The sequence below is a fragment of the Benincasa hispida genome, chromosome 1 (genome assembly GCF_009727055.1).
Source record: "Benincasa hispida cultivar B227 chromosome 1, ASM972705v1, whole genome shotgun sequence".
NCBI classification, from domain to species: domain Eukaryota; kingdom Viridiplantae; phylum Streptophyta; class Magnoliopsida; order Cucurbitales; family Cucurbitaceae; genus Benincasa; species Benincasa hispida.
The window spans coordinates 23,240,877-23,303,406 of record NC_052349.1 but is presented as its reverse complement, the minus strand read 5'-3'; the positions used below and the strand labels follow the sequence as shown (position 1 = coordinate 23,303,406).

Below are 62,530 nucleotides of genomic sequence, written 5' to 3'. Positions count from 1 at the left end.
GAACAGTTCGACGCATGAACTGTGCGCTTGGCGCAAGGTTATCGAAGCATGGCTGCTCGGCAGCGCTTGACGCATAGGTATGGCCACTCGGCAGGCTTGGCAAGCGCTCGACGCATTAGGTAAGGCGGTTTGGTGTCACAATTGCTCTTTCGAAACTCAGAAGCTTCTCTTAGCGATTGTTGTGGCATTTGTTCTCGCTCACAAACAAGTCAAGCCAACTCGAATATGGACTCGGTGGCACACCGAGTGCCTCTCGCAACCACCACCCCCGTTTTAGGGAAACGGTTTTAGAAAATGAGTTTGGAGAAAAGGTTTTCGTAAGAAGTTTTTGTGAGTGTGAATAAAGAAAGAAAGATTGTAGTAGGCTAGAAAGCAATAAGCAACAACAACAGCTTTATAGAGTACTACTCCAGGTATAGGGAAGTGATGATTAGTTTTATCCCCATTATAGTGCATTCTGAACAAAAAGCCAACTGGCACCCTTGCATATGCAAAAGGGCGAGTGGTCACTTACAATGAAAATGTAAAAAAAGCAAGCTAACTAAACTAATACAGTACATGATATGAAAGTATGCTAGAAGGGGGTTGGATCGGGCATGCGGCCATGGGCACAGGCCCTGGAACAAGCATAACCGTGACATTCTCCCCCACTTAATTGGTTGGATCCCCATCAATCAACCTTGTTCAAATCTGCGGATGGCTAGAGCTGCATTCTTCAAATCTTCGGCCCGCTCTCAACTGATCTCTTCGTCGGGGAGATCCTTCCATTTCACTAAGAACTCTGTCAATTCTTGTCTGGGTCTTCCATACAGCGCGTACGTTTATTCAGGATTTGTGCAACTTCTTTCCTAGCGGAATTCTTCATCGTGACCGGTGGACGCCTTAGCATGTTTCGTTGTTCATTCTCGGGATCGGGATGATAGGGCTTCAGGATACTTACATGGATGACAGGATGAATTCTTCATCCATGAGGGTAATTGAACCTTATATGAGGTTCTCCTGACCTTCTTATTACCTCCACTGGACCTTCATATTATCCTTACTAGCCGTTGGTCTCTCTAGCCTTGGAAACGAAACTGTTCCGATCGTAGCTTGATAGGACCGTCCCCAGCTTGAAACTCGAGGGCCTCTTCGCTTCTTTATCAACCCACTTCTTCATCCTTCTTGATGCTCTTTCTTGGTAGGTGGTGAGTTATCTCAAAGGTTTTACTCCACTCTTTAGTGAAGTTATGTGCCTGAGGACTTTTACCTGCATAAGGGTGGTCCACCAAGTGTGGCATGAGCGGTTGTTCTACCGCCACACCACTTCGAAGGCGTTTTTCCAGTCGCGGAACTCTGTTGGCTATTGAAGCTGAACTGAGCCACATCTAACAACTGGACCCAGTTCTTCTGCCTAGCGTCGATAAAGTGACGCAGATATCCTCGAGCATACTATTGAAGCGTTTCGTTTGGCTGTCAGTTTGGGGGATGATAGCTAGAGGAGATATTCAGTGTTTGACCCCAATATTTTGAACAATTCTATCCAAAAATGTCCCAGTGAATCTTCCGTCCCGATCGCTAATAATGCTCGTGGGGATGCCTCATAATTTCACGATGTGTTTGAAGAACAGCTGGGCACTCATCACGACTGTGCACATCTTCGGTGTTGAGATGAAGGTGGCATATTTTGAGAACCAGTCGATGATAACAAGGATCGATTCGAACTCTCCCACCTTAGGCAAATGGGTGATGAAGTCAAAGGATACGCTCTTCCCTAGTCTCGAGGCACAGGTAGGGGTTCCAGCAGACCCGCTAATTTTTCCCTTTCGACCTTGTCTTTTGGCAGACAAGGCAAATCTTGGTAAATTGCATGACATCGTCTCGAAGGCTTGGCCAGTTGTAGCCTTGTTTCAGGAGGCATAAGTCCTCTGCCAACCATTATGTCCTGCCACGGTCTATCGTGACACTCCTTCATCAGCGACTTTCGTAACTCCCTGGATCTGGGGATGTAGAGGCGATTGCCCTTGGTGTATAGTAGATCGTCTTCCACCCAAAACTGGCGTGTCTTCCTTCTTTGGCCAACTGTATGATGGCCTGCGCCGCTGTGTCGTTTGTCAAGTGAGTTTTGATAGTTTCTCGTACTGTTGCACTCAACGTACTTGCTTGTAGGCGGGCGGACATGTACAGGGCCGCATGTTCGCTCTTTCGACTAAGAGCATCGACCGCTTGGTTACTTTTCCCCGGTCTATGTTCGAATTGGAAATCGAACTCCGTTAGACACTCCTGCCACCATGTCTGTTTCGACAACAACTTCGATTGGTTGAAGAAGTGGTAAATGGGGTTGTTGTCGGTCTTGACCACGAACTTGGCCCCCAAGAGATACTGTCTTCAGGCCCTCAAGTAGTGAACTACTGCTAACATCTCTTTCTCGGAGGCAACATACCTTCGTTCGGCATCATTTAGTTTCCTACTCTCATACGCGATGGGGTGTCCGTCTTGGAGGAGGACACCACCCAACGCAAAGTCAGAAGCATAAAGATCTACTTCAAATGGCTTGGTCACGTCAGCAATTCCGAGGACTGACCCCTCAATCATCACTTTCTTCAAGCCCTCAAAGGCGGCTTGACATTCAGGAGTCCAGCTCCATTGGCTATCTTTCTTCAGCAGTTCGGTTAACGACCTTGTTCTTCTTGAGAATCCTTCTACGAACTGCCTATAGTAGTTGGCTAGTCCGAGGAAGGATCGTAGTTCGGTCATGAATGATGGTACCCTTCAGTCTCTGATCGAGGCCACCTTGCCCTCTTCCATACCAATCCGACCACACTCAATCACGTGGCCGAGGAAATTTATGCGCTCTTGGGTAAAGGAGCACTTTTCTCTCTTTACATACAACTGATTTTTCCTCAGCTTTTCGAAGATTAGTTGAAGGTGATGTCGATGGTCCTCCAGTGAGGCACTATAGACCACAATGTCATCGAGATACACTATGACGAATTTGTCGAGATATTCGTGAAACACTTGGTTCATTATGGTACAGAAAGTTGCTGGAGCATTGGTGAGGCCAAAGGGCATCACGAGGAATTTGAAGGCTCCATGTCTCGTGACACATGTCGTCTTAGGTTCGTCTCCTTCAGCAATTCGGACCTGATAATATCCCGACTGCAGGTCCAATTTCGAGAAATACTTAGCGTCGTGGAGCCGATCAGATAAGTCAGTAATGATAGGAAGGGGATATTTGTTGCGGACTGTGAGCTTGTTCAAGGCTCGATAGTCGATGCACAGCCGGAGGTTCCCATCTTTCTTCTTCTGAAACAGTACTGGGGCTCCGTAAGGGGCCTTTGCCGGTCTGATAAATCCTGCATCTAACAATTCATTTAACTATTTTCGGAGTTCAGCCAATTCTGGCGGGCCCATCCGATATGCATTCTTGGCGGACGGCTTTGCCCCTGGTAACAACTAATCTCATGATCAATCCCCGTTCGTGGGGGTAAGGACTTGGGCAAGCTTTTAGGCATGACATCTCGATACTCTTCCAAGACAAATAGAACGTCTTGAGGGATCTCCTCTTCTGTGGATTCAACTGATTCTATCGGGATGGCCATGAACGTGGGTTTGTCCTGGGCCAGGCCTCTTTTCAATTGGAGGGCTGAGATCATTCTCACCCCATTTGGCTACTTGATACTGGCTTGAACTACGGTGGGTGTAGATCCGGTAATGACTAGACATTTGGCGAGGGGCATTGGTATGACTTTATGTTCAAGTAGGAACTCCATCCCCAATACCACATCGAAATCATCCATCTTGACAATCACGAAGTCAACGAGGCCTTTCCAGTCCTCTAACTTCACCGAAGTTCTCTTCGCTATCCCTGTAATCGGTAGGGCTGCAGAATTCACAGCTTTCATCTTCCCTGCATCTCTTTCCCAGGTCAAGTTCAGGCGGCGGGCTTCCGTTTCAGCCATGAAGTTATGGGTGGCCCCAGAGTCGACCATAGTGCTCTTGACCGATCTTTAGTTGACCCAAGCGTCCACATACATGAGTCCTTTCTCTAGTGGCTCTGTCGCCTTTCCCATTTTCTTCTGAAGCGCAGATAAGAATTTCAATGCCCCCATCCTGGGATTCTCAATTTCTGCAGCTGGCTCGATTACTATCTCCTTCAGTTCAGCCTTGTCTTCGGAGGCAGAGGCTAATGTGGCTTGAAAAGCATTGAACGTGGTTCGATTTAGACATTCGCCTGCCCTGTGTGGCCCTCTACATATGAAACAAGACGGGGGGCGGTTGTAATTGTTATGCTGTTGCGGCGGCCCCCGCCAATTGTTTTCTGATCTCGGGTTGGATGGTTTACGGTCCCCCCTTGTGTTCTTGTCTCCTCCCCCAGGTCTGGGAGGACTGGAACGACTGTTTCTGTTTCCCCCATTTGAGGAAGTTGACTTCTTCTTCACATCTTGCGAGTCAGTGCTAAGGTCGTATAGCCGTTCAGCTGCCGCATAGACAGAGTGGAGATCATGTACTCTCTGTTCATATAATTTTGATTTCGCTCACGGTTTCAGCCCTTTGACAAAGCAAAAGACCTTGTCTTTCTTGGACATATCTCGTATGTCCAACATGAGTCCTGCAAACTGTTTTACGTAGTCCCTGATGTTACCTGTTTGCTTTAGCTCTTGGAGTTTTTGTCGAGCCAAGATCTCGACATTTTCAGGGAAAAACTGCGAGCGAAGTTCTTATTTCAATCTATCCCAAGTATCAATAGTGCATCGTTCTTCCTGTATGTCTGTAAATCGTGATCTCTAACATAGTTTTGCATCTTCAACCAGATGCATCGTTGTTAGTGTGACTTTCGACTCTTCAGTCACTGTGTTCATCGCCTTGAAATATTGCTCAAGGTCGAAGATAAAGTTTTCCAGGGCTTTTGCTTCTCGCACCCTACAAAAGGGTTTCAGTTCTGGGATTTTTATTCTGCTTACTGCCATTGGTCCCCCAAATGAGGCTTGGTTCCCTACCGCTCGGATGGTGAGATTCACCCTTGCGCTCACATCCGCTATCTCGGCTCTGACGACGTCAAGGGCCGACCGAAAGTCTTCAGACAAATCGGTTACCATCTGAAGTATTGCTTTTTGGGAGCCGTCCAGCTCTTCGACGTGCTTCTCTATGTGGGCAACAGAGCTCGATGAGCTATCGCCACGTTCAAAGTTGCCGGACCATACTGTTTTGGTCTCGAGGGTCTCTACCCTCATCATCAATTCTCTGACGGGTAATCCGTCTAGGCGGCCCACTACCGCATCAATTCCATCGGCTTTCTCAGCAACTTCTTGTAGCCGAGTCTCTAGGAAACGGACATTATCCGGGACCTCTCTCAGGTAGAGCATTTGCTCTTCCATCTCTACCAACCTATCCATATGGGACTTGTTCAGGTTCTTCGTCGCCGACATGATCACTGATCTTCCCTCTGTGAGCCAACTTGGCTCTGATACCAACTGTCACAATCGCTCTTTTGGAAGCTTCTCTTAGTGATTGTGCGGCACTTGTTTCCGCTCACGAACAAGTCAGCCAACTCGAATACAGACTAACGGTGGCACACCGAGTGCCTCTCGCAACCTCCACCCCCGTTTTAAGGAAAACGGTTTTAGAAAACGGGTTTGGAGAAAAGGTTTTCGTAAGAAGGTTTTGTGAGTGTGAATAAAGAAAGAAAGATTGTAGTAGGCTAGAAAGCAATAAGCAACAACAACAACTTTATAGAGTACTACTCCGGGTATAGGGAAGTAATGATTAGTCTTATCCCCATATAGTGCATTCTGAACAAAAAGCCAACTGGCACCCTTGCATATGCAAAAGGGCGAGTGGTCACTTACAATGAAAATGTAAAGAAAGCAAGCTAACTAAGCTAATACAGTACATGATATGAAAGTATGCTAGAAGGGGTTGGATCGGGCATGCGGCCATGGGCAACAGGCCCTGGACAAGCATGACTGTGACACTTGGCATACCTGCTCAACACATGGGCTGTGTGCTTGGGCTCGACGCATGGGCTGTGCGCTTGGCATGCCCGCTCGACACATGCCTCCAACGAATGCCTTGCTTACATCAGCATGTCCTTGCGTTAGTTGTATGCAAGCCCACGACCATTGCCTAAGTCTTCTTGCTTTTAGCCTCCCACGCACTCTTGCGTTTAATGTGCTTAAGTCCTCCATATGCGTTGGCCCACTTGCCACCTTTTGCTATAATTTAGTACTAACGCTTTCACCATTGCCCCAATATCTTTATTACTTAGGATTTTCCTTCTTCGAATAACCTTCCACCTTATATTTAGTGTTAGGGTCTTACACTCGTTGTCTGTATTATCGTCCAAGATCCAGCCCATCATTTATGTCAGGATATTGTGTGGAACATCGTGTGCTACGTTATATGTAACGATCGATCTGGATATTGACGTAGCTACACCTGGGAGAGGATGTTTAACCACACTTTTCTTCTTTACTTGGGCTGGGGGTGTATATTTATCAACCGATTTTCTCTTACGACTAATTCTTCGAGATTCCTACATAAACAGATAACAAAATGTTACTCATCAAGAAATATACAAATATAAACAAAGATTGCTGATCAATATTACTCACCAGTGGAACTCTTTTTGTGGTCGTAACAATCCCAGAAGTGTCGGCCTTTGGAATGCCAGACATGTCAGCCTCTGTATGTGGCATGGTGAGTAAGGCAGACATGTCGGGCCCTGTTTGTGGGACGTCGGCCTATATAGGTTTAATGTCAATTGGTGATGTCGTGGCAGTGGTGGTATCGAGTTGTACAGGGGGGTGGAAGTAGGTGAAATGGTGGTATCGAGCTATAAAGGGGGGATGGGAATGGGAGTGTCAGAGGCAGTCGCAGTCGTATCGGGATCCCGAGATGGGATGGGTGACCTGGTCGTCTCCTCATTCACTGTGGAACCCTTCAAGTAGTAAAGTAAAATGGTGAGTTTACAAACACGTAAAAGCTAAACACATAAAGACATAAAATGATGCAAACCTTGCACATAGACTGCAACAATGATAGGATGGCCGACAATTGCCCTTTCATGTTAATCATGTTTTCCTCCCTACTGGATACATGACTATCTAAACCCGATATATAGCCATCCAACCTCGATAGTGAGCTGTCAATGGACCGCAGGTATGAATAAATAGACTCGTCGGGATTGGCTCCCTCCCTGCGGCGGGCAACATACTCCGGACACTCCTCATCCACAGGTCGCTTTGTACCAGAGTTCGCAAGAAAGACATCAACTTGGTTCAACTCGTCCTCCTCGCGTACGTCCTCCATCATATCATGGAACATATCATCACTACGTGTGTATGTTCCTCCTTCCACCCTTCCATATTCAGCATCCCCATGCTCAAAATGCTCGGGTTTATCCCTTTCCTCCACCCTGACAACCTCATCATTGTCATCTCCACAATGGTCATCACCTCACTTTCACTTTCAGGACCATCCCCCTCACTCATCGACCTATTGCCACTTTCAGAACTATCATCATCCGCACTTAGCTCAAATATAGCTCATCGTTCCACTAGGGTATCCTGAAACTCCCTTTCAGCATCTGACATCACAGTGCCCTCTTTAACCTTTATCTGCATTAACAACCCAGTAAACTGGTTAGTGTCAATTTAATAACCAGATAAACATATTATGCATAGAGTAAACATACATTGTTAGACTCAAATATCTCTCTCTCGAGTACTTTGAAGGACATTGAGTGGGAGCATGACCATCGTAATATGTAGGACAAAGCCACCTTGCTCCTTCGCTTCGCAATGTTTCCAGCTATCGATGAAGCTAGGATCTCGTGTGTCCATACCTAAATAAAATTTAAAATATATTAAGAACAATAGTAATATTAGATCAAGCAACATGATTATTATGTTAATCAAATTTACCTGGAATGCTTGAGGAAATTCACGTAAGGAGTACTTCACAACGTAGTTTTTATTTGCTTTGACCCTCGTATTGTATAGACTACTCTTATCATTCAACGCAGTCTTCAGGGCATCTAATGTCCTCTCCCAAATAATGATACCCCAATCAAGACTATTGTAGTACTCCAAGTTTTGAACGTCCTTGAAACGTTTGAGTTCGATTGCATTTTTCTATTTGTTTTTCCCCATCATTGCGACCTCAGTATAGTAAACTAGGCTGATCTTCACAGCATCATCATCATTTTCAAACTCTAAGTCCTTGTATTTTTCTTTAAGTTGGCGGAGGTGTAAAGTATCCTTCGTCACTCGATTACCAAAATAATTGATAGCAAGTTCATATGAGGACTACTGGTTCCGATCAACTTGTGTTGGGAATTGCCACAAACCAGTCATCACCAAAAAGTCATCCTTCGAAAAGGTGATAACCTTCCTACAGACAGAGAATGACATTGAGTCTGATCTTGTCCTCTTCACTTCTCTAAGCAACATGTGATGGACAATTGGGCTGTTAAACACCATGTCAATGTCTACAAAACGCCTAAAAATTGTTCTCTTGAATATGTTCAACTGCGTTGGCGTGAGCTTCTCTTTGACAATCTTGTTTGCATTAGTAATGTGGGCCAAGCTGGTTACTTGACCGGGAAATCGATCGGCTTCGGCTATTCTGAAACGTGTAGCCATCTTAAATCACTCTTGCATGAAATAAAAATTCAATCAGTAAACTCCTTTAGAAAAAAAAATGTAAAACAACATTCTGTTTAAATCTCGCTGGCATCGCTCTCTCCGGTGTCGCTCTCACTTATCTCCCTGACATTCTCTCTTTTTACTCGTCTTCAACCATACAACAAATCGAAAACCATAAAAACCATAGGTTTACTTATCTCACTCACATTCGCTCTCTCCGGTGTCGCTCTACCAATTTCACTCTCACTTATCTCGCTCACAAACTATTTCTACTCGTCTTCAACCATAGAACACATCGAAAACCAAAAAAAAACAAAAAAACCATATTGAAAGATTTACCGATAAGATTCGATTTGTCAGCGGCAGTAGAATCGTTTGCAAGCCGGAAATAGTTTTTTCGTTTATGAGCGATACAAAGCCATTAGCCTTGGAAAATTTGAATGAAGAATAGTTTAGTTTTGGTGGGTTCTCAGTAAAAAGGTAAGAAGACGAAGAAATAAGAGCAAATTACGTAATTTGGTATGACGATGATGTCAGCAGAGGGTCAATTGACATTGTTTTTTAAAAATGGGTCATTAGACATTTTGGGCCCAATATTTGGGTCATTCGTACAAATTTCTCCATGTTTTTGGGGAAATTTGGATGGCTGACCGTTTTAGAGACCTAAAATGTTAAATGATCTCATATAAATATCAAATGATCTCATGATTCAGTGAAGTTACAAATATATCCCTAATTTGTTTCTTTTTTTTCCTTGTTCTTCTCCGATGCAATCTTCTGTCCTTTTTTCCTCTTTCAGACCTCTTATTCTCTGGTGGACCTTCAACTTTTTTTTTCCCCATTCCTTATTCTTTTCTCCTTCAACTTTATATTATTTTTTTTCTTTTTCTCTTTCGTTCTTGGTGGTGGCATTGAAAGACCAACCTGTAGGACATCAATCGTTCCTCTTCTTCACTGATGATGCTCATGATTTCTTCTCCGACCAACTTCGACAAACTAAAGTTGACAAAACGGAAGAAAGCGAAACCAAGAGAGAGCGAAATTGTGAGATTTTGAGTCACTTCCATAGAGATTTGCTTTAGCACCATGATTATAGTTGTTAGCAGAGTATGGGTAGAGCTATGAACAAGCCATGAAGAGAGAGCGAGAGATATAGGTAGAGCGAGAGAGAGAAAGATATAGAGAGAGGGAGCAAGATATATTAGAGAGAGAGCGAGATATATATAGAGAGAGCGAGAGATATAGAGAGCGAAAGATATAGAGAGAGATTCGAGAGATATAGAGAACAAAAGAGGGCAAGAGAGATATAGTGAGAGAGCAAGATGCTTTTCCACGTGCATGCAATTATATTTTGGTAATTTCACCCGAATTTAATATCAACAAAGGGTCATTCAATGTTTTTTTTTTTTAAATGGGATCATTTGACATTTTTTATCCAATTTTTGGTCATTCGTACAAAAAATCTTTTCCCCCCCTTTCTTTTCTCCTTTTAATCCAACCTCAAGTTGATAGAACAAACATTGTGTCCGTTGAACATAGAATAGTGTTAAAATCTAAGGTGAAATTATGAAATGAATAAAATGTTGGTATCGATAGATATTTGTAGGAAATGTATATATAAGTCTATTCGTAAAGTATATTTTTATGGCAGTAATTCAAGAATGGAGATTTTAAAGTTTAACAATATGCAAACGGAGATTTACCTTTGACCCTTTGTTTTTAGTACAGCCTCTAACCTCTTTGTCAATCGTATATATTTTATACTAACTGAGTCATGCTCACACGGTAACAAAAAATGCATAATTAAAGTAGTTATACGATATGAGTTTTAACATTACTTCAAAAGTTATTATAAGAATTGGACTTAAAGTGTTGCCATACGAAACATTGCAAATTTGTTATTTGCATTCATTTTATTTATAAAAAAGATAAAAGTGATGGAATTAACTCTTTGAGACGTGTCTCATTGATTTTCTCACTTATATTTTTTAAAATATGACCGTACATTAATATTTGCAAAACTCAAATGAGCTAGAAACTCAAGTCAGATGTCAAAAAATCTTATTTATTTACATATAATAATATAACCTTTTACGCGCATCAAATATTTAGAAAGATATATGTATTTATTTTTTAAAAAATTATTGGACTAAGCATTGAAATGTTTCTATAAAGAAAGTTAAAAACTATAGTAAATTATCCGTTGGAAAACAAGCATACATTTAAAAAAATGAGATGGTCATTAAACGATGTATGAGTAAATAGAAAAAGTCAACCATTGTAGACGTCCGTGATGAACTAAAAATAACCTTTCAAGTGAATCAAAATATTTAGAAATATATATATTTATTTTTAAGAAATACTGTACAAAGAATTAAAACATTTATATAAGGAGAGTTAAAAATTATAGTAAATTTTTATTTTTAAAAAAACAACATGCTCATTGCAAAAATCTGCCCATTGTAAAAAAAGTTGCATAGATTTAAGTTTAGAATTTTAACCCAACCAAATTATTCAAATCACATAGGTTAGTGTCGGAAAAAAAGACAATCTAACAATTATTTAGGTTATTTGTTCTTGATAAAATTAGATATTATGGATGAAGAGGAACCAAAATATTTACTTTAATAAAATAAGTTGAATTAAAATAAATATTAATCCGAGTTCAATTATAATTCACTATTGTCATAAGATATTAATCCGAATTCAATCATAATTCACTATTTCGAATTAATAAAAATGACAATTATTTATAGATTTTAAAGTGAAAATTATTAGCTGCAATGACCTTACTTCATATTTGTTGTACTTACAAAAATGAAATTGGTGAGAATTTAAAAAAGTAATATTTATTTTGAAAGTAAGATATAATGCAATTGAAAGTTTAGACATATAATTCATAAATTTTTAAGACAAAACAAAAAGGTTATTTGCTAAAATTTATGTAAAGTTAATTAAAAAATTAAAAAGGGAAGAAATTGATACAGCCCTAGCTGGTGGCTTCATCCCTCCCCTTCCCCTGCAAGCTGGTCCGGTGGCCATTCCTTCTCTTTGTCTTCTTCACAGATCTTCTTCCCTCGTCTGGTTTCAAGGTATTTTCTCTATTCCTATCTTCATTTTATGCTTATTCATATATGTCTACAAGCTCAAACTCTATTGGTTCCGCTGAAGATCGGTCTTTCACCATCAGATAATTCGCCATTGGTTTATCTAGGAATCAAAAACCAAATTAATTTTCAGTATTCATGAAAAAAAAGAAGAGAAAAACTTTCTCATTTGAGGGTTGATTCTTCGAATTCCACCTGTCTGAATCGAAATTAAGGGAAAAAGAACCATTAGTCAATGAAAGAAGATCCAGGGTATTGAAATGAGTTCATACTCTGCATCACACGTTGGGGCACATAAATTGTTGCTTTATTATATGCTTTGTTGTTTCAATACTGGAGAGTTTTTCTACTCCTAAATTTCTTTTATTTTCTTTGAACCAACCTGGGATTGTTTTTGTCTTTGAGTGGATCTGTGGCCTTTTGCTTTGGCTAGGTTTCTCATTTCCCAATCTCAATCTCAATTTTGTAGAAGGATCGTAAAAGAAATTGAACTGAGAAATGAATTTTCAGGCAATAAACACAGCTCTTTCAGAAAAAAAAAGGGAGTAATGAAAAGGGCCAAAGCTCAAGATAGTACAAAAGATAAAGAAGAGAGTAAATTTACAAAGGAAAAATAAAAGCATCCCAGTTTTAAAATCCAAAGACCCAGGTGACTGATAGCTTTTTTTTTTTTTTTTTTTGGGTAACAAGTTGTTATTTAACATCCTCGAATTCCATTCCAGAAGTTCTTCGTTTCAAACTTTCTAAAGTTTAAGTATTTAATTAGAAATGGAAATTTTGGTTTTTGAACTAATTCAATTGAATTTATTAACAGCCCCAAATCACATAAAATAGTGGACATAGAGATATTATGAAAATAATGAAGGATATTGTCTAAAGAAATTATTGACATAGATTTAAAAATAAAAGTTTGAATACTATTTTGGGCCTTGCATTTTCGTCTCTATTTCATTTTGGTCCCTAAACTTACAATAGTGTTTGTTACGGTCCTTGTGCTTTTCATTTGTGTTTATTTTAGGCCTTATAATTTTAGTCTATGCACTTTTTAACTTATGTTTATTTTAGTTTCTATAATTTTAAAAAGTTCATTTTGGTCTATGTACTTTTAAAAAGTGACCAATTTGGTCACTGTTTGCAAAATTCTGACATGGATTCTTTACACTATGGAAACTTTTTAATACAAACTTATTGTTATAAGAAATTTATTGAAAGTAGTGGGTTGTTAAAACTGTGATAAAAATAAAATAAGAAAGAAAATTATGGGACCAAAACAAATACTTTTTAGAACCACAAGGACCAAGACAAGCGTTTCAAAAGTAAAAAGGCTAAAATCGATAGAAGCTTAAATTTGTGAAAGCTATATTTGAGGGGCTCCTTTTCTATTTGCAATTTGTTTAGAGTTTGGTGGGTAACGGGGTGGGCATATACTTTTGTGCGGAGAAGTGGCTGGGAATCATATATACCCATTTGCTCTTTATTTCTTTATTTATACCACTCACTACTGGGGTATTTCTCATTCTCTAGGCCGTGGGCTGTGTCATTTGTTGTTTGATAGGGAAACAATGGATATTTTGGCTCTTTTATCTTTACTCGGGGATTTCTCTATTAATCAAGAGAGGAGGGATATTCATATTTGGGACCCTAGTCCTTCTATGGGGTTCTCGTGAATTTCCTTTTTCTTTTTTTGTTTGGTTAATCCCTCCTCCACTAGTCTTTTCGTCTGTTATTTTATGTGGAATGTTAAAATTCCCAAGAAGGTAAAATTTTTTGTTCGGCAGGTTCTTCATGAGAAAGTTACATCCTGGATCAGATTATGAGAAGGATGCCTTGCTTGTTAAGCCACAATGTCGTATCTTGTTTAGAGGTGCAGTTGAGGACCTCGATCATCTTTTGACACCTAGGCAGTTTAGACTTGTTTCTTTTAGTCCAATGTTCTCAGCTTGGCCCAACTTAGAGATTGTAGTTCCGTGCGTTTGAGGAGTTTATGCTTCATTTTCCTTTTTGTAATAAGGGTCATTTTTTGTGGTTTGTTTGTATTCGTGCTTTGTTATGGGGCCTTTAGTGCGAGGAACAATAGAGTTGAGAGATTTTCATCAAAATCTGGACTTTTGATTCCGTTATGCTATTGAGGGTTTGTCATTGAGAGATAAAGCTAGAATTCTTTAGGGTTGTATGGTGAGGGCTCTCCTTTGGCACCTTTGGAGTCGTCTTCTTTAGTGCTAACAAAATAGTCCTTTAGTGCTTTGTTATGGGGCCTTTAGTGCAAGGAATTATATTTGTGACTCTATGTAAAAAATGTCTCTCTCCCCTCTCTCCCCTCCCTCCTTGTCCCAACTCAGCCTCCCTTCCCCTCCTCTACCCACCCCGCCGGTACTCACTATAGATCCTCACCCTAACCGTGCCCCTTTCCCTCTTGTTTCCCTCATCTCCTTCACTCTCAGGTGGTTTTCCTTCCCACGGCTCGCTGTGCTTTGTGTCTGTGCGATTTTCGGCCATGGTGATCAAAAGTTGTAGTATTCTTGATCACTTTTTCTGTATGTGGCAAGAGGTTCCGGGTTCCTCGTGGAAGATCTGAAAAGAGGTCAATCCATGTTCCTTTCTATGGTCTCAGCCCTTTGGCTTAAAGAAAGCTTTAGAAGACTACTGTTTGGTCCAACTTTTGAATTCTTTTTGCTAAAGGAAAGAGTGGACGAGAGTTTCATCCATTTAGCCAAATTCCGAGCTAAAGATATGTGGTTTGTAGAGTGTGCAATGTGGCCAGCCTCAGGGGGAAGAAAGAATATCCACATTCCGTATGGTGATGATAAATCTGGATGGCAAGAGTTCAAGGACACGATTGAAACCAGCATTCACATCTTCAAAGAGCCACCTGTTCAACAAGTAAGTTTTTCCTCCTTTAAACTTCTTTCTGAGATAGCTCAGGTCAATAATACTCGTTCAATGCTCCATCTATTGGATCATCAAGAGAAAAGTTATTCAGAGGTGTTGAAAGGAAGTAAAGAGCTCCCTCAGCCGGTTTCTAAACCCCCAAAGCTTAATGCATTCTCACATCAGAAGCCCCTGTTTAGAGGTTAGTAAAACAGAGTAAGAGCTTTTTTTGGATTCAAAAGGGTCATGAAGTTCTCAAAGAAGATTTTAGTAGCTTATGGATCATCTCAAGACTCCTGGTTTTTAATGATTGGAAGGAAATTTCAAAAGTGTTGAGTGAGGCCTTCAATTCCAGTGTTTCTATAAATCCCCTGTTTGCAGATAAAGCCTTAATTAAGGTCAGTAATGGTGATTTGAATGCTCTGATTTTAAACCCGGGCAAATGGCAAATGCTTGGTCCTTATCATTTGATGTTCGAAAAATGGAATCCGTCAAGGCATGGAAGAACCTCAGTAATAAAAGGATTTGGAGGTTGGTTATCAATCAAGAATCTTCCATTGGACTATTGGGAAAGAAATACGTTTGAAGCCATAGGAGCTTATTTAGGGGGTTTGAAATCAATTGCTTCAGAAACTCTCAACCTCACAAATTGTTTAGAAGCCAAAATTCAAGTTAGACGAAACCTTTGTGGATTCATGCTGGCTACTATCGAAATTAAGGATGAAAATCGTGGTAATTTTTATTTAAATTTTGGTAATATTGAATGTTTAGAAGCTCCGTCCAAGTCTTTTGGGAATTTATTCTTTAAGGATTTTTCTAATCCAATTGATCTTGTTCGGTTGAATCAAGTTATTAAAGATGAAGGAGTCAATTTCCATTTAGATATTTCAGATTGGACCTTCCTTGTCTCCTCTCAATCCAAGCCAAATTTCTCAAGAAACCCGAATCCAATCTAAAAAAAGTGTGCCCTGAAAAGAGCTGTAAGTTTTGCGGAGGAAGGTGAAAAGCCACATTCTCTGGGAAGATACACCGGAAATTCAACCACTCTTTCCTCCTTTTTAGTTGAAGAAGTCGAACAGTCACTAGCATGTAAAGGGTCTCATGTGAAAGAAGTCGAAAAGACACAGTCCTTTAATGACAAATCTGAAAAGGCGCCTCGAGTATTTAAGAAGAGAGAGATGGGAGAAGGAGATTGTGCAGCCGGCTTTTTGCCTTTTGAAGTTGAACAGCCGCTCGCTCAAGAAGGTGAAAAGTCCTTAGGATTTTGTGACGCGGAAGTATCTATTTCGAATCTTAATTCGCGGCAGGCACTTTTGCTTTCCCCATCCACCAAAGAAGTTCATTCGTCACCCAAGTCCGTTACACTTCTCCCCTGTTCTAACCCGATTAAGCCTTCTTCCCCTGTTTCCGCAAAAAATTTGGCTCCTCTGCCACTGTCGGTTCCTGTATCCTCCTTCAACAATTCCATCTCCTCCTTCGTGCAACATCTCCCTCCCTGCAGTAAGTCAGTGCCAAGGCCTAGCTAATTAGGGGCTAAATGACTCTATAAAGCAAAGCATCCCCCTGCCTCTTTAAATCCTTCCCAAAGCATTTCATCAGAAGAAAGCTTGTGAAGGATTCAATCAAGAAATCAAGTCTTAAAGCCAAATCAGTGGCTATTCAAAACCCGGATTTATTAGAAGCTCGTTGCACTTCAATTCAAGGTTTGCCCCAAAGTTTCAGGTCAGCCCCCTTTCCTCCTCTATTTGAACACTCTGTTTTTTCATTACCTAATTCAGAGTGTACTTTTCTGAGAGGCTCTCCAAGCTCCACCCCGGGTGGATTTTCAAAAGATAAAGGGGATGTCTTCATTAGTTCTCCTTCAGTGTGAGTAGTGAAGAAGTGGACTGGAATATATCAAAGGGAAATACAGAGGAGACAAGAAAAGAAGCCTCTCTTGTATCTGATTTAAATCCCCTGTTTCAGACAGAGGAGGATATCTTTTCAGAAGCTTTTGTTGTCGGCTCCATCTCTCTAGTCATCCGTGTGACCTTCCAGCCCATCTAAAGTCCATAGTCACTGATTGCCGCCTTATTCTGGATTGATAGTTGGTTGCTGAGGCTGCAACCAAAATTTTGGCCCTTAATTATAAAAATCGTGACTTGGAATACAAGAGGCCTAAAAGATGTTAATAAAAGGTTAGCTCTCAATCGTTTTCTAAAGAAACACAATCCAACAGTAGTTCTAATTCAAGAATCAAAGAGAGAAAGCTTTGAAATGAGCTTCATCAAATCCCTTTGGAGTTCCAAAGAAATAGGATGGGATTGGGAATTTGTGGAATCGTATGGCAATTTAGGTGGATTACTGACATTATGGGATATGAGTTTGATCTCTGTGGTTGAAACATTGAAAGGAGGGTATTCGTTATTAATAAAATGCAACACTACTTGTAAAAAGACTTGCTGGATCACTAATGTTTATGGACCAAATGACTACAAAGAAAGAAAATTCGTTTGGCCAGAACTTCTATCTCTTTCTTTATTGTGTAGAAGCTTGGTGTATTGGGGGAGACTTCAATATTACAAGATGGGCTCATGAAAGATTTCCTATGGGCAGAAGCACTAAAGGAATGAGGAAATTTAACAACTTCATAGACCAAGCCAATCTATTGGAGGTCCGGTTGGGAAATGACAACTTTACTTGGTCTAGGGAAGGTGTTTCAGCTTCAAGATCTCTATTAGATCGCTTTTTCATCTCTAAAGCATGGGATGAGCTGTTTGAAAACTATAGAGCTAATAGGCAAGTTCGATCCTTCTCAGATCACTTTCTAATTTTGCTAGAAGCAGGGTCTTTCAGCTGGGGTCCTTCCCCTTTTAGATTTTGTAACAGCTGGCTGCTCAATAAGGAGTGTGTCAAACTTATTGAGACAGTTTGGTTAAGCAGTGATGTCCAGGGTTGGGCCGGTTTTGCCCTTAATCAGAAGCTGAAAAAGGTAAAGACAGCAGTAAAGGAGTGGCATTCGAAATTCCAAGAAGTTCAAAGAAGGAAAAAGGAGGGGCTGTTAAAAGAAATTGAAAAATGGGATGCTCTTGCCGATTGCTCTACCCTTTCTAGCAGTGAATTGGCACTTAGATCCACTTTGAAATCAGATTTAATGTCTCTTTATAGATTGGAGGAAGTAAATCTAATTCAGAAAAGTAAGTTGAATTGGCTCAAGTTGGGAGATGAAAACACAAGTTTTTATCATAAATTCTTAGCTGCAAAGAAGAGAAGAAACTTTATTTTTGAACTAATAGATGATCAAGGGGTGCCAAAAAAATCTTTTAGAGAGATTGAACGCTTAATCCTGAATTTTTACAGCGGTATCTTCCTTACATCCCCGGGGATGAGGCATATTCTTTTGAACCTAGACTGGCCATGCATCAACTCAATTCAGAATTTAAGCCTACAATCCAAGTTCTCATCCGAAGAAATTAAGGCAGCTATAAGGAAACTTGGAAAATGCAAAGCACCTGGACCCGATGGATTCACTATGGAGTTTTTGTTGAAATTTTGGAACCTGATCAAGGAAAGTCTGCACTCCACCTTTGAAGATTTCTATAAGAATGGTAAGCTTAATGCGTGTATAAAAGAAAACTTCATCTGTCTTATTCAAAAGAAGAAAATAGCAGTCAAGCATTATAGCTTCTTTCCAAAGTGCCTTCATTGAAGGGAGACAAATTTTAGACCCCATTCTTATTGCTAACGAAGCAGTGGAGGAATATAGAGTGAAAAAGAAGAAGGGGTGGATTCTCAAGCTTGACTTGGAAAAGGCTTTCGACCGTGTTGATTGGGAATTTCTAGAAAAGGTGTTGAGAAGCAAAAACTTCAGTCAGAAATGGATAGATTGGATTATGGGTTGCGTTAAAAATCCAATGTTTTCAGTTTTCATCAATGGTAGACCAAGGGGAAGAGTGGCTGCCACAAGAGGTATAAGGCAAGGTGATCCCCTCTCACCTTTCCTTTTCCTTCTTGTTAGTGAAGTTTTAAGTGCTTTGGTGAACAAGATTATTCAAGCCGGTTTTTATGAAGGTTTTGTGGTTGGCAAAGATAAAATTCAGATTTCCATCCTCCAATCTGCGGATGATACTCTATTATTTTGTAAATATGACAGCAACATGTTTGCAAAACTTAAGCAAACGGTGAAGTTTTTTGAATGGTGTTCGGGGCAGAAAGTAAATTGGGATAAATCTGCCCTTTATGGTATAAATGTGGACGAAAATGAGTTGTTTTTCACAGTTGCTTCATTGAATTGTAAGGCTGATCACCTTCCCTTCCTATACCTTGGGCTGCCTTTAGGTGGGTACTCGAAAAAATGGTCCTTTTGGCAACCGGTTTTGGACAATTTTCAAGCTAAATTGGACAAATGGAAACGTTTCAACCTATCAAGAGGAGGTAGAGTCACTTTATGCAAATCAGTATTGTCTAACCTCCCAACTCATTTTATGTCCATCTTCCTATCGCTGGATGGAGTTGCATCAAAATTGGAGAGGATTACAAGGAATTTCTTTTGGGAAGGACACAATGGCAGCAAGTTAAATCACTTGGTAAAGTGGGCTTCGGTGCAAAAACCTATGACAGATGGAGGCCTCGGCCTTGGTGGATTCAAAATTATGAATTTAGCACTCCTTGCTAAATGGGGCTAGAGATTTATTAAAGAGGAAGGCTCTCTTTGGGGCCAAGTTATCAAAAGCATTCATGGTTTGGATTCTTTTAATTGGCACACGGCAGGTAAAGGGGGCAGAAGTTTGAGAAGCCCGTGGATCAGTATTTCGAAGTCTTGGTTAAAAGTTGAGTCGTTGGCCACTTTCAAACTTGGAAATGGCAGCAGGATTGCATTTTGATTAGACCCTTGAGAAGGAGTGACCCCTTTCAGTACCTTATTTCCAAGTCTCTTCAGAATCACCTTGTTTCCAAATGGTTCGGTTGCTGACCATTGGGACAGCAGATTGGCCGCTTGGTCAATCACCTTTTGTCGTTTGCTTAAAGATGAGGAGATTATTTCTTTTCAAGAGCTGCTTGGGGTTCTTGCAACAAGAAGAGTTTCAGAGGATTTTGATAAAAGGGAGTGGTCCATTTCAGCCTCGGGTCTCTTCACGGTCAATTCCCTTAAATTACACCTTTCCCCCTCTTCCCCTTTGGACAAATCTCTTTTCTCGGCCTTGTGGAAGACTTGTAGCCCGCGAAGGATTAATATTCTAGTCTAGATAATGCTTTTTGGACAGCTGAATGTAGCTTCGGTTTTGCAAAGGAAGTTGGCATCCAGCTATATTTCCCCCTCGATATGCCCTTTGTGCCTTCATTCGTTTGAAGACTCCCTCCACCTTTTCTTTACGTGTTCCTATTCAGCTTGGTGTTGGGAGAAGTTGCTGTCCTTCTTCAACTTTTCTTGGGTTATGAGCAATGATTTTAAGGGAAACTTGCTGCAGCTTTTAGTTGGAACAAATCTCCACAAATCCAGCCGTCTACTGTGGCTTAATGCGGTCGAGCCTCTTTTGGCAGACCTTTGGTTTGAAAGAAATCAAAGGGTGTTTCATGATAAGGCTCTTGTTTGCCAAGATCGCTTCGAATCCGCCTGACGGCTTGCCTCTTCTTGGTGTATCCTCTCCAAGCATTTTAATAGCTACAGTTTATTAGAATTCAATNGTCAAGGCTCTTTTGGCAGACCTTTGGTTTGAAAGAAATCAAAGGGTGTTTCATGATAAGGCTCTTGTTTGCCAAGATCGCTTCGAATCCGCCCGACGGCTTGCCTCTTCTTGGTGTATCCTCTCCAAGCATTTTAATAGCTACAGTTTATCAGAATTCAATCTCAACTAGAGAGTATTTGCCTCCCTTCCAAGCGATGGTTTTTAGCTTCTTCAGTGGTCTACGGTTTTCTTGATTTTTCAGACTATATTTTTCTGTTTTTTCCTGTGTTCGATCATTTTGGGGGAGTGTAATGTTTTGTGCTATTCTTATGTTTATAGTTAGTTTTAGTTTGTTTTTGGATGTGATGAGAGTGCTAAGGGGGTGTCAACCTAGTTGAGATGTCCGGGTGCGTTTGCTGATCCGATTGGTCTTTGGTTGTTATTCCGCTCATTGTATAACCCTCTTGTACTCTGGGCCTTAGCTCACATTTCTCTTATTTTAATGAGTTGTTTCCTTTAAAAAAAATTGTACAAAATACATCACCTTGATAATGCTCAAATCTCAAAAAAATTCTTTTGTAATTATAACCCCCTCATTATTATCAATAATTTGAGTGCTCTTCTTTTTTAGATCCCTGGGAGGCGATTTTCTCTTCCCCGACATGTAAGCTGTCTCATTGCAATTAATTACACATCTCTCTCTTGTAAAATAATATAATAACATAAAATAAAAATAGAAAAGCAAGAGAAGGTTATTATTATTTTATGTGAATCAATTCTTTTGTTAGCAAACAGAGACCTTTGATTAACTTTTGGTCAATTGCGTAAATTCAGACTTTCACTCCAAAATTTTCCTCCTTCATTGTAGCCTGCAAAAGTCATCTCTCCCACTCTTTTTCCTCCCTTCCCCCATTTCTTGCGCCTGCCTCTCAATTTTCTTCCACATAATTCACTGTCCTCCAGGTGTTTTCTTTTTTGAACCTATTATGAATGCATTGGCAATTTGGATTTATGGTTGTAGTTTGGTTTCTTGCAATCTATGCCTTGGTTGTTGTGTTGTTCCTTTGATTTCTACCATTTGATTATTTATGTGTGTCTGGTTTGAGGGATTTTGATCCAATTTCTTGAACACCCTTTTCAGAGCTTTGCAGGTACTTGGAGTTTTGTTTGTTTGATGAAGAACTCGTGACTTGGGATTTCTGTGTTGTTTAGTTGCTTGCTTTACAAGGGTGTTTGTAGTTGATGGAGAAGGACAAACCCCAAAGCTATTCTGGTGGATATCCGCCACCATCAAGTCGTCACTCAGGTCTTTCACCAACTGGAAGCATTTTCAATGGAAAATCGGAGGGAACTTCATCTTCAATGTTGCTTCCTCCAATGCCTTCAGGTGTTCTTTCCGATTCAGGTCAATTTTGTCATGGGATGCCCACTGATTCTAATCGGTTCAGCCATGATGTTAGTCGAATGCCTGATAACCCACCGAGAAATATTGGTCACAGACGTGCCCATTCAGAAATACTGACCCTTCCTGATGATATTTGTTTTGACAATGACCTTGGTGTCACTGGTAGTGCTGATGGCCCTTCTTTTTCTGATGATACTGAGGAAGATTTATTGTCCATGTTCCTCGATATGGACAAATTCAATTCTTCGACCGCCACCTCTGCAATACAAGTTGGCGAGTCATCTTCTTCTGCTGTTGGAGAAGCAAGACCAATTCCTACTTCAACAATAGGAGCAGCAACCTCTAAAGATGATGCAACCGTTGGTTTGAAGGAGAGACCGAGAGTTAGACACCAGCATAGCCAGTCCATGGATGGCTTGACAACCATAAAGCCTGAGATGCTTGTCTCGGGGTCTGAAGAAGCCTCTGCAGCCGATTCCAAGAAAGCCATGTCAGCTACAAAGCTCGCTGAGCTTGCGCTAATTGACCCCAAACGTGCTAAGAGGTATAATTCCTTCATAACTCCTCTCTCTCTCTCTCTCTCTCTCTCTCCCTTCTTTAAACTTGAAAGAAACTGATAATGTGTTATTTCATGATTTATCCATATCCCCAACAGACTTTGCATGTTGCTTTATTTTGCTCAGTTTATATTTACTATTCATGTTCATATGCTAGTCAAAACTACTGTTGCTGCACGATTTATGATAACTCAACATTTGAACTTCGTTGGATGCTTTCCTAAATTTCAAGAAATGTATGATAGTAATGAAGTGTGTTTGTCAATGATTGACAGGTAGTTTAGGTTAAGCTTCTCTTTTTATTTTTTTTTGAAACATGAAACGAGAAGATTGTTGAGTTATCAAGTAGTTTAGGTTAACCTTCTATTATTATTAGTTACATGGTTTTTTTTTTTTTTTTTTTTAATTGTTGCCAATTATTTTACAGAAGCTATTCCTATTCTTTCTGTATAATAGTATATGAAGGGTTGTTGCAGCATTTTAACTAGTAATTAAACTCTGGGGCTTCTGCATGTTGTACAGCATTGCTTTCTAATAAATGTTTTTTTCCCCATATATTTGAGTGGTAGGAACTGAATCATTTGTCTTTGTAATTTCTCTTTTGATGAAATTACTTTATTTATTTTCAAGATAAAATAATTTGTCTATCAAGAGTTTCTTTGGGGAATTTTAACCATAAGAAATGAAACTCGATCTTTTGTGCTGAGTTATGAGGCAGCTTCTAGAATTTAACTGGTGTATGATCATTTACAACCTCTCTCTTATCTCGAAGAGCCTGGAGGCTTTATTTTACCCTGTATATTCCCTCCCCCTCTCCATTGTAAGCGTGTTCTTGAACTCTTTTCATGTTTGAGATTATTTGCTTCACGTCCTTCAACTATTATGTTCATTCTGTTTCCTGGGGAAAAAAGAAAAAAAAGGAAAATTTGGTTGTAATCCTCTTTGTTGTGCATTGTATAGGATATGGGCAAATCGACAGTCGGCTGCTAGGTCAAAGGAAAGAAAGATGCGGTACATTGCCGAGCTTGAACGGAAAGTTCAGACTCTGCAAACAGAGGCAACTTCTTTATCTGCTCAGTTAACCCTCTTACAGGTTGATTATCATATAGTTTATTGTGCGTGTTTATCATATTTTTGGATGCCCATTCTATAGTGTCATATCATTTGAATTTTAGCATTCTATTTGCTCTGTATTTCAGTATATAAAGATATTATGTTTTACTTATTGCCCTCTTATTATCAGAGAGACACAAACGGTCTTTCTGCTGAGAACAATGAACTAAAGCTGCGGTTGCAGACAATGGAGCAGCAGGTTCACCTGCAAGATGGTAAGGACCTCTGTAGTTTCATTTTCTGGTGGTTGCACATTATAGCTGTCTTCTCTTAGTTTTTATCTAGTCACTCTGTTTTCAATTGTATAAGTAAATTTAGGTACTTGTTGGATGATGATTTTATTTGCATTTTTGGCATTCATAGACATTGTCACATTGGAAATCTCCAACTCCAAGTCTCCATCCTATTGCATAAAAGCTTTTAGTGTTACGAATATGGGTTAAGGCTTGAGTACGAGTATGGCCCAAGTGAACATTTGTAGAGACGTAATAAGAGTTGATATTAAACAAGAGGTTGATTAGATGAAGTATCAGAGCATAGCTTTGTTATGACTGCCTTAACTTGCCAGTCGCTTGGGATTTGGAAGGGTTTGTCGAATTAAGCAATTGGAAACTTGAGGTTCAGAAGCGTTCATAGAAGTAAGCAATTGACATTTGTTTATGTAGGAAATCAACCTAAAGGTAGGAAATCAAGCTAATTATGCATTTGTAAATTAGAGAATAAATTTAGATTATTTCCTTTATACCTTGTAATTTTATTATTTCCTTATAGGTATATATTGACAGCTTAATTTCAGCACACTAATTGATAATCCTCTTGTATATATTTGAGTCTTTCTCAATCACTCAAATATAAGAAAAACATATCCTTTTTCTATACCTAGCTTCATGATATCAGAGCTACACAAATTTTAGGAAGTCTCAAAAACCCTATTTTAAAAGAGAAGAAAAACCCAGCCACATCTTCTTCTTCTCTTCGGCCAAGCATCTCGCGCTGTCTTTATAACTGCTGCATCAAACTCCGATCGGCAGCCTTCTGTCACTGTCATTCGCGCCGTCGATCCACTTGATCCGCACAGTCAGCTGCGTCTTCGATCGCAGCATCTCGCATCGTCGATTGAAGCATCTTGCATTGTCGATCGAAGCATCTGTCCATCTGATCTACCACACTTGCTCCTTGTTTACCGTCGCTGCATCAACAGCCTTCCGTCTTTGTTTCTGTCTGATCGGCATGGTGTGGATTTCTATCCAGTTAGCCTTTTGTCCACGGCCTCCGTTCACCGCTGCCTCCGTACCTCAACTCCGGAGCCGCTGCTGTTTTTTATAGACTATATTTTTTTCTCTTTCCCTCGTTTCAATGGCAGGGCAAGAACCTCGAGTTACTAGCTTCATCGAGCACAACATACTCAAATAACATGTCACAAACTCAAGGGCCCTAATTATCTCCAATGGTCCCAATCCGTGATGATGTTTATATATGGTGTGGACGAGAAGACTATATCACAGGAAAGGCAACTTCACCCAACTCCGAAGATCCAATGTTTCGCATATGGAGGGTTGAAAACAATCAAGTTATGAGTTGGTTAATCAACTCCATGACTACCAAAATTGGAGAGAATTTTCTCCTATGTTCAACCGCCAAAGGAATTTGGAATGCTGCTCGAGATACCTTCTCAAATCAAGAGAACACTACTGAACTTTTCCAAATTGAGACCACTCTTCAAGATCTCAAACAAGGTGACTTATCGGTTACAACTTATTACACCACTTTATCTCGCTATTGGCAATAATTGGATTTATTCGAAAATCATGAATGAAAATGTTCTACTGATGGTATTCAATTTCGAAAAATTGTGGAGACGAGATTTTCAAGTTCCTTATGGGTCTTAATAAATCTCTGGATGAAGTTCGTGGTCGAATCCTCAGTACTAAGTCATTACCTAGTCTTCGAGAAGTTTTTTCTGAAGTTCGTAGAGAAGAGAGTCGAAAGCAAGTGATGATGGGCCCAATTGAACATTCTCTTACTCCAAGTGGATCTACTCTTATTTCCCAACAAGGTCATGATCCACTTGCTCTTGTTGCTTGAGGTGATAGTCGACAGTGCAAAGGACGACCATGGTGTGACCATTGTAATAAATTGGACATGTCAAAGACACTTGCTGGAAACTACATGGAAAACCCGCAAATTGGAAGCCAAATGCCGTAAGATCACGCGAAACTAGGGCCATTGTTGCTATCTCTGAAACTTCAAACGAACAACCACTGACGAAAAATCTGTTGGACATGCTTCAACAATTGCTGAATAAAACAAATCAACCTTCAGTAAGTGGTTCTGGGACTGGGCAACTACAAGGTAACCAAAAGTCTTGGCTCTCCATACTCAAACCCTTCCATCCAAATGGATAGTGGACTCTAGAGCATCAAATCATATGACAGGTGATAGATCTTTATTTTCATCTTTCTCTCCCTATAGGGGAAACCTCTCCGTTCAAATTGCTGATGGTACACTCGTAAAGTAATTGGGATTGGCAATATTCAAATTTCAAGCTCCATAATCCTTAAATCAGTATTGTTTGTACCACAATTGGAATATAATTTGTTATTTGTGAGTAAGTTGAGTAAGTACTTGCATTGTTCAACTAAATTCATTGGCAACTCTTGTATTTTTCAGGACCTGGGATCGGGGAAGACGATTGCCAATGCTGAATTATGTGTCAGATTGTATCTTCTCAAAAGAATGATTTTCCCATCAATAATGAAATGCAGTAAACTTGCAGTTCAGTCTAATAATCAGTTTGTGTATGTTTCTAAGTTTTTAAATAGAGTCTTATCATGATGTTGCACTATCGTCTTGGTCATCCTAACTTTGTCTACCTCAAGCGTCTGTTTCCAAGTTTATTTCTTAATAAAAAGAGTCGGTCTTTCCAATGTGAAATTTGTCAACTCTCCAAACATACATGTGCTCATTTCTCACCTCATACTTACTGTCCATCTCAACCATTCTCTTTCATCCATGGAGACATCTGGGGACCTTCAAAGGTAAAAAATATCAATGGGACATGTTGGTTTCTTCTTTTTGTTGATGATCACACACGTTTAAATTGGACATTTCTGATGAAAGAGAAATCTGAGACTAGCCAGCTATTCACAGTTTTTCATAAAATGATCCAAACCCAGTTTCAAACCAATATCCAAATCCTTAAAACTGACAGTGCTCGTGATTTTTTCAACTCTACTTTTGGCCCCTATCTTCAATCTCATGGTATAGTTCACCAAAGTTCTTGTGTCGACACACCACAACAAAATGGTGTCGTTGAATGCAAGAATCGCCACCTCCTTGATGTAGCCCGATCCATAATGCTTACTTCTTAGGTTCCAAAAATTTTTTGTGGTGAAGCTGGCCTAACTGCTACCCATCTCATAAATCGATTGCCCTCTCGCATCCTAGAATTCGACACACTGTTACATAGTCTACTTAAACTATACCCTACCTCCCACCTCGTATCTCCTCTACCACTGAAAGTTTTTGGATGCACTGCATTTATGTTCATATACATTCCCACCATCGTAGTAAACTTGATGCAAGATCTATGAAGTGCATCTTCCTCGAGTACTCTCCAAACAAGAAAGGGTACAAATGTTATCCTCCAACTCACAAATTCTTTCACACCATGGATGTCACATTTTTTGAAAAATAGTTATATTTTCTCAATTTTGCGATTCAGGGGGAGCATTCTGATCTTGAGTCACAAAATTGAGACTGTATTTCTAACTTTCCTCTAATCTCATCTTCTGAAAATACTCACGTGCCTTCCTCTGAGCAAATTCCTTCTGAAAATGCTCACGTGCCTTCTTCTGAGCAAACTCCTGATGAGAATGCTCACATGCCCTCTTCTGAGCCTGAACTGCAAGTATACTTACGAAGAACGAGGGAACCTAAGAGAAATAAAGTACAATCTACACAAGTTCAGCAAAGCCAAGATCTAAACCAAAATCCTAGTGTCTCTGAAATAGTACACGAGATTCAGAAGAAGACATGGACAGACCTACTGCTTTAAGAAAAGGTGTTCGCTCATGTACTCAACATCCTATACAGTACCACTTATCTTATACTAATTTGTCACTGCTTTTTAGAGCATTTTGTGATGCCACTAGATCAGGTAAAAATTCCAAAAATTGTACAGGAAGCTTTACAGAAACCTGAATGGAAAGCAGCTACTCTGGAGGAATTGCAGGCACTTGAAAAAAATGGAACATGAGTTCTTACAGATTTGCCCCTTGGTAAACGCACAGTTGGATGTAAATGGATTTTTTAAACCAAACATAAACCGGATGGCAGTATAAAGAGATTCAAAGCTCGCCTTGTGGCCAAAGGATTCACCCAAGCTTATGGGATTGACTATTAGGAAACTTTGCACCGTCGCCAAGTTAAATACTATCTGGGTACTCCTTTCTATTGCTGCCAATTTAGATTGGCCATTATTTCAACTTGATGTAAAGAATGCATTTTTAAATGGTGATCTAGTAGAGGAAGTGTACATGAATATACCCCCAGGATTTGGGGACAAATATACTAGAGGAAAGGTATGTAAACTCAAGAAGTCCCTTTATGGACTGAAATAGTCACCTCGAGCCTGGTTTGAAAAGTTTAGCACTGTATTGAAGCAAGATGGCTATACTCAGTGTCAATCTGATCATACTCTATTCATCAAACATTTTTCCCTAGGTAAGATCACCGTGTTAGTAGTATATACATTGATGATATAATTCTTACCAGAAATGTTTTTGATGAAATAACTTGACTGAAGCAACTCCTGTCAAAGACATTTGAGATCAAAGGCTTGGGATACTTAAGGTACTTCCTAGGGATGGAGGTAGCAAGATCAAGCAAAGAAATATTTGTCACCCAACGAAAATACACTTTAGACCTCTTAAAAGAAACTGGAATGAGTGGTTGCAAACCTGCTGACACACCAATGGATGCAAATTCAAAACTTGGAATTTATCTTGAAGATGAATCAGTTGATCGCGATAGGTATCAATGGCTGGTGGGAAAATTGATATACTTGACTAAGGCTTTGTATCGAACAAACCTTGGTAGCCTAATTTCCAAGATTGGAATGGCTAGCATATACCATTCAGCTTGAGGGGGAGCGTAGGAAATCAAGCTAAGTATGCATTTGTAAATTGGAGAATTAATTTAAATTATTTCTATATACCTTATAATTTTATTCTTTTCTTATAGGTGTAGATTGACAACTTAATTTCAGCACACTAATTGATAATCCTCTTGTATATATAGAGTCTTTCTCAATCACTCAATTAGAAGAAAAACATATCTTTTTTCTATACCTAGTTTCAGTTTACTTATATATTTTTCTAGGACATTTTTGCGCTTTTATAATTTCCAAAATGAGATGAACTTTGTAATGTTATAGGTCCCGTTAAAGTTCTTTTTGTAACTCTTCTCTATTGAATTATAACATTGTGTGTTAGATCATATGAGATTCAGTAATATTCTTGGGGGGGCCCATCTTTATCAGTATCTCTCTTTTGACAGCTCTAAATGAAGCACTTAAAGAGGAAATTCAGCATTTGAAAGTATTGACTGGCCAAACAATCCCAAATGGTGGATCAGTTACAAACTTTGCTTCATTTGGAGCTGGCCAACCATTTTACCCAAACAATCAAGCAATGCACACTTTGTTAACTGCTCAGCAATTTCAACAACTTCAAATCCACTCGCAGCAGCAGCAGCAACAACAACATTACCAGTACCATCAACTGCATCAGCTTCATCAACAACCAACTGGAGACAACAAATCGAAAGGATCTACTTCTTCTCCAAGTCCGAAAGACAACAACACATCAGATACGTCCTCTCCCACTTGTTGAAAGATATAGCCTAGTGAACCTACCGTTTCTTGTTGCCAATAGTTTATTTAATATATATATATATAAAAGAAGAGATGACCCACTGTTCAAAACTTTTGAGTTTAGCTGCCAGAAATTTAGTTGCATTTGTTATCCAAATACCACATTTCGCTCCTCCACCTACAAAATCTTGTATTTGTTTTCCTCATTTAAGGCCCTTCCCCTCTCCACAAGCATATTGTTTGCTTTCCTGCATCTGTTAAATTATGTATAATGTTCATTGTTGTAGACAGAAACTGTTTGTAGTTGACTTGTTAGATTTTGTGGATATCACAGTTTCTTATACGATTCATACTTTTTTTTTCCCCATCTTTTCTTCCTCGAACCCTAGTCATTGTTCTAATATATACGCATGGAGGTATGGAGGCACTCTTTCATCAATTCACACTTTATTCGGTTATGTAATTGGTTCTCTGCACTTAAATTGTTAAATGCAGAGGGAACGATAATTCTCCCCCACCCCCCCCCCCCCCCCAACCCGAGAGAGAGATTGTGAGTTCTTAAAAGAATGTTTAACACCACCGTAACTAGCTCCTTAGTTGCAGAATTAAAACATTATACTTAGGGGTCGTTTGATGCATAGATTTGGAATACAAAGTTTGGGAATATTAAGTCTTTTTTGAGTTTGAGTTTAAGAAGCTTGTGTTTGGAATGCAGATTTTTAGGAAGCTTGAAAATGAAATGTAAATTTTGGGTTTGTGAAATATTTTTTTATATTTAATTAGTGGTTAGATTTAAAATTAGTTTAAATTTTTCATCTTAATTATTTAATATGGTCAAGTTTAAAACAATCTAAAAATTAAGATCGATTTTTTTTTTTTTTGAATTTTGAAATAGAAGCTTGATTAAAACTATAATTTTATTTAATTAATTGTCTTAATAATTTGATATTTTGATTTACTCGGTGTTTGTGGGAAAAGAGGAGGAAAAATGCACTCGGTGTCGTTATGCGTTAATCTCTATGCATCGATGGTCATGCGTTGGATTGAAGAATATGCAATATGCGTTAAGGGTGTATGCGATGACCATGCATTTGTGTTACGAGTTTTCTTGCTTTCTTGCCAAGTATAACGAGAACGCAAGTTTCTCGGGATGATTCGAGGTCGATCACAGAGACTTGTAAACAAATAATGTTTGTGAAGTAGTGTTTGAGGCGATGAATAAAAGTAAAAAGACAATTTAATGGATTATACGTCACTCTTACTAACTAAACAAATTGAGCAATGGAAGTTTAACTATGAGAATTGGTAGAGATGCTACAACTGTTAACGCATAATAAGGTGACTTTATTATGTTTGGTCGCTATGCCAAGTATAACGAGAACACAAGTTTCCTGGGATGATTCGAGGTCGATCACGGGGACTTGTAACTAAATAATGTTTGTGAAGTAATGCATTTGAGGCGATGAATAAAAGTAAAATGACAAGTTAATGGAATATACGCCACTCCTACTTCTAACTAAACAGATTGAGCAATAGAAGTTTAACTATGAGAATTGGTAGAGATGTTGCAATTGTTAACACATAATAAGGTGACTTCATTATGTTTGGTCACTAAAGTAATCTCAGCTCGCCACACTAACGCATCGCATACCTCTCGGTGGCCAGCCGCATGCTTATATCTCTATGATGCATGTTTGCGTCGAGCATAAGATCGTTCCTATCTCTAGGAACAAAGCTTACTTGGTTGTAGCTAATTAGCTCATAGACAAGCATTGCGACAGCTTCTCACCTAATAAAGAGGATTAACTCACTATACTCGTGCAACGTACACCTCTCGGTGGTTTGCTACATGCGTCATATTTCTAGGTCGCATGACTGAGTATGTGACTTGTCTTCGATACTTAACTAAACGATGAATGTAAACGATGATAAAGAAGACAAAGATGGTAAAGATGGTGCTGAAAGACCTAAGAGATGCATTGATTAAAAATGTATTAATGTCTTAAGTCAAAATGTAATACAATACAGAGATAAGAAGAGAGGTGGAGGGCTAGATGTAATCAATCTCTTGCTTTTCATCCGAAATGCGTCAAGGCTGCATGTGGTGCCATGGATGGATGGTGGGGAAGTCTCTCTCAAGCTCTATCTCCGGCGAAACTCCGATCGTCACTCGGAAGGGGTTGTGGAGATGAAGAACCCTCAAAGAATGTCTTGCTCATGCTCTCATCTGTGATCACAAGAATCTGCTTAAGGCAGAAACTCAGATGGTTTAAAGTGAAGATCCAAGGCTCTATTTATAGCGCTCAAACGCTGACAGCTTTGATACCCCATTCTGACTCACTACTGCTTCTGTCGCGGTATGGGAAATGTCAGCATCACCTTATCTTTTTGATATTCCCTAGGTATGCATTCATGCTTGTTTCTCCTGAAATGTCAACGCATTCCACCTACTTTGCGATCACTCTTCTGTCATGATTATCATTCTGTGGACGCAACATTCCATGCGACGAGCTAGACTTTATGACGATCAACGCATGCGGTCAGCCTTGCAACGGTCTGGGACCAACGCATGTGATCAATTCCTGCAATAGCTGCAAAAATAGACACTTTGATGCGGAATAATGCATGATATAGGGTTAGTGAAGATTTTCGGTGCTAGTCGACGCAAGCTCACTTTTCCATATGAATTATTTGTATTATTGACGCATATTCTGTTTATTAGCCCTCATAATTCTAAGTAAAATGCTACACTAGCTTGTATTTTTACAAGCTATCATTAGGTTTTGAAATAAAATTTCCTAGACTATTGTCACTTTAACTAATTTAAATTAAGGTTTTCTACACCTATATAACTTAAATAAATATACTTAATTACAAAATTGCATCTAATGAGCTATTATTTTACCCAAAAAACTTGTTCAGTTTACTTTATAGTCCACCTTTTAAACATCTTTTTTTTTTTTTTTTTTTTTTTTTTTTTTTTTTTTTTTTTTTAAATACTTGTGACATTGATTTAAGCATTTTTTTATATTTAGTTTAATATATAAACCTTTAGCTTTTTTGTTGGGTACAATGTCTTCAGAGGTTAGAACATCGAGAAGATTTTTGCTTTAATTGTTGAGATATGCTCGGATTAGGATGTGTGAGAACTCATTACATAAGAACTCAAATCCTCATTATTCATCTCAAAATAGACAAATTTGAATTAGCATTCGAGTTTTCAAAATTGACTATTATGATTGCATACTTAATTAGTTTTTCTCATCTTAAAAAAGATATCATTGTTATCCTGCACATGTATCGAAGACTTTATTAATTTTAAATTCAGAAAATTTTCCTTACAAGTCAAAACTTAAATTTTCAGCCCATGATTTTTCTCTCTTTTTTTTCTTTAAAGGAATATATGAGAGTTAGAATGAAGCCTTTTAAGTTATAGAAGAAATTAGTGATGTCCTAGCCATTCAGGCATGTCTTAGCAAGAGGGAATCTAGGGGAGCTAGAGGGAGGGGAAACAGGGAAGGAGAGTTGAGATTACAAAAAGTATACGAAAAAAAAATCATTAACGCAGCTAAGGATTAGCTTAAATTGAGAAACTAAGTCAAAATCAGATAATTTTTTAGGTCAACCCATCAAAATATTTGGGTTCAATCACCTAATTCATTATTGTATAATTCAAAATTGTTATACAATTCAAGCTTGATTTGATTTTCGGGAGGTAGCTGGTTGGAGAGTTTTGCCTCTTCGAAGAAGAATTAGTTTCTTAAAAAGCTTCTACGTTTCAAAGATGAACAAGGAGAAACTGCAATTCATAGTTTGTTTCTCTTGGCCTTGGCCTATTATTTTTTATGCATCCAGTACAAAGTGTGTGCCGCTATTATATCTTGATTGCAAGGAACACATTGATAGCTGAAGTATTTTGTCATTGCTTGATGACAAGCTGAGTGTAAGCAACTAATATTGCTGGTTCATTTGCCTTTTCCTTTTGCTTTCAACATCATCAATGCAATAAATTTTCATCCTTATCATATTTCGACATCTTTCAAACTTGAAACATTTTGTTTTAAGCAAGGAAGACACAATTAGTAGTGCTAGGTTTGCATCTAGAGTAGTTACGTTTTAGTTGACTTTCAAAACAGGCTTTTGTTTTGTTTTATCTTTTTCTCAAAATGATGGAGAAAAAACCAACAAAACAAAACTATTGTATACACAAAATTTAGTAACCAAAAGAATATTTGGGAGTTGAAAAGCTCAAACAGGGTCAGAGAAAACTTAAGAGGCCAAACAAAACTTTATTAAAAAAATGACCTTTCTAAAAAATTGCTTTGAAAAACCATTTTACGAGATGACACTCCAAATTCAGTTCAAAATCAACCCAAAAAATGTAAGAACCACATTACTTGATGCATGCATTTGAGTTCATTGAATGCAACTAGAGTCCTTCCATGCAACTCAACTTCAACTTTAATGCCATTTGACTTCATTTAATTTAACTCAAATTTAACTTTTATTCGTCATGCATGAAGCTCTAGTTATTTGATACAATTCCATTTTGTTGTAATTTTGGACACATGAATAAGATGACTTCATTGTGATGGACCTTTATCTATGAGATTTGTGACGCTTCCACGAGTGATCATCTCTATCATTAGAATCTCTTCTGCGAGATCGGTGCTTGTCTGAAGAGCTCCTCCGATAAAGATCCCATCACAATGAAGCCATCTTATTCATGTGTCCAAAATTACAACAAAATGGAATTGCATCAAATACACTAGAATTTGATGGACCTTTATCTATGAGATTTGTGACGCTTTCGCGAGTGATCATCTCTATCATTAGAATCTCTTCTGCGAGATCGGTGCTTGTCTGAAGAGCTCCTCCGATAAAGATCTTCCTTCTCAGCAGATCTCCTCTGATAATAGTCTTCCTTCTCAGAAAATCTCATGTGGGGGGAATAATCATCCTTGTCGTTTGAGGCCCTCCTAGATTCATGTTTCATCTTCTCGTAGTTTCCCTTGTGTGAGTGCCCCCCTCTGTAGTCATTTGAGTCCCTCATATGAGACCAATCATCTTCATCTATAGAACTATCTCTTTGATTGTATCCATCCTTCTCCGTAAGATCATTCTTATTAGAGCCTTCTTCCCGACGTAAAGAATCTGTTTCTCTTCTGGGAGGAGAAGGTACCTAAAACAAACAAGGAAATAAAAATAAATAAATATTACTTCTGGTGTAACTGTATACAGACCTCAGTTCAAGTCAAGTGATCATGTGCTGCATTACAAAATATCAAGTGGAAGAGCAGAAGAATGTCACCGTGAGAACACAAGGGTATTTGGCCCACCAACTTCAAAAATTGATGTTAAATAACTCAATTTCAATAGTAAATACAACTAAACTTTTTGCACATTTATCAAGGAACTCCATCTTCCTCTCTTTCTCTATTTTGCACATTTATTAAGAAACTCCATTTTACAACTCTACATCTCAAATAAACTTCTTACCTTGAAGATATTAACTCTAGATTTCAGAATACAACTTAGTACTCTGAAAACCCCCTAAAAGGTCATATAATATGTATGAACACCATAGACGTTCCTACTACTAAATTGCACCACAAAATATAATGTGGAAGAGCAGAATAATGGCACTGTGAAAACATATTAAGGTTCTACAATATGTATGAACATCAAAGACGTTCCTAATATTAAATTGAGACAGATTATAAAGCTTATATGTTCCTTGTTTTAACAGTTAGATCAATAATATTTGAGAAGAAATACCTGAAACCGGGACATGTATCTTCCTTCAGGAGGAGGAGTAATCCCAAGCCTTTTCAAATCATCATAAGGGATCGGACGTCTGCCAAAAGATATGGATTATGAATGAGTCGATGAATGACATAAATGCACCCAAAAGGACAACTGAATAGTCTGATTAAGAAATCCATATCAAACACCTGCCCTGAATAAGCAAACAAAAGCACTAAAAATAAAAGAAGCCACCTCATCATTGAAGTACTTGCTATAAGCTTGGAAAATAACGGGAATTCACAGATTATTAATTGGGCTGGGAAATATAGAGAGGTATCGTATCCCAATGTCAAACGAACAGGGATTACTTTTCTAACCTAGCAACTTGAGATGCAACCATTGGCAGCGGTACTTAACTAGCTCCACAATGATGAGTTTTGGCAGTATTTATCAAGAACTTCTGATTTCCACGAAACTTGCTGATAACGATGGCCATTGTCTAATATCAAAGAAATTGAGAGTTCGGTGTTGAAAACTATGCAACAAAGAATTTGAAATTACTTGCAAATTGACTTTAACAATTCCCTGTAGAAACTGAATCTCTTTGGACTGGAAATGCTATAATTGTTCCCTACAAGGTCTATAAGACAATAAAAGGAATACAAAGACTGACTAGAGTAATTATATGTCCTCTATAACTTTATTCCTGAAGGCGTAAAACAATTTTTTGAAGCAAGAAAAAAAGGCGAGGAAACAAAATTTTGGCAGGACCCATGGACTGATCACATTATCAAGACCTATGATTCAACAGGAAAACTTAGCTCAAAAGGTCAAATATTATATATATATATGTTTGAAGGGACAGAGCTGTGTCCAAGTTCATGGTGTACAACTTCCTCCTTATGGAAATACAATTAAGTGACGACATGTTGGAGGAGTGTAACGGAAGTTCAGACCAAAACCACAGCTATATGGCAAGAAAACATTCTTTGGCATAACACAAGAGAACCGAGGAAGCAGAACTGAAATCCATGCAAAAGGAAAGCAGGAGTCTAATAACCACCCCATATAGTTAATAACCAACCGGCATACACAATAAGGGAAGTAGAGCATACAATGGAGCTCGAAACGGCCTTTCTCTTCCTCCAAATCGAAGCTGTCCAGATTCCTTCTTACCCCCAAGGCCACCTCCTATTACAAATAGCACAGATAAAATCAAATAGACTTAAGTAGGGGGGTACTACAAAACTATAAGACTTCCATTTACCTAATCCCAAGGCCACCTCCTATTACAAATAGCACAGATAAAATCAAATAGACTTAAGTAGAGGGGTACTACAAAACTATAAGACTTCCATTTACCTAATCTCCGTGGAATCCATCCAGACATTAGCCGTTGTCGATTATAATCAACTACAACTTCGCAATCATCTATCATAGAATGATGAGCATCCTGATTAATAAAGGAACTTACTATTATTAATCAATATCATTCACCATCAAAACAAACTTATTAATATATTTCTCACTGAAAAATGAAATGATTGGAGGGTCTTTTTAACTAACTAATTAAAAGGACCTAGAAATTCCATGAGGGATAAGAGATAGAGTAAAGGTAGGACAAGCAACAAGAATCGCTCTACCAAGACCTTCCAGAGAATCAAACATTTAATTAAGAAAAACCTAGTAACTTAGGAAGAGAATGAAATATAACATCACATCCCACACAAGTTTGTTTACTATTAGTTACCGTACGGCAATATATATATATATATATATATTATATATATATATATATATATATATATATACAAAAAAACAAGAACACAAGAATAAGATCAGGTGAAATTAAAGGATTCAAGAAGTTGTACCACCTTATATGCACGTCGCATCTCTTTTTCAGTTTCATATTCAACAAACGCATAACCACGTGAAGAACCAGTTACTGCAAAATATAATGCAGATTAGGTAAGGAACATTATTGTCTCTTCCATCTGTTGAACCTCTAGGAACAGAGTAATCTATTGAACGTAAAACATATTTATAGTATGAATATCCCAAATATTGAACTATGACTTGAATTTTTGGGCACCTAATCACTAATTAGGAAACCCTTTAAGCCAAATAAAAGATAAAATGAGAAGTAGATAAGGTAATCACCAATGTGTCTGACTAAGCGTAGATTCTTAACCTCACCATACTTGCCCATAGCCTGAGAGATGAAATTCCTTTTTCAGCTAATGAGATGTAGAAAGGGAAATAAATAGAAAAACTGTAAAAATGAAATATCAAACACAACAGTGCAAGTAATTTAAAAAGGCAAGCAAGCTTTTGAGAATCCAGAGCTTGAGAAAGCTTCTTGTACGCCAAATCCTTTTCTAGTCAAAATTTTAGAAGGTGTAGACAAGAACTGCACAGTCTGAATGGATGCTTCTCCTCAGTCCTCTTGATGTAATCTATTATTTGCAGTTTTAGGAAATAGCTGTTAGAGCTTAATTTATGAAGCTACAAACAGTTTGCTGTTTATTTGTTAAGTCATTTGATTTTCAGTTATGCTTTTAGCTAAAGTAGCTAAATTTAGGTTTAGATTGTAAAAGGGAGATTTTTATCATTTAATAAATCCGTCACTTGGTTTACACAAAACCATAGAGAACAAAATGCTGTGAAACCTCCACCCAGAGGCAAGAACCATCTCTTCAAGAGGCAAGAAGACCCAAAAGAAAGAATATACACTCCAGGTGGATTTGAACCTTCATTCCCCAAGGACATTGAGGCAGGAAATACAAAAGCACCTTATCAAGAATCCAATTCTTTGTTAGGAAGGATTCCTTCCCCAACACACACCACAACCCAAAATGGAAACGCCTTAATCAGGCGGCCAAGTGACTTCATTGCCAACTAACCTCAAAATTTCAATACTCAAGACTACAAGATGAAGATAGACTTACGAAGTCTCAGTGGCAACCTAGAGGTAGAAGACCTTCATGGAAGGCTTCTCTGACTACATGGATATGTTGAATGAAAAGAAAGTTAAGTTGGTAAACTATAAATTAAAAGGAGGGGCATCGGTCTAGTCAGATCAGTTACAAGAGAACAGAAGAATGAGCAACAAAACATTCGACCTTGTGTCAAATAGGTACTTTTGGCCCCAGTTAAGAAAAGATAATTACAACTATCTCAAACAATACTTTGTTTTCCAAACTTCTAAAGGCAAATCCCAAAATGTCAACCTTTATACACCAGTACCTGCTCCTATATCAATTTAGGGGGGTCTTGCGATTTTTATCTTGGCTGACCTAGAACATGAAGGATATGACTCAACTTTAGTAATTATCGTTATATTCAGCAAACTGTTACATTTCCTAGCTTGTAGAAAGAACTCTGATGCAGTCTATGTCATTACTTGCGAAGCTCTTCTTTCGAGAGAAGTACAAATTCCATGGCATTCCTAAATCAATGTTTTGGATCATGATTTAAGATTTCAAAGCTATTTCTAGAGTACTTTTCAGGAGAAGATTGACACCCATCTCAAGTTGAGTACTACGAGTCACCCTCTGATGGCCAAACTATGACCATCAATTGAACCCTTGTAATCTTATTGAAGCTTGAGCGACAATCATCCTAAACAATGGGACCACAGCTTGGCACAAGAACAGTTTGCTTATTACAACACAGAATAGGTCGACAAAGGAATTGCCATTTGATGATGTTTACACTAGACTTCTACTTACTAATGATCTTGCTAACACTCCTTATTCTATTGATCTTAGTGGAGGTGTAAAGGCAATGGCTGAAGGAGTCATAAAACACTTCAAAAGGTCTAAGAGCACATCGAGAAGTTTATTCCTATCTACAAGGAGCATGTTGATCAACATAAAAAGACAAAACTTTGGCTGCAGACGGCCTTCTTATGGTCCCACCTTAGAAAACAGAGACTTTCATGGGAACCTATTCTAAACTAACAACTAAAAGCAATGGGACAGTCAATATTCCCCAAAGATTTGGTAATAATGCCTACAAGGTTGAGCTTCCTGATGACCTTAAAGTCAACTCTACTTTGAACGTGGCAAGGATGAGTAATTCGTTCTAAACAGATTTACTTTCATCTACTAAACTCATGGACGAGTTGTTTTATTCCTTTTTAGGAAATTCATGTAATCTAGTCTTTAATGTTGTAGAAAAAAGTAGTTAAAGCTTAGTTTGTAAGCTTTAACTATTGGTTGTCTACTTGATAAGTTCTTTTTTTTTTTTTTTTTTAATTTTAAATTAAAAAAAAAAAAGTTTATTGATAAGATAGTTACAGTTTTTGGTCGTCCTTAGTTTAAATAGCTAGCTTTAGGTTATAACAGGCATGTTTTAATCATTCAATAAGTCAATTGGTTTATACCACCTCTCTTCTTAAAGAACTTCAATCTCCAAGGGTAACTCAGATGTAAATATCTTATTTTGAAGCCAAAACTCGAAGTTGACATACACTTAACCTTGAGATGGGACCTTTATAGTTACCGTGGCCACACACGACTGTTGGTTGCTGACTGTCCAGTCATCCCTATCAGACAACCACCAGCAACCCTCAAATGTTCGTTCCAACCAACAACCTTTGTCGTAAGGGCAAAATTGCCCTATCAGGGCTACTAAAGTCTCTTCTCTATCAAACTTCATCAAGGAAATAAAACTCTTCACTCCCTCCTTCCTTTATACTTTCTTTACCCCTCTACTTTCTCCATTCCCACTGGTCTGTTAATATGAGTTGGACAAAAAATCCTAAATGCTTCAAGTAACCAAACAGACCTGTCCCACCTAGGAGTTATGCTCACAACACTTCTCTTCTGGCGGAATAGTATTAGCAATCGGTTCTACGTTGCAACAATCCTTATCCTATGAAAATCCAGTCGAGGAGTTCCCTTTTTCTTTATCCTCGATTGCATCCAAAGAACAAAAAACCACAGCTCTCTCGTCTAGTTTCAATTATAGTTTTAGCTGCACCTCCAACAAATCGTGTTGCCAGTTACCTATATAACTGATAATCCTCTTCTCCCTCAGTATCCCTCTTCCTAGGCCTGCTTAAACTTTATACGAATCATCTGAGACGAAGTAAAACAGTAGAGGAATAATAACAATCAACACAAAATGGCCATTAACACCCACCATGAAATTCTCATTAATCCATCTCAGTTCTTATCAGAAATCAATAAACAACAAGAAACGGATCAACGAATGGAGAATACCCTACGAAGAGTGTCTTCGGTAGTCAAATGCGAAAGGCGACCAACGAAGAGAGTGCAATAAGGGTCACCGAAGACCTTGAGATCGCCGAGAGGGTCATCTGCCAAAAACAGACCACAGCAGTAGATTAGAATAGAAGACGGTGAAGAACATCAACAAATACAAAGTGGGAGTTGAAAGATTAGAAGGGAGAGAATTACAGAGGCCAGCAGAGGAACAGAGCAAAGCTCGGTAGACGGCGTTGTCGTGGGGAAGAATATCGGTGCCGTCGATGCTGCCGGCTTGAATGGGATGGTAGTTTTCGGCGTAGAAGACCTTGTTAACGTTGCTCCCGCTCATGGCGCAGGAAGCACACTTCTCGTCTCCCTCTATTAATGAAAATTGCCCATCAATTCATCACAGACAGAGAAATAAAAGAAAGGGCGGAAAGAATAAATAAATGAAACTCCAAATTTGGTTTCAATACTTTGGAGTTGATCCTTTCGTAAATAAATTGAATTCTGTTTTTTAATATTGTTTTCGAATTCTAGGGTACAAAAGGTACAAATTTAAGAATAATTAATACAAAGATTTTAGAGGTGAGTTAATAAAAAATAGTTTATATTCATTCTAATAGTTCCACGTAATTATAATTAGTTTAAAAAATAGTTTATATTCATTCTAATAATTCCACTTAAATATAATTAGTTTTATGATTTATATAATATTATCATACTCATTTTGAATCATTATTTAAATTTGAATTAAATTGTTCAATTAACTACAGAATACATACTTGAAGATATGAAATATAACTTTGTTTTCGTTGAATCCTTTATTTTCAAATTGCCTACCAAATAGGTCGTTATTCTTTTCTCTTAATAAAGTCTTGTAACAAATAGTCACACATGTTTTGACAAAATCTTCTAAAATAATTTTGGTGTGAAAATGAATATAGTTTTTAAGTTTTAAGGCAAAATACAATTTCAGTCTTTGAATTTAGCATCATCAGAAGTCAATGTGAAAGGAGGTAAGTTGTTGACCGTGTATTGATGAGGGAACAACCAATGAGCATTACTTCAACAAAATTTTAAACATAAGAACTAAAATGTCATATTTTAATGTAACGACCCAACTTTCTAGAATGAGAATTGGACTACTACTATATACATGTATAAATCTCAAAACGACATTTTTACAAAATTTGACTAAATTCAAAAGAATAAAACAATTTTTTTTCATAAAACCTATAAAAAAAATAAAATCTTTGTTCGGGATACCCCTAACTTTAATTTAAAATAAATTAAATAAAATATTGAATAAAATATTCAAAAAAAAATTAAAGGTTTAATTACAAAGCTAAAACTTGCAAACATAAGAAAAATGTATGCGAAAGCGTTGTCAAATCTCAATGCCCGGTCATGAATTCCTCTTGTCTTTCACCGTTTTGTCCTCTCCTTTACCTAAAAGAAAATATAGATAAAAGAGTGAGTATAAAAATATCCATAAGTTATCCACTACTGGGCCCAGTACAGGTTAGTATTTCTATCAAGACAAAGGTGTGCATCCCGACATTTGCATAGACATAGGCATAAGGGGCAAACCCGAAGGCACACTTTCATAGCATGTAAGCCCCTAACCCTACTTTACTAAGTAATTATGTTTAAACTTCTTCTTGGTTATGTGTCGACGATATTTGTGATGTTAACCTAAGTATATGCCAATACTATGTATGATGTAAAGGTATATAAGTATAAAGAAGATAAGCCTTGGGTAATGACTAGATAACCAACACTCAGTAAAGTCTTGAGAGTTGTAAGTAAAGGGAACCTAAGCCAATAAAGGAAGGAAATTCGCTAAGTAAGGGATACCATGGCTCTCGGATAAGTTAGGAAGTTAATACTTAGAGGAATGGGCAAAGGGAAGGTCATGCCTATTGGGGTTGATGTCCTAAATCTCGTGGGTCATGTAGTTTGTAATTGTAATGTAAAAATAATTTATTTATTTAATTAAATATGAGATATTTTATTCGACATTTAGTAGCATTAACTCACAAACCAATAAACTAACATCCAAGGTTATATTTTGTAGGTTAAACATGTATGTAGAGACATACATGTGGATCATGTTTAAGTGATAACCTAAATAGTCTGTAGTAGATAGATAAGGCTAGATACCTTATCCTGGTGACACTACGAATACGACCCGCTTTGTAGATGTTACAATTATTGTAAAGTGCTACAAATCATTTGATCCTGATCATTCATGTGGAGATATGTGAGTGAGGGTATGTTATGCAAAGGGGGCTTGTATAAGACCGGACCACGAAATGACTAGTCTCATTATATAATACCGTTAATAACAGAGACTCTCATTATATAATACCGTTGACTTACATTTCACCAAGATGACCATAGATGACATGACCTGAATCCAAAATGAGTTGTGAACTCCTGGTTATGAAGGCGGTCCTTTGATTTGAATGAGTGAGAGTGACCAGATCGCCGACTCAATAAGTCTACCATTTTGAAGATTCGTCTGATTATGGAGTTGGGAACACAACTACATAAGATGGAATTCACTCATTCCCTAACGTCTGGGTAAATAGATAAATTGCTCAATTAAAAGCTAATTTCGGGGTTTGAACAATGTGGCGCTACACCCTCTCTTGGCTCGAGAGGGGTTTGGTCTTAGTTGGACTGTGACTTATTATTCGTTAGAAGTATCAGTGGTACTTAAAGAGTTAGATGTAACTACAGGGGAAAAACGATAATTTTGGCTCAACTGTACTTACAAGCAATTTATGAAGGATCATCGCACTATTGATTGGTTATATCTAATGGACACAAAAATATATCTGTAGTGCGGACAGTGCAACTTTCGATCTTTAATGGAGTGGCCGACAGTTAATGAATGTTGAATAATTTAGTTAAAGGAGTTTAATTAATTATTCAAATACCATTGGAGCTTCAATCTACAGGTCTATAAGGTCCCCTTTGTAGCTTAATAGGGATCATTGAAAATCAATTTTGGATTAATTTGAATTGTTCAAATTAATCGAGGGAATTAATTATATGTGATATAATTAATTTAACTTAATTATATATTATATAATTAATATAATGTATTTGATACATTATAATATAAAGTTTATTTGAGAGGAATTAAAATATTTGAATGTGATTTAAATATTACTTATATGGATGAGATTCATATAATTAAATTTAGTATAAATGTGATTTATATTAAATAACATGTATTATTGAAAGAGAAACAAATTATAGGTTATATTGTATTTGATACAATATAAAAACTATAGGTTATGTGTTATATTTGATATAACATATAGTTTAATATATATTATATGGTAAGATGGTTATTATATATATATAATTTATTAAATAACTGTTATTTATCAAATTATTTTTTAATTTAATTAAATATTTTTTAAAAATTAATTAAGAAGGCAGTTGTAACTCCCTCCCCCTCTTTTCTCTCTTGATTAGTCGTGGTAGTGGGTGGTTCTGATTGAGGTGTCTTCATCTTCTTCATAGAAGATATTATTGGAGTAAATCAGCAAGCAGTAGAAGCAACAAGGATCAATAAGTACTCTAATTCATTAATTTTGGCAGTAACTAAAGCATGCTCATACAATAACAAGAGGGTTTTAAACTATACCTATGTAGAACTTCTTGAAATCTTGATTCTCAGCTGCAAACTTCTCCAAATCTTGCTGTAGACCACCTCAAGATCTTCCTCACTATTCTATTGGAGCTTTAGATTGAGTTATGGGACTCAAAATAAGCTTGAATGAAGGGAACTTGGAGAAGAACTCACTACAACAACCCACTTGAAGAACAACTTATTCAACACGAATTTTTCAGCAAAAACTCTATAGATGCATGCCTCAATTCCACTCCAATCTTCTCAATATATTGCAGGACTTTCATGCAAAGAAGATGGTTGCATGAGATGCAGCTCATGCTTGGAGTTATTGAAGCAAAAAATAGGTGGGTTTTGTGTGAGCTAGTTGAAGGTGTTATTGGGAAAAACCATAATTCCATTTTGTGTTTTTCAAACTTTTTCAATTTTTCCAAATGATTTCAAAAATTAAAAATTTTATTAATTTTGCAAAATTAATTTTCTAAATTAATAAATAATTATTTAAATAATTTAGTTAATTATAATTAATTTAATATCAAATATTAAATTAATTTTACACAAAACCACCTTCATATATTTAAATCATATTTAAATATTAATTCTCCTATTTTGTTTAATTCTTAAAATTAAACGTGTAACTATATTTCATATAATTAATAATTTCTTTAATTCTAATTTGAACGTTTCAAATTAACTTATCACGCTACTCTAAAGCTAATCCATTTACGAGCTAGTAGGGGAACCTCGCGAACCTACAAATCATGGGCTCCAACGATCTGAGATTAATTGGCTAAACTCATTACACCGAATTAACCCTCATTCGTTAACTAATGGGCCACTCCATTAAAGCCCATGGTTGAATTCCTTAGATATATTATGTCCACTTGATATAATCATGATTAGTAAGTTAACCCTTCACAAGTTGTTTGTAATAACGGCTAGGTTAAATGTTTGTTTTACCCCTCGAGATTACCTCTTGTTCAAGTCCCATTGATCCTCTAATGACCAAGAAGTCATACTTTCCTCCCACTGCATTGAGATACTCTCAACTCTTTGAGTAAGACACATCGACCTATCTTAAATCTTTAAATTTTCTATATTTTGATCTAATTGATTTCTAGCCATTTTAAATATCAGAATATTTACAAATGGCTTTTAACTAGTATGATTCTTAATAGAAGTTGCTATGAGATAGAACAAACATAATTTTCGAAAATAATATTTCAATTACAACAAAAATATATACATTTTGTTCTTTACAAGATAACAAAAGCAAGTAAGATTGTCATAAGACAACAACATCTCCCACTGGTTAAGCTGAGCATGAAGGAAATTGTAATCGGGATTTCCGTGAGCAGTGGAAGCAAGACTATTCCAAATTACAATCATGAATTAACATATATTTACAGTCGACTTCAAACAAATGGTTATGCAAATATATAGAGAAATTGTAGCATGAATTATACAATGCATAAAGAAGACAAACTCTACGAACAATGGCAGATGTGTCTCCACGCTCTGATGCGTACGAACGCTCGAACAACAGCGACCTCAAACGCCTGATCTACAAGACCGTAACACCGCACGAACACAGCACAAACACTTTGCGCTCATCCTCAACGATCTCCTCGGTCACGAACTCCTCCGCAACAGCGAACGGCTTCCACAGCACCACGAACGACCTCTAGAAAACCTCGACGGTGTCGAGTTGGGTCTAACACCACCAACAAGGCGACCTTGGTATTCTCGGTGCGAGAATCTAGAGGGTGAGCTTTGTTCGGACTTGGTGTGAGGCAGATGAATGGAGGAAACAACGATCGTGTACATGACTGGGCAAGTGGGAGAAGTCGGAGACCTATCGTATAGGTCGATGCCCAATCGTTTAGATAAAACTATGCGATTATCTAGCAAAAGCTATGCGATCGTTTAGCTCTATCGCCCTTAGCTCGGTCTGCCGCGTACAGACTCTACACGATCGTTTACCTTGGGCCAGTGATCGTCTAGCAAAGCTATGTGATCGTTATAGTAAATACTACTCGATCGTTTAGCTCGCATCTACACGATCGTTTAGCTCGCCCAGCCATCGTTTAGTAAATCTGTATTTACTTACAACTTCCATTGAGTTTTCTTTTCGCCGGAGAGAAAACTCAAAATCTTTTCAAACTTTTATTGAAAAATTCTTTTTCAAAAATGGGAAACCACTTTCCTTTATACTTCACGATTACCATGATCCAATAACCACCCACTACATTTGGTTATTTAAAAGAAAAAAAATATTAATTATCTAATAAATAATATATTATAAATATAAATGATAACCAACTTATCATATTATATTTATAACCTAATAGTTTTAATATTTCATCTCATGAAACATATAAACCATAGTTCTTTTCCTATTCCATGGTACTTAATGTAAATCTTCATTTACATCAATCCTCCACTAGATGTATCTTATTCATTATACCGATTATATCATATATAATCAAAATACCTCTTGTCAATTTGAACTTTTCAAATCAACACCAAGAACTGATCCTTCGATATGAAATCTAAGCTACTAAGGAGACTTCATGGATCTGTAGATCCAAAAGCTCCAATGGTACATGAATAATTGATAAAACTCTTTAGTCACAGGATCCACCATCCGTTAACTGCAGGCACTCCACTAAAGACCGATTAGTTGAACTCTCCTCACTACAGATATATTATGTGTCTATCTTAACCAATCAGCAGTGCGACAACCCTTTACAAATCGCTTCGTAAGTACAGCTGGGCCAATAATCGTTTATGCCCTATAGTTACATCTGTCTTCTTTAAGTACCATGATCCCTCTAATGAACATAAGTCATAGTTCTACTATGACCAAGTCTTCTCTTCCAAAGAGAAGGTTGTGGGCCAGTATGTTCAAGCCCCGGAATCAGCCCTTAAGGGAGCAATCTCTCTACTTATTCCTGCTTCGGAAAAGGAGTGAATTCCATAATTGTGAATTGAGTTCCCAGCTCCCAGATCAGACAAGTCCCCAAAAAGGTAGGCATGTTGAGTTGACAATCGGCCACTCTCACCATACTAATCAAAGGACTGCCCTCAAAGGCAGGAGTTCACAAAACACTCAGGATTAAGGTCGTGTCATCTATGGTCGTTTAGGAGATGCAAGTCTCTAGTTCAACGGTGTTATATACATAGTTTAGTCATCTCTGGTCCAGGTCCTTATACAAACTCTTTGTATAGGAACACCCCCGCTCCAAACGCCTCCACAACGAATGGTTAGAATTAAACCATCTGTAGTAGTTTACAACACTTGCAAACTATACAAAGGGGCGTAAATCTGTAGTTGTCCACCAAGGATCAGTATCCCACCTTATCCTTATACTACAGCCGATTTTAAGTTCATTCACTTAAGGCATGTCCAGCTTGTCATTATCTACAATACCATGGGGGGGCCTTTTAAAGGTTTTTTTTTCACCAAAAAGGATAAACCAAAGAGCTTTTGTTATTGGATATAAGTTAAATGTCAGAAGTTAAATAACATTATTTTATTCATTGAACAATGTGTATTCTTTACATAACAACGAACTCGAGAGAATAAGACACCATCCCAACATCTCCCCTTGTCCTAATGACTTGGGAGACTAATGTTACAATACAATATAAAAATGTAACAATATACAATAAACTAGGGCATTACCCATTATCATCTTCTACTTGCCCTAGACAAGATGTCACATGTCCCGCAGACCCAGACTTTCTAGGGGACCTTCGAACATTTCAGCGTAAGGGCCTTTGTAAAGGGATCAACAACGTTATGCTCCGATGCGATCTACTTAACTATCATATCACCGCAACGCACAATCTCTTTGATCTGGTGATATTTCTATTCAATGTGCTTACCCCGATGATGACTCCGAGGCTTCTTTGAATTTGCCACGGCCCCGCTGTTATCACAATAAAGAGTGATAGGCAAATCCATATTTGGAACAACTTCCAAATATATAAGGAACTTCCTCAGCCAAACAACCTCTTTAGTTGCTTCAGAAGCTGCTACGTATTCGACTTCCATAGTAGAGTCCGCGATGCATCCTTGCTTAATGCTTCGCTAAACTACAACCCCTCCATTCAGAGTAAACACTGACCTCAATGTCGATTTGCGAGAATCTCGATCGGTCTGAAAGTCAGAGTCTGTGTATCCTGTAAGGATCAAATCCTTATCTCCATACACAAGCATGTAGTCCCTCGTTCTTCGAAGATTCTTGAGGATCGTCTTGACCGCCGTTTAGTGATCAAATCCTGGATTGAACTAATATCGACTGACAATCCCTACTGCATAGCAAATGTCGGGTCTGGTACACAACATTGCATACATCAAGCTTCCTACAGCAGAAGCATAGGGAATCTGTCTCATCTTCTCAATCTCTTGAGGTGTCTTAGGACATTGATCCTTAGACAGAACGATTCCATGCCTGAAAGGTAACAAACCCCTTTTGGAATCCTGCATCCTGTATCTGATTAACATTTGATCAATGTACGATGCTTGAGACAGGGTTAACCGTTTGTTCTTGCGATCCCAAATGATCTGGATCCCGAGAACATACTGTGCCTCACCCAAATCTTTCATTTGGAACTGGGCAGCTATCCAACTCTTAATCTCAGTCAGATATCCTACATCATTCCCAATGAGTAGGATATCATCCATATACAGTATCAGGAAAGCTACTGAGCTATTGATGATCTTCTTGTAAACACAAGGCTCATCAACGTTCTGGTCAAAGCCAAACGACTTGACAGCAGTGTCAAATATGATGTTCCAAGATCGAGATGCTTGTTTCAGCCTATAAATGGACCTATTAAGCTTGCAAACTCTTTGCTCTTGATCTGGAACTACGAACCCCCCTGGTTGAGTCATATAGATGGTCTCCTCAAGATTACCATTCAGAAAGGTATTCTTGACATCCATTTGCCATATTTCATAATCATAAAATGTGGCTATGGACAGGAGAATCCTGATAGACTTAAGCATGACAATAAGTGAGAAAGTTTCCTCATAGTCAACTTCTTCAACCTGGGTATAATCCTTTACCCCGAGCCTAGCCTTAAAGGTTTGCACCTTTCCATCTACACCTCTCTTTCGCTTATAGATCCACTTGCACCCAATAGGTTTGACCCTATCAGGTGGATCAATAAGCTGATGCGTTATTTTTATTGAAGTGGAAATGTGGATGATATGCGATAGTGAAATTGCGTTGTGCACTCAAGTTTCCTCAGCGGAATCCAAGTGTAAATTCCACTGAGTTTCCTGGTAAGTCTAGGGTCGAACTCAGGGACTTGTGAAAACAGGTTGCATTGGTAATTTTTATGAAGACTTTGCTGTAACTGGATAAATAAATAAAGTGGTGGGATTGTTGTTTGTGTTGATGAAAAATAAACAAATGCGGTGAAGTTCGAAAAGAGTTGATAAACGAGAAATGCGATGAGTATGCGGTGAACGGGTTGAGAAAAGTTTCGGCTAACACTTCCTAGGATGCGTTCATGTTATGCGATCATGCAACATGCATACAACAGTAAACCACCTCTCGGTGCGAATGCCACGGCTTCTAAGGCTAGAACGCATGCATATATGCGCTAAGTCTATAGGACCTACATATAAGCCTCTATTCTTATTTATGCGATGACGAAATGACACACATACAAATAAGGCGACCACATAATATCATTCCCATCTCTAGGATGCATGCGATGCAGGTTGATAAACAGAGCTTATCTCTAAGTCCCTATCTCTTGTTTATGCAGTTCTAATCTTGCTCTCTCGAGTCCAGATTCTAACCAAGCTCTTTCGAGTCAGTAGGTTCTTTCTTTAGACTCTCTCTCGAGTAGCTCTAAAGGGTATTTGGCACAACATAAAACAAAACAATCGCAAGCAATGAACTTCCTAGGTCATGTTAGCTTAGTTTTTCTCAACCCATTCGAGTAGTTTAACTACTTTTGCATGTTAAAAGAGTGAACAGATGTATAAATAGAATTTTCATTGTATAAATATGATGATGAAGTACAAAATAACAATGCAAGTATAGAATAAAGGGCCTGGAAGCAATCTCTTACTGCCTAGGCTTTTACACTGATTTCTACTCATACTCAAAAGATAATCTCGCTCTCGCGAGAGTCGGCCCGCTTTCTGCTTCTTCGTCTCAAGGTTCTCTCTCGAGTTACCCTGGGCGATCTCCGGTATCACCACTCTTCTCTTGCTCCGCCTTAAAACGAAAGGAAAACTATGCACAAAGACGAGCGAACTGAAGTATGAAATTTCGAATTGCTGAATGTTGGATCGATATGGCAACCCTAGAGGGGGGGGGGGGTGAATAGGGTTTAATTAAACTTTTTTTTTTCTAAATTAACCCAATTAAACTAATTAATACACTTTTTTATAAATAATAAGAAAAATTCATTTATGCAACAAATAAGATGACAAAAAATGTTGATAATTTAATTCTATCAAATTTTAGCAAATAAATAAGAATAAACTAAAACATACCAATAAATTGCTTAAATTAATTACAAAAATAAAAAGGAAAGAGTTAGAGAAGAAGACACCGTAATTTTTATAGTGGTTCGGTCAAACTCGACCTACTCCACTCCTCAAGCACCTCTTGGGAATTTGAATAAAATCTTTCCGACTCTTTCCACGGATTAGAGGCCCAATCGTTACACCACCGTTCCTTTTACTGATTCAAGAGCAAACCCGATCCTTTTCACGGTTTAGGATCAAACCGTTACAAATGTTGGAATTTTTGAAGAACACATACAACTCTCACTAGAGTGGATTTACAAGTTTAAGCACTCAACAAGTTTATCCTTACAATACAATAACACTATCTCAAGAATAAGAAGAAAAGAAAAAAAAAATTGTGAACTTAAAGAGAGCAACAATGGAACTTTTGAGATTTGGAGGATTATGAAATGTAAAATTTGTGGTTTAAAATTTGGAGAGGAAGATGGTTTATATAAAGATGGAAAATTTTTAGAAACCAAATTAATTTGGACCATTGGATTTTGGAAAAGAAAAATCAATGGTGGAGATTTTTAAACTAAACTAGTCGTTGGATACAAACAAAATATAATATTAAATTCCTTCTCTTTTGAAATTCATTTTCTTTTTTAAAATTAATCCAAAAATAAAAAAACATACCATGTATAAAAAACTAGCCGTTAGACACAAACATAAAATAATATTAAATTCATTTTCCTTTTAATTCATTTTCTTTTTAAATTCATTCTTTTTAAAGTCGTCCAAAATAAAAAATATACCATGTGTAAAAAAAACTAGCTGTTAGACACAAACATAAAATAATATTAAATTTATTTTCCTTTTAAATTTCTTTTAAATTCATTTTTTTTTTATTTTAAATCAATCCAAAAATCAAAAGTCCATCATTATGTTTAATCTCTTAATGATCCACCATTCAACCAATATGCTGCCACATGTCTACACGCAAATGGTCTGGTTTTGCCATGTCATCCACCACGGTATTTTCTCTATAGATTTGTTTCGGTCATATCGTCTTCGTTTTAGCTCCGATTTGAGTGATTCAAGAGGTGTTGGAATCGTTGTTTCGAGCTCTACACTATGGACATATTAAAACACTAATATTTTCAGTAATTAAAAATTGAGTTAGTTATCATCAAAATATTGATTAATTAATTAATTAAAATTAATTAATTTGAGATTAAGGGCCAAAAAGCCAACACTGAATTAGTTAACCCCTTTTCTGAAGGATGCCCTTGGTATTTATAGAGCATCCAGGTGAAAGACGGCTTCTCTCTCATGATTGTACAGATGGGACGGCTTTAATTTCTGACTGATGTGCCGAATAATTGTCACCGAAAAGCTGAATGTACTTGTGATCGTTATCAGCTGTCAACTTAATTCGGATTCGACTGTCATCAGCTTTTTGTCCCATCGCAATTAATTAGTCTTTCACCCAGATGCACCCACCATGTTGTGCTGACCAAGTTGCGGCAATCCTTCTCGGGCGAATGTTTGCGAACACAATCATCACAAAGCCTTGCGGTGAAGTTGCGCTCGACCAATGATTTCCTATGATTGCAATTATTGCATTGCATCAACGCATATTTTGCATAAAAATATTAAAATCAACTGTTCCTATGCGATGAACGTATGCGACCGCAATATTATGAAACTGATGCTTGATGGACACAATTTAACATGTTTTATCAATGCAATCCAACATTGTTTAAGAACTTAACACTATGATAACGTGCAATTCTGCCCATTATCACACCCCCAAATTTAAACAATGCTTGTCCTCAAGCATAAGCTAAAGACTTCCTTTAGCAGGTCAACCACAATATTCTTTTCCTAGATTTCTCAAGGATACTACGTTCAAATCCTATATACCAAAGTTTCCTTAAGCCTTATTCAAGTCTCTTCTTGAAATATTTCTAAGACCTAGGGACTACAAGCTTAACCTTCAAAAGGACTTTATAATTTTCGGAATTTCGCATGATTTATTTCAAAAAGATTTTTTTTTTCACTGGGGTGTCAAATGATTTTATCCTTGCATATTTTTTGACATTATTATTTTTTTTCTGACCTTGCGCTGATCCAAGTGCCTTGCCTTTGTTTTGGCTTGCCCCCACGTGTGTCATGCGGACATCCAACTACGAGTAATGCACTCTTTCTCAGACTAAACTTATGCCTACTTGGCAGTGGATTTGCGGTCATTTATTTATGCATTGATCCTGGTGACTTACTTTCGTTTTGGCTTGCCCCCACGTGTGTAATGTGGACATCCAACTATAGGTAAGTACCTTTCACAACTTAACTCTTATCAACATGGGTTTCCCATTGTGTTGACAGTGGAGTTGTAAATTTTTTTTTTTTTAGAAATTAGCAAGGTTGAAAATAAATACCTCACCCCCAAATTTAAAATGCGGCAATGTCCTCATTGCCAAAAGATTGAAATAAGTCATGCGATGTTCGTAGAAAGCTTTGTAAAGAGAGTTTGAAAGAAAGCTGACAAAACCCTAACTTCTAGAAATATTTTATGAGGTGACTATCTTAAAGTTAAGATGACTCTAGTATATACGAAAGAAATAGAAGCATGTTTTTCATCATTGAAATCATACTTGGCAAAGAAACAACATGTGGTAATTTACTAAATTTATCTATGTCACATGATTGCGGTGATGAAAGAGGATGCAGTGATAAGACTTTTAAAACTAATATGCGAATTGATAGCGCAAAATTTGAAATAAAGATAAGGAAGAATACACCCCCATTAAACTCTTTAACGGAGTCTTTGACCAAAACGTCGCATGCTTGTTGAAAATCTATCTAATTCACCTTTCCAGGTAGGTTTCTAGGTAGGGGTGTTATGTTTCCGTTAACTTAAGAACCCAGCCTAGCCAGAACCCGCCTTAGACAAAAGGTGCCTTATAAATAGGTTTACAACAAATTTAATCTTTTATTCCAACCAATTTAATCCTATTAAACCGATTTTAAAAGATTAATCTAGGTTACTAAACTCTTTAGAACCATTTGAACTTAGGTCTATCTCAAACCAAATTTAAAACTCTTTTAAAAAACTTGAGTTCACCCTAAGTCCACATGAAACTCTGAATTATTGATTTTAGGTCTAATTTCCTTTATAACACTTATAAATAGAAACAACCACAATGCGAAGCTAACACATGCAAGACATTCATAACGATTATAAACGGCCTAAATGTCATGCTCAATGCATTGTCCATTCATTGCTACTTCTTTTATATAACACTTATACAAAAAACATAATGAAACAAGCAAGACATGCTTCCATTCACCCTTAGACTATAACACTTATAATAAAAGGATGATGCATGATAATGCTCACTGCATGCAAAATATAACTCTTATATTTCATGATGCATGCATATGCTTTCAAGTAATTTCTTCATGCAATATTATAACATTTATAATATATGATGCATGAGTAATTGCACAACCTAAGGTGGGTTTTTAACTATATGACAAACACTTTGACATATAAGTACCATATATCACATGTATAAGCAATAAAATTTGATGACCCGAGTAAAATTGCCTTAAAACACAAAAGGGAAAGCTAACTATTAGAAAGACAAGGAGTCTCCGATTCAAATAGACGAACCGGGTCTTGAACCGCTCGGCAAAGCATCGCTTCTTCAACCATCCATCGTGTACTAAGTACCCTGCGATCGTCTACACGATAAAACAAACCCTTCGTTTTATCGCTTACCAGCGCTTCTAGAGTTAAACGATCGTTTAGCATTACTATACGATCGTCTAGAAAAATCCAAACGATCGTTTAACCATTACAACATGATCATGTACCTTTACTAAGTGATGAAACTTGAAGTACATGATCGCTTAGCACGCTCCACATGACGCCCGCCTTCCGCGTCGTCTAAGTGACTACGCTGCCGTGAAGCACCATCGCCTAAGTGATCGCTTAACTAGCGTCTCCGTATTTCATATGCACGATCGCATAGGTAGTAACTAAGCGATAAAGCTTGCTAACTACAAGATCGTTTAACGCTCGCCTTCTACTAAACGACGAGCATCGCATGCTCCCACTACGATCGCCTACCTCCAGCGCTTCCACGATCGTGCAACCAACGCTACGCGATATGGTAAACAATTTACCCCATCGCTTAGCATTAGCTAAACGATCGATTAGAAAATACTATATGATCGTTTAGAAAAAAATACTAAACGATCGCTTAATAAAATCCTTACAATCGTTTACCTGAGACTACACGATCCGATCAACACTAGATCTTCTTCTTCATTGAGAACTGCATTGCCATGCGCCGAAACTTCATCACGAACGACTCAACGAACTTGAAATTTTCAAATTACAATCTCGATTGCAAAATTAATTTCGCCCAAAAACGCAGGGGCCCTTATAATTAACACTTTGTAATACCAAAAGCTTTAACAAAAAGGCAATTTCAAACCCGAAACATTCATCAATTCATCCACAAAGGCAGAAAACAGTTAACTATAAATGCAAAAACCCACCGCGACTGTAAAAACCATTCAATACAGATCTGTAATTTGGCATATCAGAGAACCTAGCTCTGGTACCAATTGAAGGAAATCGTAAACGATGATTTCCGTGAGCAACAGAACAAAACTATTCCAAATTACAATTATGAATCAACAAATCATTTACAGTCGACTTCAATACAAATGGTTATGCAAATATATAGAGAAATTACAGCATGAACAACAAATGTATAGAGGGAAAAACTATACTAACAACGACAGTAGTGTCTCTTTGCTCCGATGCGCGACCGCTCGAACAACAACAACCATGAGCGCTTGATGGCGGGAAATTAGGAGTCAAATTTACTCGACAACCAAAATCCCGTGGATGCGGTATGCGATGCATGTTCCTAAGATATACGTTGATAGTCATGCGTCGATGGTCATGCGTTGGACTGATAATGCGTTAATGAATGTATGCACTGACCATGCATCCTGCCACAAGTTTTCTTACGCTGGAACCAAGTATAATTTCAACACAAGTTTCTGGGGTAATCCGAGGTCGAACACAGGGACTTGTAGCTATATCTTTGCGGTGATGTGCATGCAGCGGTATAAATAAAAGAATGGAGGGGATGTTGCTAAGTTAATCCTACTCCTACTCCTATCTAACAGACAACACAATGAGAATATACATGAAAGGTTAAGATACGACAAACCTTGACATGAAATAAATGTGTGGGAAAATAGATAAAATGCAGAGATGTTCTCATTGCAACCCTTAAGACTAACTGCGAGGGCAACCCTAGTCAACGCAAGCTAATGCGATCATGCTACACTCATGCACAACAAATCATTTTCCAATGCAAATGCGGTGCTCTTAAATCTAGGATGCACGTGTTGAATGCAAAAGTGTCCATAGAGCTTATTCCTAAGTCACTACTCTTTTCCTATGCGATGATGCAAAATGCATACAACACTGCGGTGACCGCACTCAATCTTATCCTATCTCTAGGATGCATGCGATGGGTTAATAGCAAACAGTGCTTATTCCTAAGCTCCTATTTCTTGTGTTATACGTTCTAATCTGACTCTTCCAAGCTGAGATTCTGACCTGACCGTCCCAAGCCTAGATCCTGCCCTTAGACTACCTTCCCGAGTATCCCTAATGGACGAATGAAGCATACATACTACAAGACAATAGTATGAACTTGGTTGACGCAAGGTTGTTACTATCCCTGGTGAACAACGTATACATTTCTTAATGCGTCCAACCACTTACCCTCCCGGGCAGTTGATTGTTGCTGACTTGACTCATAGATAAGCAATGCATTAGCCTATAGACAGGCGTTGCGGCAACTTCACATTAAGCAAATAAGGTTACTCACACACTCGCGCAACGCACACCTCTCGGTGGGTTGCTACATGCTTCATATTCCTAATCCACATGACTAAGTATGCAATACCCAAGCACTCCCACTAAGTGTTGCAATGAAAGTAAAGATACTAAGCAAAGAAGATGGAGATGGATTCGAAGGAACAGAGAGATGCATTGAAAATAGATTGTATTAATTCCTTAATTCCAAAATGTCATACAATACGATATGAGAAAAGAAAGGAAAAGGAAATGACCGGCTGGAAGCAAAGATTTGCTCCCAGCAGATGTGTGACAAGGCTGCCGGTGGTGCCATGGATGGGCAGAAGAGTTGACTCTCTCGAGATCTAGCTCCAGTCGAAGGCTTCGGTTGTCACTCGGAATGGAGGAAGGAGATGAAGAACTCTCAGCCATCTTCTCAACAGTTGTCTGGATTGCAAGGGTCCGCCCTAGGTGAACTCAGGAAAAACCTTGAATAACTTGAATTTCTGCTCATTGGCTTCTATTTATAGAGCTTGGGTCACCGACAGTATTAATTGGACTGCTCTGAGTCTGACGTTCAACACGTTAGTCCTTTCTGAACCTCTGCCACCAATGGCGTTGGTAAGTGAAATGTCAACATCATCTTTTGGATTTTCTCGAGGTAGATGCGTTGATATGTTCATTCCACATACCTTGCGTTGATCCCCTTAGTTTGCGTTGGCGCGTAGCCGCAATCATTCAATGGTCGCATTCACTTAATACCGCAACTCTACATGATGACTGCAATCACTTGACGCGCACAACTCCCATGCGATGGACGCATACGGTTGATTACCGCAACATTCATGCGTTGATCGATGCGTTTGCCTTTGTGATGGAGTGTTTCTCCACATGCGGTCGTCTATGAGGTGGTCTGATTTCCGCGTTTGCGTTCATTTCTTGCATTAGCTACAAAAATAGAACATTGAATGAATAATTAACACAAAATAACGAGTTAGCTGAGATTTGACATGCTGATCGATGAAAACTCTCTTTCTTGTAAATTCTTAATATGATTGCTGCATATTCTGCCTAACAACCTTCATAATTCTAAGTAAAAGGACTAAGATGACATGCATTTCTGCATGTCATCAGCGCTCGATCTACACGACCGCAACACTGCATGAACACAGCATTAACACTTTGTGCTTGTTCTCAATGATCTCCTCAGTCACAATCTCCTCTGCAACAGCGAACGGACTCCACAGCACGATCCTTATTCATGATCGTGTACCTTTACAAAGCAATGAAGCCTGAAGTACACGATCGCTTAGTGTGCTTCGCACGATGCCCGCCTTTCGCGATCGTCTAAGCGACTACGATGCCGCAAAGCACCATCGCCTAAGCGATCACTTAGCTAGTGTCTTCGTATCGCATATGCGTGATCGCATAGGTAGTAACTAAGTGATGAAGCTTTCTAACTACACGATCGTCTAGCGCGTGCCTTCTACTAAACGACGAGCATCGCATGCTCCCACTACGATTGCCTACCTCCAGCGCCTCCGCGATCGCGCAACCAACGCTACGCGATATGGTAAACAATTTACCCCACCGCTTAACATTAGCTAAACGATCGATTAGAAAATACTACACGATCGTCTAAAAAAAATCTAAACGATCGCTTAGTAAAATCCCTACGATCGTTTACCTGAGGCTACATGATCCGATCAATGCTTGATCTTCTTCTTCGTTGAGAACTGCATCGCCATGCGTCAAAGCTTCATCACAAACGACTCGACGAACTTGAACTTTTCGAATTACAGACTCGATTNTCTTCTTCTTCGTTGAGAACTGCATCGCCATGCGTCAAAGCTTCATCACAAACGACTCGACGAACTTGAACTTTTCGAATTACAGACTCGATTGCAAAGTTAATTTCGCTAAAAAACGTAGGGGCCCTTACAATTAACACTTTGTAATACCAAAAGTTTTAACAAAAAGGCAATTTTAAACCCAAAACATTCATCAATTCATCCACAAATGTAGAAAATGGTTAACTACAAATGCAGAAACCCATTGCGACTGTAAAAATCGTTCGATTCCGATCTGTAATTTGGAATATTAGAGAACTTGGCTCTGATACCAATTGAAGGAAGTCATAATCGGGATTTTCGTGAGCAGCGGAAGCAAGACTATTCCAAATTACAATCATGAATTAACATATATTTACAGTTGACTTCAAACAAATGGTTATGCAAATATACAGAGAAATTACAGCATGAATTATACAATGCATAAAGGAGACAAACTCTACGAACAATGACAGATGTGTCTCCACGCTCCGATGCGTATGAACGCTCGAACAACAGCGACCTCGAACGCCCGATCTACACGACCACAACACCGCACGAACACTTCGCGCTCGTCTGAACAATCTCCTCGGTCACAAAAGCCTCCGCAACAGCGAACGACCTCCACAACACCACGAACGGTCTCCAGAAAACCTCAACGGAGTCGAGTTGAGTCTGACACCACTAACAAGGCGATCTTGGTATTCTCGGTGTAAGAATCCAGAAGGTAGGCTCTGTTCGGACTTGGTGTGAGGTAGATGAATAGAGGAAACAACGATCGCGTACATGACTGGGTAAGTGGGAGAAGTCAGAGAACTATCGTATAGGTCGATGCTCAATCGTTTAGATAAAACTATGCGATTGTCTAGCAAAAGCTATGCGATCATTTAGCTCTATCGTCTAGCTCGGTTTGTCACGTACAGACTCTACACGATCATTTACCTTGGGCCAGTGAATGTCTAGCAAAGTTATGTGATCGTTTAGTAAACATTGCTCGATCGTTTAGCTCACCCAGCCGTCGTTTAGTAAATCTGTATTTATTTGACGACTTCCGTGAGTTTCTTTTTGCCGGAGAGAAAACTTAAAATCCTTTTCAAACTTTTGTAAAACTTTTTTTTTTTTTTTTTTAAATTTAGGAAACCACTTTCTTTTTAAACTCACGATTACCATGATCAATAACCACCCATTACTTTGGTTATTTAAAAAGAAAAAGTATTTAATTATCTCATAATTAATATTATTATAAACATAAATGATAACCAACTTATCATACTATATTTATATCCTATAGTTTTAATATTTCATCTCATGAAACATATAAACCATAGTTCTTTTCCTATTCCATGGTACTTAGTGTAAATCTCATTTACATCAATCTTCCACTAGATGTATCTTATACATCATACCAATTATATCATATATAATAAAGATACCTCTTGTCAATTTGAACATTTCAAATCAATACCAAGAACTAATCCTTCAACATGAATCCAAGCTACCAAGGGGACCTCATGGACCTGTAGATCTGAAGCTCCAATGGTATGTGAGTAATTGACTAAACTCTTTAGTCACGAGATCCACCATCCGTTAACTGCCAGGCACTCCACTAAAGACCGACAACTTAACTCTCCTCACTACAGATATATTATGTGTCCATCTTAACCAATCAGCAGTGCGATAACCCTTCACAGATCTCTCGTAAGTATAGCTGGGCCAATAACCGTTATGCCCCTGTAGTTACATTTGTCTTGTTAAGTTCCACTCATCCTTCTAATGAACATAAGTCATAGTCCCACTATGATTGAGCCTTCTCTTCCAAAGAGAAGTTGTGGCCACTATGTTCAAGCCCCAGAATCAGCCTTTAAGGGAGCAATCTCTCTATTTATCCCTGTTTTGGGAAAAGAGTGAATTCCATATTATGGATTGAGTTCTCAGCTCCCAGATCAGACAAGTATCTAAAAAGGTAGGCTCCCAGATCAGACAAGTCCTTAAAAAGGTAGGCATGTTGAGTTGGTAATCTGGCCACTCTCACTCGTACTAATCAAAGGACCGCCCTCAAAGGCAGGAGTTCACAAAACACTCAGGATTGAGGTCGTGCCACCTATGGTCGTTTAGGTAAGATGCAAGTCTCTAGTATCGACGGCGTTATATACAGAATCTAGTCATCTCGTGGTCCAGGTCTTATACAAACTCTTTGTATAGGACACCCCCGCTCCACGTCTCACATGAATGGTCAGGATCAACCATCTGTCTTAGTTTACAACACTTGCAAACCTCTACATAAGCGAGCCGTATCCGTAGTGTCACCAAGATCAGATATCCCACCTTAATCCTTATACTACAAACTGATTTAGGTTATTGTTTAAGGCATGATCCAGTTGTATATCACATATATATGCTTAAGTTCACATAAGATAACCAGAGAGCTTTTTTTATTGGATATAAGTAAATGTCAGAATTAAATAACACTTATTTTATTCATTGAACAATGTGTATCTTTACAAAACAATGAGACCCCGGGAGAATTAGGACATCAATCCCAACAGAGCAAACGGTTCTCATGAACTAGTTTGCCTTTTATCTTTTTCTGCTCCCTTCTCAGCAAGGTACCGAGGGCAGTTTCTCTTCTAGTGCCCTTCTTCATTGCAGTAGAAACACTTACCTTTGTCTACAGCGTTGTTCTTGCCTTCTTTCCAGCGGTTTCTTCTTCCCTTGCCCTTTGCTTTTCTTAGCAGGAATACTCTTACTCTGTGTAGATGACGTAACATCAGGATTTTTGGAGGACGTTTCTCTCTTTTTAGCAGTACGTTTACTTTTGATTCCAGACCTTTAGTTCTCAACATAGTCTGGTAAGCCTGTAGCTCATTCGGCAAAGTAGTCAAACTGTATTCGATTTTATTCATGAGTGCATTCGTGCATAACTGCAGAAAACTCTTCGGAAGAGATTCTAGAATAAAACTGATTCACTTCTCTCGTGAACAACAACGCCATTTACTTCTGCCATATTAAAGTGGACCATCATGTTCAAGACATGTTTATGAACAGAGGCCCATTCTTTCATGCGATAGTTGTAAACGTACTTTATAGCATCATGCCTTAGGGAGAAGGACGGTTGCCTGAACATCCCTCGTAGAGATTCCATAATCTCTTTGGCAATACCTATATCTTCATGTTTCTGTGCCAAAACATAAGATATGATGGCAAGGATATAAGCACGGGCTTTATCATTTGCCCTGATCCATCTATCATACGCATCCCAAATAGTTCGGTTTGTGTTAGAGCTCGGAACGGGAGGACAATCTTCTGTTAAGACGAACCGTAAATCGCCTATCACTAGTATAATATTCAAATTTGATTTCCAGGTGATAACAGACAGAAATGCACGTTATCATAGTGCTAGGCTCTTTACTATACTTGCATTGTTATTCTGTACTTCATCTTATATCTATTCAATGGAAGTTCTATTTCTACATCTGCTCACTCTCTTAATATACATGAGTAGCTAAACTAGTTGAATAGGTTGAGAGGAACTAAACTAACATGATCTAGGAAGTTCATTACTTGCGATTGTCTTGTTTTATGTTGTGCAAAATACCCTTTTAGAGTTACTCGAGATAGGATCTAAAGAAAGAACCTAATGTCTCAAGAGAGCTAGGATAAAATCTAGACTCGAAAGTGCAAGATTAGGCTTGCATAAACAAGAGATAGGGACTTAGAGATAAGCTCTATTTGTCAACTTGCATCGCATGCATCCTAGGAATAGGAATGATATTATGTGGTCGCATATTTGTGTGAATGTCATGTTGTCATCGCATAAATAGAGATAAAGGTTTATGTGTAAACCCTACAGACCTATCGCATATTTATCGCATGCGTTCTAGCCTTAGAAACTGTGGCATTCACGCTGAGAGGTGGTTTGTATGCATGTTGTATGATCGCAAGGCATGAATGCTTCCTAGGGAATGTTAGCCGAAACCCTTATTAACCCGTTCACCGCATATTCATCGTATTTCCCGTTTACCAACTATTTTTGAACTCTGCCGCATTCGTTATTATTTTCATTAACGCAACAACAACTCAACACTTATCTATTCAATTGGTTACCGCAAGTTTTCATAAAAATCTCCAATGCAACTATTTTCACAAGTCCCTATGTTCGACCCTGGACTTACCAGGAAACTCATAGGAATTTACACTTGGATTCCTCTGGGGAAACTTGAGTGCACATGCAATCCACCACACATATCATCCATAATTTCCACTTCATAAAATTCAAGCATCAAGTTTTTGGCGTCATTGCCAGAGACTTCAGCAAAATAGTTGTTAATGGTAATTTTTGTGATTTTTTTGCAGAACTCTCAATATCTGGCGAACTACACCCGAGATTGAGAGAAGATTTCGAAGGAGACTAAGAGACCGCCAATAGCAACCACAATCCGATAAAGAAGAGATGGCGGAGCAGCCTAGGAATGAAGCACTAAACAACAATAATGTCATGGCAAATCCGA

General features: G+C 38.2%; 2 protein-coding genes across 5 annotated transcripts; one reads left to right on the top strand and one right to left on the bottom strand.

Moving 5' to 3' along the window:
• Positions 1-11,562: 11,562 nt before the first annotated feature.
• LOC120084643 (probable transcription factor PosF21) lies at positions 11,563-29,564 on the top strand. Of its 4 annotated transcripts, none has more exons than XM_039040469.1 (6): positions 11,579-11,719; positions 12,245-12,383; positions 21,389-22,196; positions 23,170-23,302; positions 23,453-23,537; positions 28,882-29,564. In XM_039040469.1, the coding sequence occupies exons 3-6, from the start codon at positions 21,490-21,492 to the stop codon at positions 29,214-29,216; spliced, it is 1,260 nt and encodes a 419-aa protein (XP_038896397.1). In that variant the 5' UTR covers positions 11,579-11,719; positions 12,245-12,383; positions 21,389-21,489; the 3' UTR covers positions 29,217-29,564. The 4 variants fall into 4 exon arrangements, with proteins under 4 accessions (XP_038896384.1, XP_038896397.1, XP_038896388.1 ...); XM_039040460.1 differs by lacking the exon at positions 12,245-12,383 and adding an exon at positions 20,879-20,911 and having other exon boundaries at positions 11,585-11,719; XM_039040456.1 differs by lacking the exon at positions 12,245-12,383 and having other exon boundaries at positions 11,563-11,719.
• A 4,008-nt stretch (positions 29,565-33,572) lies between these two features.
• LOC120069175 (U11/U12 small nuclear ribonucleoprotein 35 kDa protein) lies at positions 33,573-40,643 on the bottom strand. The gene is made up of 8 exons (XM_039020853.1): positions 40,372-40,643; positions 40,174-40,271; positions 37,106-37,157; positions 36,820-36,890; positions 36,308-36,398; positions 36,061-36,136; positions 34,976-35,054; positions 33,573-34,379 (listed from the first exon to the last, which is right to left on the bottom strand). Exons 1-8 carry the CDS (start codon positions 40,508-40,510, stop codon positions 33,984-33,986), a joined length of 1,002 nt encoding a protein of 333 aa, XP_038876781.1. The 5' UTR covers positions 40,511-40,643; the 3' UTR covers positions 33,573-33,983.
• Positions 40,644-62,530: the final 21,887 nt, after the last annotated feature.

What these genes read in the sequence shown, in the direction of transcription:
- LOC120084643 (XM_039040456.1), top strand. Translation starts at nt 21,490, where the DNA reads ATGGAGAAGGACAAACCCCAAAGCTATTCTGGTGGATATCCGCCACCA. An exon ending in CTCAGTTAACCCTCTTACAG is followed by an intron (nt 23,303 to 23,452) that starts GTTGATTATCAT and finishes TCTTATTATCAG; the next exon opens with AGAGACACAAACGGTCTTTC. An exon ending in GCAGGTTCACCTGCAAGATG is followed by an intron (nt 23,538 to 28,881) that starts GTAAGGACCTCT and finishes CTCTTTTGACAG; the next exon opens with CTCTAAATGAAGCACTTAAA.
- LOC120069175 (XM_039020853.1), bottom strand. Translation starts at nt 40,510, where the DNA reads ATGAGCGGGAGCAACGTTAACAAGGTCTTCTACGCCGAAAACTACCAT. An exon ending in CTGTTCCTCTGCTGGCCTCT is followed by an intron (nt 40,272 to 40,371) that starts GTAATTCTCTCC and finishes TGTTTTTGGCAG; the next exon opens with ATGACCCTCTCGGCGATCTC. An exon ending in AGATGCGACGTGCATATAAG is followed by an intron (nt 36,399 to 36,819) that starts GTGGTACAACTT and finishes TTTATTAATCAG; the next exon opens with GATGCTCATCATTCTATGAT.